Source organism: Mirounga leonina, unplaced genomic scaffold (assembly GCF_011800145.1).
Source record: "Mirounga leonina isolate KUSES-001 unplaced genomic scaffold, KU_Mleo_1.0 Mir_93, whole genome shotgun sequence".
In the NCBI taxonomy this organism is placed as follows: Eukaryota; Metazoa; Chordata; class Mammalia; order Carnivora; family Phocidae; genus Mirounga; species Mirounga leonina.
Window position 1 is genome coordinate 39131375 of NW_023270854.1, and position 71336 is coordinate 39202710.

General features: G+C 39.1%; 1 non-coding gene across 1 annotated transcript; it reads left to right on the top strand.

The window, feature by feature from the left end:
- Positions 1 to 41524: 41524 nt before the first annotated feature.
- On the top strand, positions 41525 to 41649 carry LOC118004810. Its single transcript, XR_004677700.1, has one exon. It is a non-coding gene; the product is annotated as a U6atac minor spliceosomal RNA (small nuclear RNA).
- Positions 41650 to 71336: the final 29687 nt, after the last annotated feature.

Genomic DNA, 71336 nt, shown 5'->3' on the forward strand with positions numbered 1-71336 from the left:
TCGTGTATTCCCATATGTGGGTGTAGAGAAGAACGCTGACTTTACTGGTAAACCACCCTCTCTTCCGGCACATCAACTAGAGTTTCCGTAGCCCCACACAAGAGCTCTCCACTCTTGTACTTAGCTAATTTAATAAGTATTGTATTGACTGTCTACTGGGAGTAGATTCTTTAGGGAAGAAATATTAACAATTGACTGATATTTCGAATTTTCATTATGTTACATAATGTTTGGTTTTGTATTAAGAAACAAGTTGCAGATGTTGAGGTTTTTTTTAGAAGAGTAATCAATGTCAGTTTCTGATGCTTATGGGTATTTTTTTTGAGAACATGGAAGATTTTATCTGAAATCAGTGAGCTGTCTTGATGTTTCTTGTTTTTTACTTTTTCCTGACCAGTTACGAAAATTGCTTGAAATGTCATATAAAGACAAAGAATTCAGGCATGCGGGCGCCTGGGTGGCTCAGATGGTTAAGCGTCTGCCTTCGGCTCAGGTCATGATCCCAGGGTCCTGGGATCGAGTCCCGCATCAGGCTCTCTGCTCCTTGGGAGCCTGCTTCTCCCTCTGTCTCTCATGAATAAATAAATAAAAATCTTAAAAAAAAAAAAAAAGAATTCAGGCATGCAATAGATATTGACTTTGTATATTTTCACTAACATTTGCTGACCTTTTGGGTCAATATGCTTTGAAATTTGCTTAACAAGCCACAAATTATTTTAAATTGCCAGAATTTTTCCTTTTTTTATAAATACAAAACTACTGCCACACTAAATTAACATATATGTTTAAAAAAAAAAACAGTTTCTTTGGGAATCAGAAGTGTCCCACATATTATGGGTTGTTTTGGTTTTGTTTTTTTAAATAATAGAAGCATATTTAAAATGACCCTTTGTCTTTCCCTCCTTCATCTCATGTGCCCTTATTTCCTTTAAAGAGCTATAATGTCTAGAAAGCTGTACAAACAATTAAGCTAAATCATTTTGTAAGCGGTTCTATGAAATGCAAGAGTGATTTTTTTCTTAAAGCCCAAATGTGTAACTCAGCTTACATGAGCATATAAGCATATTTTGCTTAAATTACATTTCCATCTGACAATATTAATTTCATCAAGGAAGCTTAGTATAAAATTAATTATAGCTATCATTTATGTTATTTCATCTTCCCCTTCCATTGAAGCTTCAATGAGAATTCATCAACTGAAGGGCATGATTCACATTTTAACAACAATAATAAAGAAAATAACCAAAACTACTTTTTTTTTTCCCTCCTACTAGAACTCCGTGACTAAAGACTTATCTCTTAATGTCATCCAAAATGTAATAATATATTTTGAGGATCAGAGGAAATGTTTCCAATGGATATAATGAGAGCACATCTAGTTATATTCTCCTGCTGACAAAGAACATTTCAGTTTCATTGACTTTGGTGAATAACCTCCTGTGATTGTTTGAGAAACAAGTTCTAAGAAAGAATCAGGGGCGCCTGGGTGGCTCAGTTGGTTAGGCGACTGCCTTCGGCTCAGGTCATGATCCTGGAGTCCGGGGATCGAGTCCCGCATTGTGCTCCCTGCTCAGCAGGCAGTCTGCTTCTCCCTCTGACCCTCCCCCTCTCATGTGCTCTCTCTCTCATTCTCTCTCTCACATAAATAAATAAAATCTTAAAAAAAAAAAAGAAAGAATCAGAACAAGTATTCAAATGTCCTACTGTTGAGCATGAAGACAAGGATGTCTGCTTATCCTCTCACCAATTCCAGAACACGGAAGTTTGTCAAGAAAATAACCTCCACACTTCACAGATCTTCTCTCCAGCCCAGGTCCCCATGAGAGTTCATGCGAGCGATGCAGTAAATCCCTCTAGGTATCGGCCAGAGGATTTTATCCAGGTTACAGGAAGCAACAGCAAAGCGGCAATAACATCACATACCTCAGACATCCACTAAGGTGGGAGAATCCTTGGAAAAGACAGACTTCCTGAGGTGTACACAGATGTGGATAGTGGTAAGGAATTCCATTTCCATATCTTCAACTTCCATTTGTGTTTTTTTCCTAAGTCTGACCTGCCTGAGAACCTGCAGAAGGATTTTCCTGGTTCTCCTTTCCCACTCCCCCCGCTTTCACCGAAACCTGACCGGGATCCCACTTCAGGAATGAAAGACTTCTCTCTTACCCACTGTGAACTGAACTATGGTGTAAAGATGTCAAGAATGCCAAAGAACAGGGAAATTTCAAATATCTCTATAAGCGAGGCCTCCTTTGATTAGAATACTGATTATGTGGTAGGATGGGGAGGCAGAAGTGAAGACAATGTTCTTTTAACAGTCTCACCTCTTCTGCCCCCTGCGTGAGCGTCAGAGGATGCAGCTCTTCTGAGGGAGGGTCATGGAAAAGCAAAGAAAAGGATGTGGGTAAAAAAGTGAAAGAGTGCCACCTTATTCCCCCCGGTTGACAACCCCAGGGCGAGATTCCCAGGTCTTATATTAGAATTGTGTTTGTAAAACCAAACCAAGCAAAACAAAGAGCATGCTGGGAAATCAATCTGCTGCAAATCCAGCCTCTTAGTAATAAGAGCATTTGGTGTCGAGGTGTCAATCAGACACTTCTCGTGCCCCATCTGCCCTCCTCCAGGCCCACCACACACTCTGGTCCACGCAGTTGCGCACATTGGTGTCACCCCAGCGGTACCTCCAGGCTCTCACTTTCTACCCCAGCCCCTCCGCTGCTGCCACGAGGGACACCCACATCGGACACCCACACAAACCTAGAAGGGAGATAGTTAATATTCCATTAGGTGACCCCTGACTAATAGAACAAGAACCAGAGGGTGACTACTTCTGGGTGGACAATTTTCAGGCATTTCACAAGATACTTCAAAGGGTCCTTAGCAGGACTGAGCTGCAGTTTCCCACAGTGGTGACTCGGCTCAACAACACATCCTTGGATTGGCTTTTCCTCCTTCCCCCTTTCAATCCTATGTCCAATCCTTCTATTCCTTGGGATCTCATCTCAAAACAAGCCACCTGCCTGCAAGACCTTGTCTCAGGCTCTGCTGGAGGAGGGAACCCAGGCCAGAGTGCCTCCGTTGCCTATTTTGCAACCTTTATGATTCCAGAAGAGGTAAAAATTTCCATGATTACTTCTATAGAATACCAGTATATCTTTAAGTGAAAGTATTTATGGGTACTAGGTAAGTTAATGTCTTATATTTTCTTACACTATTCACATAGGTAGAAGAAACATTTTCATTAACCTTTGCTAAAACACTAGATACTGTACAACTCTCTCACATGCTTGCATTTGTCAGCTATTTCTGTGTTCATTTATTCCACATACTTTGGGGCTTACTATTAAAATAGAGAGATTATGTTAGAGCTTTCTACAATAACTCATACACTTAGCAGTAGTATTTAATTAATCTCTTAGCTTGACACATCTTTTAATACATCGTTTATGCCCTAGAATTAATATTGGCCATAGAGTTTTTAATGTCAATTTTTATGAAAATATAAACCTGCATTCTTAAAAACAGACTGTCCTCCTATATGCAGATGTGAGACAAAACGTTTCTAAAGTATATCCTAGGATCTAATATCTTAAATTCTAGAAAAACCAGTATCACTTCATTAGAATTGGTTCCTCTTTTGCAGATTCAAATCTGTTCTAATTCTGCCAAATATATAGTTATAAAAAATCCTTTTTCATCATGAAATAAAATTACAATCTATTTATATGTAATAATTCTCAAGTATTATAACTTTTAAAGACTTCGAGGTGACTTCCTTGATAACTTAAACTTAGCATTAATATATAGATCTGTGTGTTCAAAATTGATGGGTAAATTCCTAAAGCATGAAAGTCCAACTTTACAGGGTTATTTTTTTACCCCAGTTTTATGTAATTTTAGCTCCACAAACAAGGGACCTTTAAGTTAAAGACTAATAGAATAATAGCTAATAAATTATATTATAGTCTTTTTAATCACTTCACAGATATTGAGAAATTAAATGATTTTAATGGCTGGATAACAAATCCTTTCGCAAATCAGATGGTTTCCAATTCTTGCCTTTTACCAAATTAAATGGTCATTATGAGGTCATCGACTGCTAAATAATAAAAAAAAAATTTTATTATAGATTATTACATCCTTTTGGCATACATCTCAAAAGAACTTCAAATAACTAAATGATATTCCTACATCAAAACTCCTTCCATTCCAGCCAACTTTTGCCAGCAAATTTCTTCAGTCCCTACATCTGATTAAGAAAGGAAAGAAATGGGGCACTTGGGTGGTTCAGTTTGTTGAGGGATGAACTCCTGATTTCAGCTTGGATCATGATCTCAGGGTTGTGGGATCCAGCCCCACACTGGGCTCTGCAGACATCAGGGAGTCTGCTTGAGATTCTCTCTCTCTTCCCCCTCCCCCGCTCCCACAAGCTCTCTCTCTTTCTCTCTCAAATAAATAAATAAATAAATCTTTTTAAAAAGGAGGGGGGGAAGAGGGTGGAGAAGAAGGAAAGGAAGGAGAGGGGAGATAATCAGAGAAAGAGGAACTTGGAAGTTGAACTGTCACTTTCTAGTGACAAATAACATTCATCTGTAGGTTCAAAAAGGGGTAAAAAGCCAGCTCTATCCATCCCAATAGCAGATGCATTTTCAATAGACTTTGCATTTTATATTTAATAATTATCAAATTTTATAATATATTTATATGGCTTTGATAAATTTAAGACTATTAATAATTTTATAGATAATTTAATGCATAAAAAATTGTTAGCATTTACAGACTTATCATCAAGGGTAATGAAAGCACTTCAAATTTATGGGCATACTTTTACAGTCATAGTAGAGTTGCCTCCAGGAAGCGGTTTTAGCGTTCCAGGCACGAGATAATTAGATGTCAGACTGGCGTGGCTTTAGACTTAGAAAAGAAGAGACAAAGCTCAGTTATTTCTGAAAAGAACCTGAAGGCACAACAATTTACAAGACATGAGAGATGAGATCGAGGAAGATATTAAAAAAGACTCTGAAATTTTGAGTCTGGCACCTGGAAGAACAGTGATTTGGATGACATGATTATCGCTAGGCCATTGTTTTTATAAGGCTAATCTTGTAAGGAAGGTCAAGACTAGTGAGCGTTAGCAAGCAACGCTTGATCTCACGGTTGTGAGTTTGAGGCCCATGTTGGGTGTAGAGATTACTTAAAAATAAAATCTTTAAAAAAGAAAAAAAGACTAATGAGTGTTCCACACAGTCTTAAAGATGCAGAAGACGGGACAGGAGGGAGTTGGCAGTCAAAGAGTGAAGGCAGGGCATGGATGAGCTTCATCTTTCTCCAAACACTTAAGCAGTCTTGAACCAGCCTAGCAGCTGGGCTCTGTCTACACATCATAGCCATCTCTACATTAGGATTATTAATAGCCTTGAGGTCATTTTAATTTGAAAGGTCATTATGATTTTATTCTTGCCTTTCACAACACTCATTGACTAAAAGCATCCATGTCAACTGTGCCCAGTTTTCCCAGAAATCCTGCAGCTTTGCTCCTCTAAAGAGAAGGTGCCAATTTTGCTAAATCTGTGTGGCTATTTTGAGTAAAGCCCTTCCCCAGGAGTTAAAATGCTAAGTCACAAGCACTTCCCTGCTTTCAGAAGTGACTCATTCTTCAACTCCAGACCTGAGAGGTTGATGCTTTTTATAAAATGTAATGCTTTTCAAAATGTATTTTTTCATAGGTGTGTACATTTCTCTGGATAATGGTATACTGTGTGTCCCAAGTTTGTGACGCATTTTTTTTTCTTCTCCCCAGTGACATCTGCTTATAACCAACTTGGAAACATTGTTTTGTTGTCCTTTGTTTTTCAATGACACAACAGCATTTTGATCGTACTCCAAAAAGATCTGTTAAAGTTAAAACAGTGCTGGTACAATGGGGATACTTGAGCTGCTATAGTTTCGTGCTGCTGTTGTGATTTTGACAAAAACTACATCTCATGAACTTGTCATGGTCCATATTTGCATCTGCTTTTAATAGTCGACTTTTCCACATCCCAAGTTCTGCTTCACAAATCTGTCTGCTTGACAGCAGGTAAAGGCTCCAGCCACAATTGTTTATTGGCTTTGACTCACTTGATGTTGACCAACAAAACTGTGCTAACCTCTGCCTCTACAAACCCCAAATCCTAAAATTCTTTAAGCACCGGCAACTAGAAAGAAAGTTCATTTTTGCTTTTCTCTGTTAAATTCCTCAAAAAAATCAAATTTTTTTTATTCTTTGTTATTATTATCTCAAACATTTTCTTTTCTCTCACCTGCCCTCTGATCATGCTGTGCTTTGACACATTTATTCCATTTAATTCATTAGTTAATTGAACCTCCACCTACATTTCTTCTAACATCTAGTGTGACTTCATTCCTCTCCAATTACCACATATATTTTCATTTATCAGTTATCCACCTCAAGGAGAGAAGGCGGGAGGGGGAGGAGAGGGAAAAGAGGAGGATATGAAGGAGGGGAAGGTAGACACGGAAGGGAAGAGGGAGAGGGAGAGGAGGACAGAGAGGAAGAGAAGGAGAAAGAGGGAGAGGGAGAAAAGGAGGGGGGGGGCATCTACAATGAACACTGACAGTTATGAATTCCTCTCCATCCTTGGGCTACTCAAAGGCCTATTCAGATGTATGCCCTTCAAATCAATTGTGCCTTATTTAGCCAAAGGCATTTGCTGATGACATCCATCCATACATGTATTTCTCTCTTATTGTTACAGAAGTGAGTTATGCCTTCCTGTGCATTAGACTAGAACTAATAGAAAGGTGATATTAAAAATTATTGCTTTTACCCTAAGCAAGTCCATCTTTCATGGGGTTGAGGGTAGGCTGAAGTTCTGTGTGTAAAGAATAAAGTTTTGCGTAGCTTTGCCAATACTACAAAAGGGTTTCTTGAGTTTTCAGAATTATTTTAGGAATGTGGAAGCAGTTATCTGAGCTATCTGAGCTATCTGAAACTCCATTACTTATATACACAGCTGACTTAAATACTGTTTTTAAAAACCATGACTTCAAAGGTAACTTCCACGGAGATTACTGAGAACAATAATCTGAATTTAGTTTTTGACAAAGAAAAACTTGGGGGTCATTTTATTTTACATTACATTTCTAGTATCTTTAAAGTTAATTTTAATAATAAAATTTTAAATTTGCTCCGTGACATGTCATTCTAATATATCATTTTAACGGTCACAGTTTTTGAAAGAATGAAATTTATTCTCTATTCCCATACTATTTTTTACAGTAAGAATCATACCATCTTAAACACTCTTGCTAACTCATTCTGTTTGTTTCTCTTTGGGGACTAGGAGAATTGATTTGTCTAGAAGCCAAGGACATTCAATAGAACTGATGGATTTTCAATGATGCGTACACAAAGGCCAATCCAGTAAAATTATGAAATATTCAAACTTTATCCCTATTGTCTTAGCCTTTTAGTTTTGGACATTTCGTCTAACTTTAAAATGATCCCTCTTTCCCCTGGCAAGTGCTCACTGACTTCATGCTTGCTCCCTGTTATAATTGCCTCTTGGAAGAATATTTGGGACTAATTCATATTAGAGTGTAATGGATTGTTTCAAGGTGTGGGCATGGGGGCAGGGACTGCTCCAGTTGAACTGGAGTTAATTTTTAAGCTAAAAGACTGGCTTTTCTACATAAGAATTTCATGTGTGCATGTGAAAAAGATGTTTGGACATAAGAGTACTTTCCCATCCTTAAAGTCAACCTACATTTTCTAGGCCATTAGCCATAGTGCAAGCTAGTCAGCCCTGCATAGGATCCTGCCACTTCTCTGGAGTAAGATCCCACCTGCAAACTGTAGGTGCCAAAGGCAAGCTGCCTTAAGATGGGTCACTTTTGCATGAAGGTTATTTTGAGTTAAAAAGCTATCAAAGCCCAGCAGATTCAGAAGTTCTCTACCTCCCCTATAACTGCCTAAAATGAATTTAGATAGAGGACCTGCTCCAGAAGAGAGCTAACCCCACAGAGAACTACATTATGCTATGAACTAGGTATGGTAGATTAAGAAAGAATCTAGCAAGGCCTGTTTGATCAAAGTCCTCTATGTCTCTTTGTTGCCCAGTGACCCAGTAAACATTTGTTTCCCAAACATTTACTCTTTTTCATCTTCCTGTGAATCGCATTCTTTGCCTTTGAAGTACCAGGTCCCTACCCCCTTCTCCTTAGTTAAATGACAAATATACCTCATTTTGCCTGTCTTTGAAATTTTCATGTCTGTGTGGATTCCCTGTGCGTATGAAATTAAATTTGACTTTCTCCTGTTATTCTATTCCATGTCAATTTGATTCTTAGTCCATCTAGAAGGACCTTGAAGGGGGTATGACATTCTTGCTCCCCAACCAAACCTTGTGCCTTCGGATAAAACTGCTGGCATTTGCCATCACTTGAAGATTTGGAATTGCAAAGGAACTACAAATGAGGTTCTTTTCTTCTTGTCATTTGTTTGTTCACTCCAAAAGAAATTTACTGACCACCCACTCTCTGCCTGGGATGGACACTGAGTGCTATGGATACAGCTGTGAACAAGAAGTAGTCCCTTAAAGAAGATAAATCTAATGTGGAAAGTGGGGAAATGAACAGCTAAATTGCAATACGATAAGATAAAGGCTTTGTCGAGGAGACAACAGTATCCTCTGGAAGCACAGAAGAGCACCTAACCCAGCTTTGGGAGGTCAAGGAGGGCTTCCTAGAGGAGGTTATAGCTCAGCTGAGCCCCCAAAGACCAGTTAGGGTTAGCCAGACAAATAGAAGGAAGAATAATATACTGAGAAGAGTGGGCATGTAAAGGCAATGAGGTCACAAGTGATCATGTTTCACTTAGAAAACTACTTCTACTTCCAAAACAGAGAGTGAATAGTGGAGCAAAAGGAGAAGGGAACTAAGAGTAAAATCAAGGCCCAGGGCTTGGAGGGCTTTGTAAGCCACTGTAAAGAATGTAGAGGTGCCTGGGTGGCTCAGTGGGTTAAGCATCCAACTCTTGGTTTCAGCTCAGGTCATGATCTCAGGTTCGTGAGATGGATCCCCACATCAGCTCCATGCTCAGCGGGGAGTCTGCTTGAGATTCTTTCCCTCTCTCTCTGCCCCTTCCCCAACTTGCACAAGCATGCCCTTGGGCACTCTCTCTCTCTCAAATAAATAAATAAATCTTAAAAAAAAAAAAATGTAAACTTAAGCTGGAGGCAATGGGAAACAACCGTAAGGGTTTCAGAAGAAAACTGACATGATCAAATCTATATTCTAGAAAGTTCATTCTGGCAACAGTGTGGAGATGAGATTAAAGATGAGCAAAATTGGATTCAGGGAGGTCAGTTAGAAGACTATAGCAGAATGCAGGTCATCAGTACCCAAGGTCCGAGCTAAGTTGGGGTGGATAAGCAAATGGTCACAAGCACGGTTAGATAGTAGGATCCACAATACTTGGTAATTGAGCAGATGGGCTGGTGGTCAGGAAGAGAAGAGTAAACAATGACAAAGGAAATGTAGGACACAACCCCTCTTGATATGAGAATCCGGGAGAACAATTCGTTTTCAGAGGGGTAATAATGAGTTGAGTTTGGCTCACGTTATTTTTGGGATTCCTAAAGAAAGCCTAGTGCATATCGCTGCGCGTACTACCAAACACCAGGGGGGTGCCAATCACATGGACTACAATGAGAATGACCTTCCATGGAAGGGCAGTGCCCAAACTGTCCAAATGTATATGGTGGCCCTGGCTGGGGCTCAGGAGATAAACTCTCATTGAAAATAAAGACCTTAGGGTTATCGGCATGTAGAAATATTTGAAGCTCAACAGTAGATGAATCCCACCACCACCAAAGAAAGTGTGTAAAATAAGAGGGCCAATCACCCAAAGAAATCTTGATATTTACTGAACAGGCAAAAGAAGAGAAACCCATGAAAGAAATCAAGAGGAATCATTAAAAACAGAAACACCAACACCAAGGGAGAAGTACTTGCAGTTTAGGTAAATTGCCACCAGGTGGAGTGTGGTCTCTTCTCAGAATATGAAATTCCTGCAGGTGTATTAAGCGGCAAACATAAAGTAGGGTGTATATAGGTCATTTGGTCCACAACTCTTTCCAGACCTGTAGACAGTGGAGGAAAAGCTGTTCCACGCTATAATGCAGACAAAAAAGCATTGATAGAGAAGAAAGGAAATTAGTTTCTAGTCCCACTAGTAAAAAGACCTCAGGCAAATCTTTACCTCTTTGTCCTCAGTTTCTACATATGCAATTTAAGGAAGTGAGGCTGGGCGTTTTAAATCCCTTCCAACTGTAACATTATAGTAAAAGACAATAACAATAACAAACATGTATACAGCACACATCTGGGATGGAGATACAAAACAAAACAAAGTCGGTCCCTGTCCTTGCAGGCCTAACACTCTAGGTGTTAGATATACTCGTAAAGTGCTATAAATGGATGTACGCCCTGCTATGGAAGCACAGAGAAGAAGCTAACTGCTTTCCAGTCTTCATGAAGGAGGTGACCCCTGAATAAACTTTACAGCATAAGTAGAAATCTTCAAGAGATCATAGTGAAAGGAATCTTATGCAGATGATATAGAATGTGCAAAGGGCTGGAGGTATACGAGAGCACTGAGTTTTTGGTTCAATTTGGCTGGACTATAAGTGCATGGAGGGAAATAATGCAATGGAAAAGGAACACAGACCAGAGAAGTCACTGCAGGTCTTATACACTATAGTCATATATTTGAACCTTATTTAGTTAACAAACACTCCTTTAGAGATTGATGTGCACCCCCATCTTACAATGAGGAAATTGACACAGAGATTAAATAACTAACCCTTGTATAAGCTTAAGCCTGTCAGGATGGAGCTGGGGTTCCCACTGAGGCACACTGGCTCCCAAGTTCTTACTCTTAACCACACCTTACACTATAAGAGGGGTGAGTCAACTAAACTATTCAAATGGAAATAATGACATCAAATTCGCACTTCGGAAAGGTCCTGTGTGGAGGCAAAAGGCTGAATTGGAGGCGGGGTGGGGGAGGGACATTGGAGGAAGGAGTGCTGTTGAAGGTGACATGTGTTCAGATTAAAGAGTGGGAATTTTGAGCAGGGAGAGACGTGAGATCTTTAACAAGTATCCTTTCTAGAACAGGTGACCAGCTCAATGTCCAAGTAAAAGAGCAAGAGAAATCTAAAATGATGCCCAGATTTCTGGCTTAGAAAACAGGGTGGATGATAGTGACTTTAACTGAAATTGAGAAAGGAAGAATTTTGAGCATGCTGAGTAATGAGGCCATTGGAATGTAGGGTGTGGAACTCAAGAAGGAAGTCTGCATATCAGTTTGGGAATTATTACAAAGGATAGTAGTTAAAGCAATGGGAATAAGGAGGGTCAACATGAAAAAATGGGTAGAGAGAGAAAAGAGCTAAAATCAGAACCTGAATGTTGACCAAGAGGAAGAAAAAAACAGGGGGTGATGGGTCTCTAAGGTAGGAGGAAAGCCAAGTTAAGAGTGGCACCACTTCTTAATTAATACTGTTTTTTGTTTCCAAGAGATTATTTAGAGTTATGTGCTAGAATAAAGGTATAAAATTGTGATGTTACTGTCTATAACGAGTCCTTTGTAGGCAGGAATCATATCCAATTCATGTGTGTTTCATCATGTCTGGTATAATACAATTAACCTGAGTTAATACTTGGTAAGTTAGTCTTAATTTGTAGACATGTTTTAATAGACTTAACTTTCTCTTATTTCTCTTGTGTACCCAGACCACCTTGGCAAAAGAGCTCATCCAGTTTTCCAAAACAAAAGACCAACAATATCGTGATCTGGTTTGTTAAAATACTAATTGTTAAATGTTCCCCCAAATGAACACATCAACTATAGCTCTAAATTCTAGATCACCCCTTTAAAAAAAAATCACAAAGCATCTCACTACCCTTTGTTATGCAAAATTCAGACAAAGTGTTAGAAAAGCATACTCCCTGCAGTCAGGCAAATCTGATTTCAACCCACAGGTCCAGCAGGCCTAGCTCTCTGACCCTGGGCAAGTCACTTAATTTTGCTATGCCTCAGTTTCCTCTCTGAAAAATGGTGATTATGATATTATGCACCATATAAGGGTGCTGGATAGGGTGAGATACCCAGAGCCCCTGCAGTATTTGCTGTCATAAAATAGATGCTCAGGAAATATTAAATCTTTAGCAGTATTGCAACCCTGGCAGTCATTTTCACCATAAGAATTTGCATTTGCAAGAAGTGATCCCCAAATTCAAGGCTTCCTCTGAGCCTGATGGACCTGCAACGTCATCAAGGGCCACCAGGTGGTGGTGGTGCCTCTTAGGGGACCCTAGGTCAGGGGTTCTTCACATCAGGGAAGATAATTAACTTCTCTGTGCTAAGCATCAAGTTCTGTTTCCTGTATGCTACTTTCCATAGCATTATACCCTTACTAAAATAACAATCTCTACAGATTAAACAGAAATGACTCCACACATGCATTTAACAATAATATCTATTATATATATATATATATACACACACACTTATTAAGTCTTATTTCAAATAATATATATTTGAAATATATATTATACTCATATATATAATGTTACATATTATGTATATAATATATATTATTTGAAACGAGACTTAATGAAAGAGAACTACCTAGGTACACATCACAGAACTTCCTAATTCCCTTAAACTGTTTTTAATCATTTCTTAACTTAATCTAACCTTGGTTTTAATTCTCTCACATTAATTTCTATCTGTTCTTATATTGGCAGAAGGTTAATAGCCTCTGGACTGTGCTTACCCTTAGAATTTGGCAAAACGCTCCATGGAAAAAGCCCTCGGTCCTTTTCACCTGCTGGGGGATTAAATCCCCTAATTAAGAGGCTTAAGCGAGCACTTCAGCCAGTACTTACAAGAAAATCTTGGCCTCTAGATGCCATTTCAGAGCTTGGCCCTATTCCTGCTGCCTGTCTTTGTCCACACCGAACTAGAGAATACTTGCTGGGTTCCCCAAGCCCTGTGACCCTTGACTCCTAATCAAACCCCAGTTACCAGAGTCACCCTGGCTTCTGCACCAGCTCCCTGATTCTACAAGAGCTCTCTGCAGCCTGCTGAGTGCTCACATAGGGTCTGGCTTGGGGTGCTGTGTGTTCCACAGTCCCTGGCATCCAGTGCCCATGGAAGCCTTCTGTTTATAGATGTCAAACATGTTCTTTTTACCCTTAAACAATTTTGAATGCTAAATACAAAAAACGTTTAAAAAAAAAAACCACAAACTTTTTTAACGAGCTCATTGTTTTTAGGGCAGTGAAACTACTCTGTATGATATTATAGCGGTACATACATGCCAGACATTTGTCCAACCCACAGAGTGAACCCTCAAGTAAACCATGAACTTTGGGTGATAATGATGTGACAGTGTAGGTGCATCGATCATAAAACTGTAGCACTCTGGTGGAGGATGTTGATAGTGAGAGAGGTTTGCATGTGTGCAGACAAGGGAGATATGTGAACACTCTGTACTTCCCACTCAGTTTTGCTCTCAACCTAAACGTGCTTTAAAAAAGTAAAGTCCTTTTTAAAATGTCATTGCTATAACTGTTTCTACTGTATAATGTAGGTCCTTAGGCTTCTGTGAAAAAGGAAATGGGAGGCATGCTCCTTTGCATATGTTTATCAGGTGATTATTAAGCACTTATTTTGTGCTGGTGTCTGGGCTAGGGGAACATGGGTGAACCAGACAGACCCGGCCATCTCCTGCCTTCAGGAATCCTGCAGTTGGAAGGAAAGGGGGAAAACTAAACTAAGTCACCTAACTAAGTACTTAATTTCACCGAGGCAAATGCAAAAAAAAGGGGCCATGAGAGGGTTTCCCAGTGGCAGCTGGGAAGGGCTATTTCTCTGCCCTTGACATTCATTCTCATTCCTTCTTCAACATCAGCATGCTGAGTAGTTAGTAGTGCAGCTGAGACGTTGAGGTAGGGAGCTGCAGTGTTACTCCTGTGAGCATCTCCAAGCTAACACTTGGGCTGACCTCAGCTGGGCCTCTCTGAGAAAGCGCTGCCATTCGAGAAGCTTCCCAAACCCCTTACACCTGTTAGGATGACTACTATCAAAAAAACAGAAAGTTACAAGTGTTATCAAGGATGCGGAGAAATTAGAACCCTTGGGTACTCTTGGTGGGAATGGAAAAGGGCACAGCCACCGTGGAAAACAATATGGCCATTCCTAAAAAAAAAAAATAGATTTACCAAACGCTCCAGCAATTCCATTTCTGGGTATACACCTGAAAGAATTGAAAATGGGTCTCAAAGAGATATATTTGTAACCCATGTTCACAGCAGCATTATTCAGATAGCTAAAATGTGGAAGAAATCCAACTAGAAATCCAACAGATGAATGGATAAGCAAAATGTGGTATGTACATACAATGGAATATTATTCAACCTTAAAAAGGAGGGAAATGCTGACATATGCTGTCGCATGGATGAGCCTTGAGGACATCATGCTAAGTAAAATAAGCCAGTCACACACACACACATACACCCCCAAATACGGTATGAACCCATTCATATGAGGTATCTAGAATAGTCAAGTCATAGAGACAGAAATTGGTAGCTGTCAAGGGTTGGGGGAGGGGGAAATGGGGCTTTATTGTGCAATGTGTATTGAGTTTAGTTTTATCAGAACAAAAGTTCTGGAGATGGGTGGTGGTGACTGTTTTTACAATATTAATGTACTTAATACCTCTGAGCTGTACATTTAAAACTAGTTAAGAGAGTAAATTTTACATTAATGTGTATTTTTACCACAATAAAACATTTTTTGGAAAAAAAAAAAAAAGCATCCAGATGGCAAGACATTACAACCTCCTTTAGCTGCCCTCAAGCTTCTAATCTACTTACCCAGTGACGGCAAACTGCAAAACCAAGCAGGTGACCAGACCATTTCTTCATCCTTCTCCTCTGTTTGTTCTCTGCCTCTCCCCCAAACAATTTTTTTCACGTGGTGTGTAACAGAGAAAGGGTAAATAGAGATATACCAAATAACAGAAAATTTTGTCTTGACATGGTTTGCATCAGACTCAGCAATCCCCACCTTTTAAGAAGACAGGGGTGTGGGGAAATACGCAGTCTTGTGCATTGCCAGTGGTAGATGGACTGATAGGACCTTTTCAGACAGTGATCTACCACCTTCCCACAAAACAAAATCACCCATAACTTTTGACCAAGCCACTCTACTTCTGGAATATTTCTTTTAAAAATGTAAATGGGCAAAAATGTCCATACGGATGTCAATTACAGTGCTATTGAGTAACAAAAAGAAATTGATAACCCAAATGTCAATTAATCAGATGATGGGCATGATGAGGGAGCAGAAGGCTAGCTGAACACAAAGCATAAGCTGACACCCTGCAACCTCCCCCCAACCCCAACTCCTGGGTGGGACACGTGTGCCATTCTTCCAGGAATCTCCCAACCATCTTAATGTTAATACCTTGCTAGAGGGGGAAAAAAACCTTAACTTGACAATGGCAAGGCCTCCCGTATCTTGTAGATATCTTGTAGGTCCGTCCTCATTAGCATATGAAAGTTGTTTTGAAACCTCCCTTTTCCTTACTTCCCACCACTCAAGACCTGGTGCAGCAGCTCCCTCTGCCCTTGGGTCCTGTCCCCGTGCTTTAATAAACCACCATTTTGCACCAAAGACGTCTCAAGAATTGTCATCGGCTCTGGACCTCACTCCACCAAACCTCACCTATATTCCAAAACCACCTCATTCATATAAATTATGGCTCATCCATACAATGGAGTACTATGCACTTGTCAAAAAAGAGCATGAGGTAGAACTATAGAAACTAAGTGGAAAGAAGTCTTGGACATCCAAAGTAAGAACCGTTAAGTTGCAAAGCACTACGTCTAGAATGATTTCATCGTATTTAAGAATAAAATGTTCACATGGGTGTTCTTAAGTGGATTTTTAAAAGTCAGGAAGCCTGTGCAGATGACTAAAAGGAGTTGCTCCTAGGGAGTGAATTTTGAAGAAAGAAGATTTCTTTCTCTATATGACATATTTTCATTTCGATTGACTATTGCCAATAACGAGTATGAATTATTAAGGAGAAAAAATTTAATAAGGTAAATTTTTCTTTTAATTTTAGCTGCTACAGACCAGGCTAGTAATATTAGACTCATCCTTAAGATCACTTTGCTTTATGACAGTTTACACTGTTTGCTTTGAAACAACCCCTTCCTTTTGCCCCTATATTTGGCATTCTGTAAAGGCAAGTGTCTGGGGATCACAGAGACAGAAATGCAGAGAAGAATGCACGGAAAGAGATAGGGGATACAAGAGGAAATTGAGGACTCATCCAAATAAAAAGCAGTCATCAAGATTATGTTTTGGAGCTGTCATCATCAAGACAGTATGGTACTGGCACAAAAACAGACAGATGAATGGAACAGAACAGAGAGCCCAGAAATGGACCCTCAACTCTATGATCAACTCATCTTCGACAAAGCAGGAAAGAATGTCCAATGGAAAAAAGACAGTCTCTTCAACAAATGGTGTTGGGAAAACTGGTCAGCCACATGCAGAAGAACGAAACCGGACCATTTCCTTACACCACACACAAAAATAGACTCCAAATGGGTGAAAGACCTAAATGTGAGACAGGAATCCATCAAAATCCTTGAGGAGAACAAAGGCAGCAACCTCTTCGACCTCAGCCGCAGCAACTTCTTCCTAGAAACATCACCAAAGGCAAGGGAAGCAAGGGCAAAAATGAACTCTTGGGACTTCATCAAGATAAAAAGCTTTTGCACAGCAAGAGAAACAGTCAACAAAACCAAAAGACAACCAACAGAATGGGAGAAGATATTTGCAAATGACATATCAGATAAAGGGCTAGTATCCAAAATCTATAAAGAACTTATCAAACTCAACGTCCAAAGAACAACTAATCCAATCAAGAAATGGGCAGAAGACGTGAACAGATATTTCTGCAAAGAAGACATCCAAATGGCCAACAGACACATGAAAAAGTGCTCAACATCACTCAGCATCAGGGAAATCCAAATCAAAACCTCAATGAGATACCACCTCACACCAGTCAGAATAGCTAAAATTAACAAGTCGCCTGGGTGGCTCAGTCAGTTAAACGGCTGCCTTCAGCTCAGGTCATGATCTCAGCATCCTGGGATCAAGTCCCACATCGGGCTACTTGCTCAGTGGGGAGCCTGCTTCTCCCTCTCCCACTCCCCCTGCTTGTGTTCCCTTTCTCGCTGTGCCTCTCTCTGTCAAATAAATAAATAAAATCTTAAAAAAAAAAAAGAAAATTATAAGAAAGAGAAAATACATTTATAATATTGTACTATATTTATTGAAAAAAAAAATCTGTGAATAAATGGACTTACGCAGTTCAGACCAGTGTTCAGGGATTGGCGGTATTCCGAACCTCAGAGTGAGAACCCAGGACACAATGTAGAGGGTCTTTGTTGCTTACATTTTATTCATAAAGTCAAAATGAGGAACCCTAAGAGTTGAACAGAGTTAATCTCAGCCCCTCCAATCCCTTGCTTTACGGAATTCCTTTTGGCCAGAGGGCATTCACACCCTCTGTTTTCGGGTGAGAATTTATGTTGGCCTGCTTTTCTTGGTTTGCTTTGTTTGCTAACAGTCACCAGCTGTGCAAGCTCCCTCTATAATTTCTTGTAACATTTTTTTTAAAAACAGAATAAGGCCTCAAGTGCAAGGTTTCACTATAAGGTCTCAAGTTCCACATAAAAATGGAAAATTTTCAGTACCGAGGCATGCCAAGAAAGGGTGGGGCTGCTTGACTCCCTTGGACCATTTATAAGCCTGGAAAGATGTCATTCTGTCCTTGTAAGTCAGGTTTCCCTGAAACTGTCACACACCCAAGAGAAGATGGGCTCGTTGTTTTCTATCTTGAAATCTGCCTGAGTCAAGCCAGCAGCTGTCCCTAGATTCTTCCTCATGGAAAATTGATCAGAACGGGATTTTCAATTCCTAATTGTATCCTTGAATATTCACCCACAGCATTTTATAAACAATCCTCTCTACATACCATAGACCTGAAGACCAACGGGTATATGGTTTGGTTGATGTTCTTATCTGAAATAAGAAGTGCTAGTCCTTATTATTTAAACTTTCCCCTCCTACTATTAGAGCTCCAAATGTTGTGTTACCGCTGTTTGTTTTGCTTTGCTTTATTTTGTTTAAAGATATTATCTATTCATTTGAGAGACAGAGCACTCGTGGGGGGGGGGGGGGGGGGGGCAGAAGCAGAGTCCCCACTGAGCAGGGAGTCCCGTAGGGCTTGATCCCAGGACCCTGGGATCATGACCTGAGCCAAAGGCAGACGCTTAATCGACTGAGCCACCCAGGTGTCCTGCTTTGCTTTATTTTTTTTTAAATACTTGACTTCTAGTAGCCCAAAGGATGGAGGAGGGGAGACATTATATTGACTATAAGCCATGAGCTTTCTATAAATAGAGTTTCCTTTTTCATTTACTTTTCATAGTAATCTGATAATGTTATAGATGAGAGACTGAAGTTCAAAAAAAGGGCAATTTGTCCAAGTTGAGGCCATGATGCTGTTAAATTGTAGTCAAGTTTCAAATCAATTTCTATCCAAAGTTCATGCTTTTCAGTCCTACCAGCTTGTTTCCAGCAATTTAATATGAAAGAAAACTTAATATTTATTAAGCACCTATAATATGCCAGATGTATTAATCATATTAACTCATATAACTCTTAAACAAAGTCTGTTCCAGGAGGAATAGTTATCCCTACCCTTACGGAAAAAAACTGAGGCCCAGAGAGGTTAAATATTTGCCTAACATTACATGGGGTGCTGAAGACCCAGGATTCAACCCCGAGTCTGTCTGTCTCCCAAGCTCTTGCTTTTCTGTGGCATTAAATGTACTCTTTTACACAGAGTCACTCACATGAACAACTTTATGAGGTGGATACCATGATCATTCCCATTTTACAGATGAGAAAAATCAAGTTCAGAGAAGTTAAGTTACTTGTTCACAAGTCTATTCAGTGTGCAAAAGAAGACATTAAGACCCAGGCAGCCTGACTATACTCTTAATCACTTGATGAACTGTCTCCCCAGAAACACTTTTATAGAGTCTCTGTTCTAACAAAAAGGAGGGAGACATTTTTTTAGGTACACAAGGTAAAAAAAAAAAAAAAAAAGGTACTTTTTAAAAAGAGAGAGAGAAAGGAAAACAATTATCTGCTAAACTAGGATTGGTTACTAGACTTTCTGGCTCCTCCACAAATACATCGTACACTTTAGTAATTGATACTTGCAGACATGTTTATTAGCACACCCTCTCATCCCTCTTATCTGTTGCACTAGTGAAACCTTGTGGCTTCAGAGGAGAGGGAGGAGGGTTCTGGAGTTGTATAAATCAGGAAATTGTGCAATGAACTGTGTGGGTGGTGCTAAGGCTTTTAGCCAGGCCTTCTGAATCTTAGGATGAGCTTACTCATCCTCAGCGTTCTGGGTCAGGGGAGAACTGTGCCAAATGAAGGAATGAGCCATCCTTCATACGCGAGGCCGGGGCCATCGACCCACCATCAGGAGGGCACGACATCGGAATTGCCAGTTGAGTAGTGGTGATGGATTTGCACTCATCTCTGTGTGCACTCTCGGGCTCTTCTGGCCCAATGTGAGCCATGACAAGTACCTCTGAGGGCACCTGGATTCAAGGGGCGTCATTGTTGTGATATATGAGATTAGCAACCTTAGCTACCTTGGAGCCTAAGACAAAGAAAAAGAGCAAGTTCCCATGTAAACTTAAACCCTGCGAATGTGTGACCCAATTTCTCTCTGGCTTTGTCTGTGCAGTTAAGGGAAGAGATAAGAAACTATTATAAGAAGCTGTGTTTTTAATGTCAGCAACAGCTCTTGTTTCCAGGAATAGGATAAAACAGAGAGCTCAAGCAGAGTGCCCTGAGTCTAGTCTGTGACAAGTCCTTTTTATGGGGATGTGTTAGATTTATATGCCTCCAACTTCTGTGCTTTATAACAAGGCCATCCAGCCTGAATGCCCTTATAGTGAGACAGAGGCAATATTTCCTTCCGGTGGGAGGCGAGGAGGCAGAAGAAGGGAGAGACAGCCTTATTATGCAAAGGAGCTATAATACGGGCTGCTTTTCACCACTGCAAGTGGCCCTTTGAGAGGATGAGTAGTGAAGGGGAGCATGAAAAGGACTAGATGCCTATTTATCTAATACAAGTTGATTACAAGCAACAGGTGCACCAGCATATAAACTACCTTAGAGTCATCAAGAAATTCTAAAGAAAGCTGCATCAAACTGCAAATGATATGACTTTCATCTAATGATAGATATTAATTATACAGGGAGGATTGCAATAGGCCCATAAAATGGGTGTTTGCATCCTCATTACTCAGTATTTCATGCCATGATGATAAAGCAATAATGACAGAATAATAAACAAGCTTCTTATTTATTTCCCTTGTTGAAAACTAGACTCTGAAAGTCAAATCACAAAGTTTGTAAGAAGTGGGTAAAAGACTCTAAAAACATCTATGAAGGGTGAGCAGAGATGTCATGGTGAGAAGAATAAAGAAGAGATCAACCAATGGAGATATATATTTTTTTAAAAAACTTGTTTTTCTCTATGATTAACACACTCCTAAAATTGTATAAGAATTAAGATGGTTGGGGCCCCTGGATGGCTCAGTCTGTTAAGCCTCCAACTCTTGATTTCAGCACAGGTCATGATCTCAGGATCATGAGAAGGAGCCCCACATCAGGCTCCAACTCAGCGGGGAGTCTGCCTGAAATTCTCTCTCTCCCCTTTCCTCTGCCCCTCCCCCACCTGCACCCACATGCATGCTCTCACTCTCTCCCTCTCTAAAAAAAAAAAATTGTAATGGGGGTGGGAGGGATGGGGTGGCTGGGTGATGGACATCGGGGAGGGTATGTGCTATCATGAGCCCTGTGAATTGTGTCAGACCAATGAATCACAGACCTGTACCCCTGAAACAAATAATACATTATATGTTAATAAACTAAAATAATAATAATAATAATAATAATAAATCTTAAAAAAAAGAAAAAAATTAAGATGGCAATTTTCCCTTGCTGGCGATAGTAGCATTTTCTCATATGTTTAAAAATGCCCAAACTCTTTGAAAGAACCGTTCCTTTATGTGATGTTGGGGGAAGGGGGGACACACATGAGGTCTGATGTCATGCACACAGCAGCACCTGTCACATCAATGACTACTAAAGGTTCTACTCGTTCATGAGGCCATCGTGGAGTGCAGAGCCAGGCTGTGGGAGATGAAAGTGGGTGGGAAGAGAGCTGGGAAGAGGGCGATTTCCAGCCTCAAAGGGAGGGCACGAAGTGGTTGGCGGGGAAGCAGGAGGGAGTGGTACAGGAGAGCTGCAGAGAGCAAACAAACCCACAAGCCTACATGTGGCAGGAGACAGTGAAGATCCTTATGACAACAATTTATTAAATGGCACCTCATAAAAATTAAGGGTACTTGGGAAGGAGGATGTGGTGAACTGGAGAGAGAGCAGTAGCAAAGATTGATTTACCTGGAATCCTAAAATAACTCTCTCAGAAGAAACTCTGCCCAAAGTACCCTGTTTAGTTTAACACAACATGTATCTCCATCCTCTTGCTCTCCAGCCAGCTTCCTGCCTGCCTGCCTATGAGCATTTCTCAGTGCTTTGAACCCTACTCAGTTTAATGTTTTGATAGATGTATTTTTCAAAACACTGGCAAGTCTTGATTGCTATGACTCAACTTTTTTTTTTTTTTTTTTTGGTCTTAATGGAGAGGATGAAGTAAATACTCTCTTCTTTTTCAAATAAAATAAATAAATGATCTGATTATTGACCCACTCTCAATTTTTCTTTAAATTATTGTCTCTGGAGACAAAGGTGAAGGAGTACTTTTAGGTATTTATAAATGATATTACTTGTGTCCAGATCCGATCTCATCTAGTTCATCTGGTTAGTGATAGGAGCATATGAAAAAACCAAACTGGAAGAGATAGAGGTAGATGAATGTAGAAAACCCTTTAAATTAGATCCCACTAATTCAGAAATTGTGATAAATCTAACCTTGAGAAAATTTTCCTTTCATTTATTTTTTTAAATGGCAGTCAAATTAATAATGTAAAAAAGGATTGAAGAGACACTGATCTACCAAAGCAAACAATACCTCACCCTGCTAAGATATCACAACTAGATGTGTCTAAGTTTCAAATGGGCAAAATGTAGCTTATTTTTCATGAACACCGTCATGAAATAACCCAATGGTAGACTATTTTTCTTTTTTACAATTTGGACCATCTATCTTTTATTTATATAAAGCAAAACATGCTTCAAAGAGATTCAGTGGATTGAGGGCTAAGAAATTATAATGTGTTTTGTGACTAGGAGATCACTGATGGTGATCAGTGAGCAGTTTCAGCACGGCAATGCCACCAAACTGGACAAGTTAAGTGGTGAAGAAACAGAGGCAGGAATGTAGATGACTTGATTAACAATGAAGGAGAAACAAAAATTAAGAGCAAAGCTTGGGGGTGCCTGGCTGGCTGGCTCAGTCAGTAGACCATGCAACTCTCAATCTCAGGGTTGTGAGTTCAAGCCCCATATTGGGCATGGAGACTACAAAAAGAAAAATTAAGAGCAAAGCTCAAAGGAAGTAACAAGGACAAAGGAAGGGCTAACTGTTGAGTAAGGAAGCCTTGGGCATATTCATTGGAGGCAGAAGGATCAAGAAGAGGAAGAAGATTGACATGGAAGAAAGAAGCATATGATCAATGGGACAAGAAGACGGGAGAGAACAAGATGACACCACACGTGGAGAAATCGCTCTTGAAAGAGCAGCACATTTTCCTTTGATAAAAGAGGGAAGGAGAGGAAGGGGAGTAAAAATAGAGAAATTCTGGTTTTGAGAAGATGGACGGCCTCGAACAGTCTCCCTCATGATCCCTCCATTACCCTCCTTCCAGTGTATGTTCTTAGGGAAGGAAAGATCATCCTGTATTCGTATATAAATGTTTTCTCTGCCTCTCTTCTTTTAAAGCCCCTTCTCTCTACTTATTACCTTGGTCACTACCACTAACCAACACACAGCCCTGGTTCTGTGGACTTTATCATCTGTAATAATGATCCTTTCATCACTGTAGTCTAAACTCTTAAAACCAAAACCTTACTGAAATTGTTCATCATTCATTTTTGTAAAGTAAACAAATCTTTTTTAAACACCTACTCTGCTCCAGGCTTTGTGCTAGATTTAGAAATACAAAGATGAATAAAATATGGCACTTGTTTTCAATGAGCTTACAGTAGGGCATACAAAGAGAGAGTCATGTTTAAAGTGGTAAAAAGAGATGTACATAATATAAAGGAAGTGTGTAAACCAAGGAGATCTTAGGACACTTCACTAAGAAAGTGGCATAAGCTATGATATTTAGTCCCAGGGACTTGAAGGCAGAAGTTGGGGTCACCCGATTTTTCAGTTTAGCCATAAGGAGTCTATGACCTGAGAATACAGCGAGGGCTCCCCAAAAAGGGACAGAATTCATTCATTCAATAAACATTTATTGAGCACTTAGTGTATGTCAGGTGCAGCCTCTGAAATCTACCACCAACAAAGGAAGGCAATACATTCACATTTATCTTCCTCAAAAGAGATTCGATTTATAAAAAATAATAATAATGAAGATAACACAGTAACAAGTGCAGCTAGCACTTACTGAACAATTCACTATGTTCCAAGCTTTGGGATAAGTGTTTCAGATGTTTTATGAAATCTTTTAGTTCACACAATAACTTTATGATATAAGAATAACTAACTGGATTTTACAGAAAAGAAAACTAAGCCTCATACTGTTAGTAAATAGTGCCCCAGACTTTTCTGTTTGTGGCTGTTCTTCTTCCAGGCGATCAATCAAGTCTGTTTTAACTGAATTTCACATATAAATTATGTTGAAGCAAAGAATTGGCTCAGGCCTTAATTAGAAATGGCCCCTTCTAGGTGTCTCTCCACTTTAAAGATAAACATGTCTGGGTAAAGAGCTCAATAATGTTATTATAGAGGTATTTTAGATTAGAGGGGTCTTCCCAGTACCCCTCAAATAATCCCAGCTATGGTTGCCCAGGACTGGGACTGTCCATCCCTTCTATCCACCAAAATGAGCCTTACTCTGCAGTTTTAGTCATCATAAATATAATAGGTCTAAGTATCTATCTCTTTTATTACTGACCACATAAAATGTTTCATTTCTAATGGATTTTTAATAGGTCTTAAAGACTTTCCTTTTGTCTAGCTCTCTGTAATTGCTGCTTTTTGTTACTCCTCAAGCAATTTCTTTGACATTCTGAAGTCATCATTTTGAAGACATGAGTTGCTTGGTATTTTATTCCACTTCATGAATGTTATGGTAGGTAGAATAATCGTCCCCCAAAGACACACACATTCTAATCCCTGGAACGTGTGAATGTGGTACCTTGCATAGCAAAAGAGACTTTGTAGATGTGATTACGTTAAGGATACCGAGGTGGGGACATGATCCTGGATTTAGCTGGGTGGGCCCGAAGCAGTCACAAGGGTCTTCAGCACTGAAAGAAGGAAGCAAGCAAGTAAGGGTCAGAGAACTGCTGGCTTTGAAAATGAAGGAAAGGGCTGCAATCCAAGAAACACAGACAACTTCTATAGCCTGGAAAAGTCAAGGCTCCCTTGACTTTTTGTGTCCCAGGAACACAACTCTGCCAACATCTTGATTTTGGCCCAGTGAAGCATATTTTGGAACTTTGACCTCCAGAACTGTAAGATAATTTGTGGTAATTTGATACAACAGTAATAGGAAATTAATTTAAATCCCATTAATTTTTTCCTGTTCTTGATACCTTGTTACTAGAAATGCTATATGCCCCATAAGGTGAATTGAGCAGTGGAACTACCAGTATATCAGTAGCCTCTAATTTCTTTCTCAAAAGTACTCACCTGATAGCTTTTGAATTCAGTCCTCTATTAGTTATTCCCCAAACTGAATGTATCAAATCACCAGGACATTTTGTTGAAACACAGATTGAGTCCTACGCCCCGAGTTTCTAATTTTGCTGCTCTAGGATGAGATCTGAAATGTATTTCTAACACTTCTTCATGCTGCTGGTCTGGGGACTATAGCTCGAGAAGCACTATTCTAGTCTTGGCTGGACTGCTTTGTTATAGGAGAAAACTACAACCATAACAGATATGTCAATCCTACAGGTGAATAAAATGCAGTAGGACCTAGAGTGGGTAGGGATGAGACCAAACTGTTAACTCTGAGATCAGGGGGTGAATTCAGTTATTCAATATCTACCTTAGCACTAAACTCAGAACACAGTGCTTAGTGAACAGTCCTTTTTTTAATATTATTATTACTATTACTGTTTTTTACTATTACTATTACTTATTACTATTATTATTACTGAGAGGCATATAACATTATATTCATTTTAGGTGTGCAACATAATGGACAGTTTCTGAATAAATATGACAGCAATTCTTCATTCATTCAGTTACTATTTCTTGACTGCCTCTTTTATTCCATTGTCTACACTGTTTTATGTGGTCTCTGGGAAGGTACAGCGGTGAATCAAACAAGCGGAAATCTCTCTCCTTATGGTGCACTGAGAGAGATAAAAATAAACCAGATCAGTAAATGATTTGGAATGTTAGAAAGTGATCATTGCTGTGGGGGAAAAAATAAAGCAGGGAGGAGTATCAGGCATAAATTACTGGGGCATAAATTTAAAGAGTATGGACAGAGTGGGCCTTTCCTGATTCCCATCATGCCCTACTAAACTCGTTGGAAGAGAATACATTCCCTGAGTTCCCGGCTGCAGTCCTTCAGTCTGGACACAAAGATACTGTAAATAGAGAGGAAACACGTGGCTCATGTCCTCCAAGAGTTGACAGCCAGTAGGCCCAATATAAAGGATGGAAATGCCTAATTCTGGCCCTGCTGTGCTCACCTTCCAATTACCAAGAACCTAGACACATCTGCAGGCAACACTTAAAGCATTCTTCAAGAGTAAACCCAGATGTCCTGGCAAAGCCTGTGGAGGAAAAGTCAACTCCTTTCCCACTGTTGAGCCAGGACCTTCCCAAGCTTTAAAAAGAGCTGGGAGACAAACAAGTTCATAATGTTGCTTACATTTTCATTTCACATTTGAATAAGAGTGTCTTTTTCATTCCCAAAGCTCTTCTATATGTTATTTTACAGGATTGAAAAGAGGAGAGGAATTTAAAGAACTGATTCACTTGACAAACTCCAGACTGAATATGACTTATTCTTCCAAAACAAGTGGATGGAAAGTAGGCAGATCCTCAGGGCATCTTGAGGGAGGGAGTTGAGAAGAATATCTAAGGTGATATGTAAATTTTTAATGTTTCAATAAAATAATGATGCAGCTAACTAAATTCTTCTGTTCTTCATCATGAAGATGGTTCTTCATCTTCTATTGGGAAGATGTGCCCCTTCCCCTTGAGGCAACCTCAAGAATGAGCTCATGAGGGGTGCTTGGCTGTCTCAGGTGGTAGACCATATGACTCCATCTCAGGGTTGTGAGTTTGAGCCCCACACTGGGTCTAGAGCTTATTTAAAAAAAAAATACTGAAGCTTCCGATATATATATTGGTACAATATAACCACCACAATACCTAGAAAGGTTCGTCTTGAGGTCAAAACAAATTCATTTATCCATTTTTCTAATTTATCTCAATTTTTAATATTTGTTCTTTCCCCTAAAATACTTCTAAAATATTAGTCTGAGAACTTTAGTGCACATCAGAATCACCTGGAAGGTTGATTAAAACCAATTGCTGGGCTTCACTGGCAGAGTTTCTGACACAGTAGGTTGGGGTGAGCCCCGAAAATTTGCATTTCTCACAGATACCCAGGGGATACTGATGCTGCTGGTGTGGGGACCATACTTCGAGAACTTCTGTTCTAAATAAAATTGAGGTGGCTAATTGAAATTGCTCTTTTTGACCATTATAATAATCAATATACCTGAAGAGAGTAATAAGTAAACATTTCGTTTCTCCTCCAGGAAAAACCCAATCAGATTTAATCTTTCAATTGATATACTTTTCATCAATTGTGCTGCTCTTCCCTAAGTTCTCTAGGTAAAAAAAAAAAAAAAAAAAAAATCACCCTGAAAATACAGAAATTAAAATTGGACTCCATACATTAATAAGGGCCTAATAGAAAGTGAATTAAGTGGAAATAATCTTTTCCAGCTCTTGCAAATAACTCACTAATTTTAAAATATCCAAGTATCATATTAGCTTTTTAAATTAAAGCACAATATTGCTTAGGAAAGACCTCACTAGGCTACTTATTTTGTCAAGCAAAATTTTATTGGTCAGATTGTGTTTCTTTAATAAATATACAGAAATAGGTGAATAGTCATTTTCCCTTTAATATTTTATATTAGAACAGTTAACTTTCAAAATCCATCTTCTCAAATCACATTTTAGAATAAGGGTTAAAAATTGCACAAAAGGAAAGCAAATTTATTTTTTAACTGATAAACTAAAATGAAACGGGACTCCTACAGCAACTAATAAAGCATGTCTTTTAACATTTGTAAATTCAGTAATGCCACTTTAATACAATGTGGAAGTGTATATTGGTCCTCAGTTCATTAGTTTTAGTATGCCCTGTTAAAATATCTTACTTGCATTTTTGTATCTGCCAAGATGTCAGTTCTGACATGACTCTCTTCAGGCGAAATGTAGTTGGCCTTTCCTCATTTTTCGCTGACACAGAAAATGAACAATTTCTTAACATCATTTAGGATAATGCATCTGAATCATACCAAGTTCAAGTATAAATGAGGTGCACATGTTAAGTCATCCGCAGAAAGGTACAATTTTACAATTGGCTGAATTAGTTCAGGGCATGAAAATTTAGCAGCCAGACTAACCAATTCTAGAAGTACATCTGACTGTAGAAAAATGTCCAAATACATAAAGACGACCAGCCTTTAATGTCCTCATTTCCACTTGCATATAACATTTGACTTTAATCTAATGTATATGCAAGTTGCTTCCTGAAATATTAAGCATTAACTATAACGCACCCTTATCTAGAATACATTTGATGATTTGGGTTGGCCATTAAAATATTTAAATCGAGCACTTAAGTACAGTTTAGAAAATTACTTAAGTACAGTTTAGAAAATTATATTCTCTACATTTGAAATAACCGTAAATAAAACTCTTTAAATTATTATGGAAGAATAATGCTAAGTGAAAAAAGCAGAATACAAAATTGAATCTACACTGTAATTGCAACTGTATAAAATTGGTTATGCATGCAAACAAGATTGGAAAAAAACATGGAAAATATAAGTGATTTGTTAAGGAAGCAGATTGGAGGGGTATCTTTTTAATAAATTCCTATACTTTTTTTAAAGTAAGCTCTACGGGACTTGAACTCATGACCCTGAGACCAAGAGTCACATGCCCTACCAACTGAGCCAGCCAGGGGCCCCTATTCTTTTTTTTTTTTTTTTTTTTTTAAGATTTTATTTATTTATTTATTTGAGAGAGAGAGAGAGAAACAGCATGAGAGGGGATAGGGTCAGAGGGAGAAGCAGGCTCCCCGCCAAGCCAGGAGCCCAATGCGGGTCTCAATCCCAGGACTCCAGGATCATGACCTGAGCCGAAGGCAGTCGCTTAACCAACTGAGCCACCCAGGCACCCAAGGGGCCCCTATTCTTACACTTCTTATGAAGTTACCTCTAAAATTGTTTTAATATTAAAATTATTTTGGGGAAGAAACTGTTTCCTTCTCTTGGATTGAATGTTTTCTTATCATTGATGGTAATTTATAAATTATCAAAACAGGGGCGCCTGGGTGGTTCAGTCAGTTAAGCGTCTGCCTTTGGCTCAGTCATGATCTTGGGGTCCTGGGATTGAGCCTGCATCAGGCTCCCTGCTCAGCAGGGAGTCTGCTTCTCTCTCTCCCTCTGCCTCTGCCCCCCACTCATGCTTGCTCTCTCTCTAAGTAAATAAATAAAATCTTGAAAAAATAAGTAAATAATCAAAACATAGGAAAGATGGTTTGAGTGTTAGGGAAACAGTTGCTATCTTCTTTCCTTCAAAGAAATTTATTTTTTAAGCCCATCATGTTATTGTAGATATATTAATGCATATTTCTTTACACAGACATTATTATTGTCATTTATCATTAATATTACAATTATCAAAAATACTAGTCTTCCAACCAGAAATAATCATGGAATCATAATAAAGACAAATGAACTAAATTACTGATGAAGTTGAAACTTGCAGTGTTTTGATTAAACAGCCAGCAGGAATTGTCAGTCTAATTAACTCAGGGTCAAGCTACTGCTGAACCAAATGCCAGAACTATCAAAATCCAATACAAGCTATGCCCCGTTACTTCACTAAAACTACGTATTTGTACTTAAGAGTAATGATCTGATATGTTAAGAAAGTTCAGCTCAGTAAAATAACTGCTGTTGAAAACTATTTGTGCCAGGGCTCTTGTCAGCAAATCAGTCAAGTTCTGATAGTCAAGCTAGATCTCAATTCTAAAGCTAGAGATGCCTAGCATCTTTCTTTCTTTCTTTCTTTTTTAGTGAGCTCTACGTACAATGTGGGGCTTGAACTCATAACCCTGAGATCAAGAGCTGCATGCTCTACTAACTGAGCCAGCCAGGCAACTCAATGCCTTGCATCTTTATAGGAATGCACAAGTGGGACTGAGGAGGGTTGATAAAGTTCATATCCCTGACCATAGTAATACATGGTGGGAGAGAGCACAAGCAGGGGGAGAGGGAGACTTGGAGGGAGAGGGAGAAGCAGACTCCCTGCTGAGCAGGGAGCCCGAAGCGCGGGACTCCATCCCAGGACCCTGAGATCATGACCCGAGCCGAAGGCAGACGCTTAACCGACTGAGCCACCCAGACACCTGATTCTCCAGTTTTAAAACAACGCAAAGGAAAATTAACTACACAGAATTTGAACAGTCCTATAGAAATGCCTCCATGGCCCATGATCTAATTGGGCTACAACTTCCATCAGTAAGGTTCACACTACAGATTTAATTAGTTTCTTTTTTTTTTTTTTCTTAAAGATTTTATTTATTTATTTATTTGACAGAGAGAGACACAGCGAGAGAAGGAACACAAGCAGGGGGAGTGGGAGAGGGAGAAGCAGGCTTCCTGCCTAACAGGGAGCCCAATGCAGGGCTTGATCCCAGGACCCTGGGATCATGACCTGAGCCGAAGGCAGACGCTTAACGACTGAGCCACCCAGGCACCCCAGATTTAACTAGTTTCTTAAAAGATGAACGCATTGATGGGGAAATAGCTTCTATCACAGCACTTATTACAAAGTATCCTGTGAATATTTACATATGTTTCCTCTTTATGACTGTGAATTTCTTAGGAATGTGAACCAGATCTTATTTATCCCAGGCACGCATTGTAGGTGGACAAAATACATGGGCCGAACACATAGATGGGTGGGTGGGATGGTGCTAGTTCAGCCTACAAGTTGATGTTTAAATAATTAAGTTTAGGGGTGCCTTGGTGGCTCAGATGGTTGAGCGTTTGCCTTCGGTTCTGGTCGTGATCTTCAGTTCCTGGGATCGAGCCCCATGTAGGGCTCCCTGCTCAGTGGGGAGTCTGCTTCTTCCTCTCCCTCTGCCTCTACCCCTGCTCATGCTCCCTCTCTCTGTATCTCTCTATCTCAAATGAAAAAAATAAAATCTAAAAAGATAAAAAATAAATAAATAACTGAGTTTATGGGTCATGTCTCTGAAAAAAGTCATTAGTTCTAGCAGTTGCCAATGACAGTATTTTTACTGTCATAGTTAAGTTTTTAAATACATCAAGATTTTCGGGCGCCTGGGTGACTCAGTTGGTTAAGTGACTGCCTTCGGCTCAGGTCATGATCCTGGAGTCCCAGGATCGAGTCCCGCATCAGGCTCCTTGCTCAGCAGGGAGTCTGCTTCTCCCTCTGACCCTCCCCCCTCTCATGCTCTCTCTCTCTATTTCATTCTCTCAAATAAATAAATAAAATATTTAATAAATAAAAATAAATAAATAAATAAATACATCAAGATTTTCAAAATCAAGATGGTTTTATGGTTGAACTGTGTCACCCCAAAAAGATATATTGAAGTACTAACCCCCAGTACCTCAGAATGTGACCTTACTTAGAAATAGAGTCACTGCAGATATAATTAGTTAAGATGAGGTCATTAAGGTGAGCAAAATTCAATATGACCAGTATCCTTATAAAAATGGGAAATTTAGGGGCACCTATGTGGCTCAGTCAGTTAAGTGGCTAACTCTTGATTTGGCTCAGGTCATAATCTCAGGATCCTGGGATCAAGCCCTGCATTGGGCTCCTCGTTCAGTGGGGAGTCTGCTTGAGGAGTCTCCCTCTCCCTCTGTCCCTCTGCCTGCTCCCACATGCTCTCTCTCTCTCTAAAGTAAATAAATAAACCTTTAAAAAAGAAAAGGGGGGGGGGACATTTGGACACACACACACCTAGAATGCCATGTGAAGAGCCAGGAAGAGATCAGGGTGATGTTTCTACAAGTCAAGGAAACCAAAGATTGCCAGTAAACCCCTAGAAGTTAGAGATCCTTCTTCACAGCCCTCAGAAGGAACCACCCTATTTACATATTGATCTTGGACTGCTAGCCTCCAGAACAGTTTCTTTGTTTAAGCCACTCAGTTTGTGGCACTTTGTGATGGTAGGGCTAGCAAACTAATATACCCAGGACATAGTATAGTATCATTAGACAAAGTAACTGAGCAAACAAATGTATACTAGCTTCTTTCAGATATTCTTCCACATTCGTGCAATAAGAAAATCTTCTTCTTCTAAAGTTCACACTTTCCATTTCACTGTTCTCTAACATTTCTTTTATATAGCATTTTATTTATATATTTGGGAGAGAGAGAGCACAAGCAGGGAGAGGGGCTGAGGGAGAGGGAGAAGCAGACTCTCCGCTGAGCAGGGAACCCAATGCTGGACTCAATCCCAGGATCCCGGGATCATGACCTGAGCCAAAGGCAGATGCTTAACCAACTGAGCCACCCAGGCACCCCTCTAACATTTCTTAGCATTCTTACCAGATTATTCTAACAAATCTATTGAGGACTCTTTTAATTAGAACTTCCAGATTATTCTAACAAATCTATTGAGGACTCTGATCATTAGAACTTGGATTTCATCTCCACCCTAGCTCCAACATAGGTGAAATCCATTCAGCATCCTGATGTGATAGAGCTTCTTGACCTTCTCAGCTCCACCACTTTTACTTCTCCTTCACTTCAATCACATAATCACATGTCCACACCATAGACCTTGTCATAGACTATGCAAACAGCAAGACCTCTTTCTGGCTCCCCAAATGAACAAAGACCTGGATAATCCTCCTATGGGTAAAGGAGGGAAAATTTGCTTTGTTTCTTTCAAGAGTGTCTGGAACATAGGGTGGGAAATAAGACCCTGTTATACATTCATTATTACTAGTGAGATCCCAACACTCTCTTATGTGCTGATATTGGCCAAACCATATTGGAGAATCAGTTTGTCCATCTATATTTAGGCCTAGATTAAAAGCGAGGGTTTTTTTTTAAGATTTTTATTTTTAGTAATCTACACCCAATGTGGGGCTCAAACTTACAACTCCAAGACAAAGGGTTGCATGCTCCACCAACTGAGCCAGCCAGGGGCCCTTAAAAAGAAGTTTAAACAGATTACAAATTACTTCACCCCTTTTTCCCTAAACCCCACACAAGTTGCTACATTTGGGGGAGATGTTTCACCTGAGTGCTCCTTACTGTACCCAGAAGCATGAGAGAATTACCAGGATGATGGCAGGCAACAGCAGAAAGCAACCATCAGAATAAGACAATCCAAAAGGAAAGCAGTCCAGAAAAGGAGCTGTCCCATGTAAGAGGAGCATTATAGTGGGATCTTTGATCTTGATGTAACTATGGCTTCTACATGGGGTAGGGTACATAGCCCCATGCCCCAAGGGGTTCAGGTATATCACTAACACTTCCCTTTGAATACTGTTCCTTTTTCCATGTCCCCAGTGGATTAACAGCGAGCCCTAAGGTCAGCTGCAGGTGTTGAGGTCCCTCTCCAGGGTGAAGAATAGCAGAGAAGAAAGTAAGTCCTGTCTATCCCTTTCTTGTCATTACCCTTACATTTCCAACCTGGACCAATGAAATGGACTTTCAGCCCCCTCAATGATCCTCACTGGCCCTCTCATCTCTAGGTGGTCCCTCCCCACCTTTTTTTCCTCTCCTGCTTACCTCTCTGTGCCTTTACTCTTGCTTTCTCTATGCCTACACTGCCCTTCCTCCCCATACCCCTCATCAGCTGACATGAATTCCTTTGTTACTCAGGTAGGGATTAACTCATTTTTTTTTTTTAAGATTTTACTTATTTGACAGAGAGAGACACAGTGAGAGAGGGAACACAAGCAGGGGGAGTAGGAGAGGGAGAAGCAGGCCTCCGAGCTGAGCAAGGAGCCCGACATGGGGCTCGATCCCAGGACCCCAGGATCATGACCAGAGCTGAAGGCAGACGCCCACTGACTGAGCCACCCAGGCGCCCCTAATTCATTTTTTAAGCCATCCTTGACCCCCTGAATTTGGGTTAGATAGCCCCCAATTTTTGTTCCCATGCCACTCTCATTCTTACCATCATAGTATGTTGAAAATATCTGCTTAGAAGAAGTGGGTCTCCTCTTCTGGACTCTGGGGTATTTGAAGGCAAACACATCCTACTAATTTTTTAATCCCTTACACTGTTCCTGGCACAAAGAATGTACACAATACATGTATAACTGAATGAATTGACAATGGTATCAGAAGAGAACTTCAATGTATGTTTCCATTCCAATCACTAGACATATATTTATCAAGTCTCTACCAAGTGCTAGGTATATGAAAAGCTACTCAACATACCCTTCATTCTCTGTGGAAGTGCCTTTTCCATGTAAAAATTTGACCTTTGCAAATATTTAGCACAAGACTCTTGTATTGCAGTTAAAATAAAACTTCAAATATTCCCCTACAATCAGCTGTGCATTAGCACACATTAGCCTAATTAAAAAGCAAGAACTGTAACAGGAGAAAAGAGATGGGCCATACATGGATTGCAAAGAAATAAAAAGAAGTAAGTCATACAATAAAGAAGAAACATTCTACATTATAGAGGTCAAGTGAAGATTGTCAGACTAGTTTTTCCACATGGGCCCCTAATTGCAGAATTGGAAACGTAGCATTTTAAAAATCATACATAAATGTATTATACTCTTTGTAAAAAAAAATCCTTTTAGGGGTGCCTGGGTGGCTCAGTTGGTTAAGTGTCTGCCTTCGGCTCAGGTCACGATCTCAGGGTCCTGGGATCAAGCCCCACATGGGGCTCCCTACTCAGTGGGGAGTCTTCTTCTTTCTCTCTCCCTCTGTGCTCTCTCTCTCTCAAATAAATGAATAAAATCTTTATAAAAAATCCTTTTTAATAATGAAAAACAGAGTGCTTTGTCAAATTGTAGCTTTTAAATAGGCCAAGACCACAAATGTCTTACCACTTCATCTATCTTTGGTTAGTATAAACATTATCTCAGTACCTAGAATAAGCTTGTCCAAATGCTCTTATTTAGAATTGTTCTGCCATTTTTGTTATTTACAAAAGATTGTTTGAGAGGATAAGAAGACTGGAGCCTACTTTTTAGTCAGATTAGGAAAAAAGTGAGTGTCCCGGGGCAAACACCTTCCTTTGAGGGTAGAACCAGAGCATATGAAGGGGCCTAAAGCTACATTTTGGGTTTCAAAAATTAAATCAGTATTAAACCGTGAATCTATTTATGATAAGAATCATGACTTTCAGGTACCTGGGTGGCTCAGTCATTTAAGTGTCTGCCTTTGGCTCAGGTCATGATCCCGGGGTTCTGGGATGGAATCCCACGTCGGGCTCTGGGATCAGTGGGGAGTCTGCTTCTTCCTCTACCCTTCACCCCTGCTTGTGATCTCTCTCTCTCTCTCACTCATTCAAATAAATGGGAAAAAAAAAAAAAGAATCATGGCTTTCATCTTCATATTTTTTTAAAAAATATAGTACCTGATGCAAAATAAGAGCTAAATTACTATATGTTTAATTATGTCTTTCTTCTTTTTAAATTTTAATTCCAGTATAGTTAACTTACAGTATTATATTCGTTTCAGGTGTACAATATAGTGATTCTAACTGTGTCTTTTCATATTAAAAGGACAGTCTTTGGGAATCTTGAGAAGGAAAAGGTTGTTATTTTACCCCTGGAAAGCACAGTGAAAACCTTTAATCTACTATTTTTATGAAAAAAAAAAATGGCTTCTTTCTGGTGTATGGGTATATGGTAGGGATAGCTGGGTAGGAAACTATTCAAAGTTACATTATTATTATTCCTCCACAGAGGGTGATATTTTGGCAAATGATAAACCACCCCCATTCTCTCCCACCACCGGAATAAATCTACTTGTGATCCATCTCAGAGGTGGGCCAAGGCCCTCTTTCAAATAGAATCATAAAGTCTCTCCCTGAAAACTACGGATGAAAGTTGTCTCCTGGCCTAAGTAGGCACTTCTTTCTGAAATTATATCTCGTAACTGTGTCCCAGAAAAGCAATATTATTGCATCACATCTCCATTTTTTCATCCACTTATCACTTACTGTGTTCCCATATCACTGTCTTAGGCGCTACTGACAGTTATAGAGAATTGTAAAAATATACCTTCTGCCATTGAAGAGCTTATGGTCTAATAAGGTACACAGAACAACCAGGAATGTTAACACAAATAACGGAAACTAGTGAGTCTCAAACCGTTTGGTCTCAGAACAACTTTACACCATTAACATTATTAAGGATCACCAAAAGTTTTTGTTTGTGTAGGTTTTATCTATATCTGTATCATCTATCAATCTGGTAGAAGAACTAGAACAGAAAATTTTAATACACAAGCATGCATCCCATTAGTAGTAATGTCATCACACATCATGTAGCCTCTGGAAAAAATGAGAATGAAAAGACCAATAACATCTTCAAATTATTATAAAAATTGTTTGATCCCACAGACTCCCTGAAAGGATCGTTGAGACTCTTAAGGGTCCACAGACTCCACCCTGAGAATGTCTGCACACAAGCATATTCATCATCAGACATAGCTTTGAAAGAGTGATGGAAAACAACGATGTGAATTTCACAAAAAGAAAAAATAAAGAGATCTTACGGGGTAGAACCAAATATCAGAAGCATACAGAGTAAATGCCATTTGGAGTAATTAGTAGGCTCATGAATATGGCAATTACTCTATTGATTGCACTGTTATGTGATATAGATCCTCTCCATGCCTTATTTTTGAAATAATATCACATTCCTTGGAAATTATTCCAGAGAAATGAAATTTTATGTCCACACAAAATCCTGTACACTAATGTTCATAGCCATTTTATTTGTAATTTTTCAAAACTGGAAACAACCAAAATGTCCTTCAATCCTGAATGGTTAAACAAATCATGGCCCATCCACAACATGGAATATTACATTGGAATAAAAAAGGATGAACAACTTGGATGGATCTCCGAGTGAAAAAAATCAAGTTTCAAAAAGTCTAGTAATGTATAATTCCATTCATATAACATTCCCCAAACAACATAATTATAAAGATGGAAAAGCAATTAGTGGTAGCCAGTGATAGGGGATCATGTGAGGAAGGGGGCAGGGTGAGGAGTGTGACTATAAAGGGTAGCAGGAGGGAGAGCTTTGTGTTGTTGGAATGGTTCTGTGTCTTGACTGGGGGGTGGTTACATGAATCAACACATGTGGTAAAATGGTGTCCAGCTACAACACCCATTTTACCAATGTCGATTTTTGAATTTTGGTATACTATACTATAGTTATCTAAAATATAACCATCAGGAGAAACTGGATGAAATCAGAAACTAGACCTCTCTGTACTATTTCTTCAATTACCTGTGAATTTATAATTATTTTAATATTAAAAGTTTTCTTTAAAAGTTCCTTGAGCTAGAGACATCAGTATGAACTCATGTTTTTTTGTGTTTTTTTTTTTTTAACAGTTTAAGATAGAGATGGCTACATAAAAAGTATTTGTAGATATGTGTTTGGTTATGGGCTGATTTATATTCTTCCAAAATTCATGTGTTGAAATCCTAATCTTCAACACCTCAGAATGTTACTGTATTTGGGGACAGGGTCTTTAAAGAGATAAGGTAAAATGAGGTCATTATGGGTGGGACCTAAACCAAGACTGGTGTCCTTATAAAAAGAGGAGATTAGGACATAGACACACAAAGAGGGACACCATGTGAAGACACAATATTAGAAGGCATTTCCTGAAAAACTTCACATCCTCTAAAACTGTTAGGTAGAAGCTAGGCCTGAGCAGGGGAAGGAATGCCCAGGGACAGAGTCCCAAGTCCCTGAAGGGGAATAATAGAGACAAGAGCTGGAGGCAAGGATGATGATAAATAAGCTACACATTAAAAGCCTCGGGTGTGTGTGTGGGGCAGGGTGGAGAACTGCATCCTGACCTTGTGGCTTCCAAGAGCCGGAGTTGACCTATCAAGGGCCACAGGTGCTGGGCATGCATTCTCCTCTTCCACCTGTGCCCCAGGGTAACCCCTAGACTCCTTATACTACATTTGCATTGCGATATAGCCCCTGCCTCCCCATCCCACTGAGAAAGGCTGACCTGATGGTTCCACTATAAAGCTTGTAGAGTCAAAAACTCCCCCTCCCAACCTGTGGGAGGAGTTTCCCCAAATGATTGGAAGCAGTCTCCATTAGAGACCACCCCATTCTACGTGGTAGCTACGCCCAGCCCAGAGAGACCCAGCAATATCCAATCCCAAAACCACCTAGGGCCCAGTTCCACTTTGTGGAAGCTGCCTGATCTCCCACCTTGAGAGTGTACTTTCTCTTTAATAAACTGCTTTTTGCTTGCTACTTTCCTTCTGCTGTCTTCATTCAAGCATGGGTCCCCCACGTAAATCTTCTCATGGGGACTCCAAGGACTGAGACTTCCATTCACATAACGCAGAGGTGGTAACAAAATAGCATTCCATATGTAACAAGATATATGGGGGAAATGGCATTAAGAGCAGAAAACTTAAAACTGGATAGTCTGGAAACCAAAGGTATCAATAACAATCTTTAAAAAACATTGCATAACTGAAAAGACATGCCAAATCTTTAATAAACAAAATAATGCTACAGAATATATAGGACGTTACCTTAAGAAAAAGTGATAGTAGCTTGATGGACATGGGTATGAGAAAGGGTTGAGGCTGATATAAATTGTAGAGACAAGGTAAATTGCATGAAGACTGGAAAGACTCACTCTTACTAAGCACTTGTAAGACAGAGCATACAGTCATATGAGCAAGAGGAAAACTTGGTATGAAATTGCAAAGCTGGGCTCACCCATGGCTTGCTGCTTTCAACCCTCTTACTTCATGTTAAACTGCTGTTAATTGGGGGTACAAAGCATTAATATGCTTGGAAAAGCCATAAACCGTGGAGACCTCAGCACTTTGCTGACACCATTCCCCTATTTATGCATCCCATATGAGCTAATTTTGTTATTTCTCATTTCAGAGACACACATTGTAGCAAAACAAACCAGACCTGAAGAGATTTCTCTTTGTTCCTTTATTCATCTCTCTTTGTTCCCTTGTGAATAAATCATCTAGTATAGTAACTATTTATTAAATTTTAATCATTTTCAGGGGCGCCTGGGTGGCTCAGTTGGTTAAGCGACTGCCTTCGGCTCAGGTCATGATCCTGGAGTCCTGGAATCGAGTCCCGCATCGGGCTCCCTGCTCAGCAGGGAGTCTGCTTCTCTCTCTGACCCTCCTCCCTCTCAAGCTCTCTGTCTCTCATTCTTTCTCTCTCAAATAAATAAAATCTTAAAAAAGTAATAAATTTTAATAATTTTCAATATCTAATCAAAGTTTCACACCTTATTATATAGGGCCATAGTTCATTTCAGACACAACATATTTTTTAGGGTTAAGTTTAGAAGAACAAGATGGCCATTAGATTGTCCCATCTTCTCCTTGGGGTTTCTTGTGCTATTGAGGTGTTTTGTTTTGTTTTTAATATTTGAAAAATATTTAGACACACAGATATGCCCCATTCTCACCCATAATTTCAGGTTTATCCAAGTAACTTTCAAGCCCTTACTAAAGTGAATTTGAAACAAAAGGCTTTAACATTTCATTAGTCTTATTATGTGCTACAAAAGATAACAACTTTTGTTCTACCTAAATTAAAATTTTACACAAAAAATATAATTGCTATACAGTTATTTTTAACTTGTTAATGTGTTTTTATACCTATTATTTAATCAGAAGTAACTACTCTTTAGAGGGTCTGAAATAGGAACCAAATCTGGTTCTGCCACAACTTCCCTAATAATTATTCCTTGGTTCCTCAATGTGAAAATTACTTTTTCAAACAAAATGATTTCTTATGGCAGCATTTTATTTCAATAAGTCCATTCTCAGCTAACTGTTGTCATCTTCAGTTATTTTGGAAGTCCAAATGTTACCTTTCTGAGTTTCCTTTCTAAGTTCCTTGGCCTTTTAAAGTTGTTTGTTTTTTAATCCCCAGACAGGTATACTTCTTTTCCAGACTTTAATCTCTCCTTCGCCAGAAATCCACTTCTCTGCTTCATTAAGCCTCTCTGTAATATCCAGAATTAAATCACATACCTCATTTATTGTTGTGCTTGCAGATTGCTTTTTCCCCCCCTCTTTTTAACGCAGCACTGGAAATGACTTTGAAAGAAATGACCTAAAGTTTTCATCATTCAATTTATTTTTTTTTAAGATTATTTATTTATTTATTTGACAGAGAGAGACGGCAAAAGAGAGAATACAAGCAGGGGGAGTGGGAGAGGGAGAAGCAGGCTTCCCGCTGAGCAGGGAGCCCAATGCGGGGCTCGATCCCAGGACCCTGGGATCATGACCCGAGCTGAAGGCAGACGCTTAACGACTGAGCCACCCAGGCACCCCCATCATTCAATTTATTTTAATTTTTACTTGTAGGTAATTGTGCAATAAGAAGTTGTTTAACCTAAAAAAAGGAGGAAGTTGTCAAAAGTGCTGGGGTCGGGGAAGGGCATGGACAAATATTGTCACCTGCCAATAATTGAAGGGCTTTGTCATGTGAGGGAGGAATGATATTATTCTATAGAGTTTTCAAGATAGAACCAGGGGGGGCACCCGGGTGGCTCAGTCGTTAAGCATCTGCCTTCGGCTCTGGTCATGATCCCAGGGTCCTGGGATCGAGCCCCGCGTGGGGCTCCCTGCTTGGCGGGGAGTCTGCTTCTCCCTCTCCCACTCCCCCTGCTTGTGTTCCCTCTCTTGCTGTGTCTCTCTCTGTCAAATAAATAAAATCTTAAAAAAAAAAAGATAGAACCAAGGCCTGACAAAATAAGCTACCAGAAACATATTTCTACTCAGGCTCTTTTAGAAGCAATAAGTTATTCCCTTCCGAACGTACTTATTTGGGGGATTCCTGAAATGAAGAAGATATTTTACTGAATGAGTTTATAAACCTGTATCCACATTAAAACTTCTGGGAGGCTTTGGCTGAAGGTCTATCCCAGCAAAACAGAATCATGTGGTGGGTTAGAACAAAGACCAGGAGGATAAAGGACCTGGCTTTAAGTCCCAGGTGCGCTAGAGGCAAAGTTGTTTGCTGTTAGCAAGTTTTTTTTTTACCCTCTCCCTGCCTCATTTCTTCATCTATAAAATGGGAATGAAGGTCTTGTGATAGAGCTTTTATGAAGGTTAAATTAGTTAATATGTGTAAAGCATGCTGACAACTCACATGCATTATGTGTCACTTATTTTATATGGATTTCTTCTGTGTTCTTTTAAAAGTTTTTAGAAATAAGGAATAATATTTGGGTAGGTTATGATTCTGAAAACTGCACTCTTCAGTTGTCCATATGTACAGAACACATTCCATGAAAATGCACAAGATCCACAAGGGTAAGGACATTTTATTTGTTCATTGATGATTCCCAAGCATTAGAAACAGCTAGTCTATAGTAGATGCTCCATAAATAGGTATTGAATAAAAAAATTAAAATGCCCAGTTGTCCCACATTTTGAAGAACAAATAGCTGTATTTAGAATGATTCTTGTTTGTAATTATATCATTAATGATTACTGATTGTGGGATCATGATAATTCCATTCAGTCTTAAATAAAGGCTTTCTTTGTCATAACCAGAACATTTAAAATACAAGTCCTGGAAGTCAGGAACTATGCCCAATTTTTCCCTTTCTTGCTTTTAAAAAAAATCTGTACTAGAGGGTTGTATGAAAGGAGACAAGGTTAGCACTTCCCTGACAAGGAAGGAAGAAGACCTCAGGCCTGACAACACACATACTGTTAAGGCATGGCCACCTACTTTGTGGCATCTAACTATCGTTTGTTTTTTGTTTTTTTTCTATCGTTTTTTTAAGAAACAAAACAAATGAGGGGCCCCTGGATGGCGCAGTAGGTTAAGCATTAAGAGAGAGTGGGAGAGAGTACAAGCAGGGGGAGCAGCAGAGGGAGAGGGAGAAGTAGGCTCCCCCTTGAGCAAGGAGCCCAGTGTGGGTCTTGATCCCAGGACCCGGATCACGACCGGAGCAGAAGGTAAACATCTAACCGACTGAGTCACCCAGGCACCCTATTCTTGCCATTTTAAACACTGGGCTGATTCATTTGGTAGAGAGTGTAAACATTATGGGACACAAACCAGATAGATATAGAGCTGGCTTATAGTAAAAAGGCTTAAGAATTTTTATTTAAATAGTAACAAAAGAAATTAGTATATAATCTGAACACTATAAACCATATATCAGTTATCAAATGGTCAAGGAGTAACCTTGCATTGATGTCTTGGTAAATCCTGGCATAGGTCTAAAATATGTGGTTTTCTACTATGATTCCATGACTGAAATCTATCCCAACTGGATTACGACTGTTCCCCCATCCCTCCTACTTCTTGATGGATCCTATTTCACTCCACCCCCGGTGCCAAGGGAATTATGCGTTTCCAAGTAAAATTAAATAATAAGTTTGAAAAATCAGAAGTCAAATGTATAAATTGTATGGAACTTTTTCCGTTGAACCTTTGAAAATCCACATATGATACCACAAATTAACATTTCACAGTTGCCTGAACAATCATTTTAATGTAGTTAACACAGAGATGTTTGTCCCTGAGCAAGGGTCAAGATGCAGATTGGGACATCTTAGAAAATATAAGGAAGCCACTCAAAAATATTTCTAAGGCTTTGGCTAAACTCTGTGGGTTTCTGTAGGAACCCCTCATTATTCAGGCTTTGTAGCATAATGGTTACAAGAACTAGCTTTAGGATAAAAAAAGACCTGGGTTTACTTTTTCATTTACTGTTACTTGAATCAATTATTTATACTCTCTAGGTTCAGTTTACTCATCAGTAAAAGGAAGATGTTAATCCCACTCTGTAGAGTTACTGTAATGGTTAAATGAGATAATGTATGTTCAAAAAACATGTTATTATTAATAATCACACCAACCACTCATAATATTTATCATTTATTCAAAAAATATTTAAGAAGCACCAAATATGTGCAAGGCTCTGAGTTCCACCCTAGTGATGCCGACAGGGATTCCTCTAACTGTAGAAGGAAATAAACTTTTAAGGAAATGGTGCAATCAAGTATGTCAGATTGTATGATATAAGTCTGCCATGGATTCAGTGAGAGCACAAAACTTCAAGTCTATCCCAGGAGGTGGAGTCATAAAGAGGCTAACTGTATTAATGTCCCAGCAAGGGAGAGATGGCATACTCCAGGGTGTCAATGAGAAGAGTTTACCGTAAAGACTATTTACAGAGGTATGGGCAGGGTTAAGAGAACTAACAAGGATGATGAAGGCCCCTAGGATGAACAAGAGTGGGAAGAAGTATTAAACCCATAGACCGGTTTTGTTTCCAGTATCAAGGGAGAGCTGTAGCTGTGGGAGCTATGGCATTGGAGAGAAGAGCAAAGCACTACCAAACCACAGACCAGCAAGGATGAAAGCATGCAGAAACGGAGGGAATAAATACCCAGACCTCTCTCTCCTCCTGCCCTCTAATCTTCCAGTCAATGGGGCCTCCCATTGGCCAACTTCAATTGCAAGCTAGAGCTCAGAGTTGCACAGTGATGGAGATGTCCCACATCAGCCCCTGGGACACAAAGCTGGGTGAGAAGCAGAACTGGAGGGGCAGATAGAAAATAACCAGCACACTCCTGTTGATAGGAGCCTGGAAATGTGAGTAGGTGTGGCTCAGTTAGGAGGGCACTTTAGCAGATAGCACAACAAAAACAAAAACACGGAAGTGTGAGAAAACAAAACATGTCACATTAGTGGAATCAGAGTGTGGGAGGCAAGGCCAGAGATGAAGTAGAAGTCAAATCTTGGAGGGTCTGGTATGTCATGCCAAGGCACTTAGACCATACTCCACATAACGAATAACAGCCTGTGTCTCCCACATGACAAAAGGAATCTGTTGGGCGCCTGGGTGGCTCAGTTGGTTAAGCGACTGCCTTCAGCTCAGGTCATGATCCTGGAGTCCCTGGATCGAGTCCCGCATCGGGCTCCCTGCTCGGTGGGGAGTCTGCTTCTCCCTCTGACCCTCCCCCCTCTCATGTGCTCTCTCTCTCTCTCTCTCATTCTGTCTCAAATAAATAAATAAATAAACTCTTTAAAAAAAAAGAAAACAAACAAAAGGAATCTATTGCTAATTAAGTCCATGTATGTGTGTGCATGTATGTTTTTTGTGTATGGCTGAGAACAGATCATATTGAGAAAAGCGATTCTTTGTCTGTTTCCCTACTTGAGACTCTTGGGAACCAAGGCTGCTAATACAAACCACATATGTTATGGAGGACACCGTACCATTCCTAATTATTTTAGGGTAATATATTTAGTTACACACTAAATTAACACTAATTGAAGTTGGAAGAGATTCAGGAAGCAATTAAATATTATTTGGAATTGAATGGTAGGGTAGGATATGTTGTTCTCTCAATACAGAACTCTGTTGAATGATTGCACTGAGTTAAATTGACATATTTCCCCCTGAATTCCAGCAAGCAATTCAGTCTCCTTCACTTTTTCCAAATCACATGGAAAGAAAAGGAAAGATGCTAATGTAAGTATATTTCCTTATTTAGATTTGCCCTTGCATTAGCTATTTAGACTAAAAGCCAAATTAATCTTATGGTGAAGACTACAAACTCCAAAACACATATAATGAATCATCTGTTTTACTTCTTTCCTAATCTTGTCCGTGGAAATACAAAAGACCTACTCAGAAGCTTGTTTGAAGAGCAAATTGAAAAAATAATTTTTCAAATGAGCTCTTATACACTGTACATATTGTTTTTTTTTTTTTGATCCTGTTTATGTCTTTTGTGTAAAAAGAGAGATAGAAAAATACACTAATCCAAATACACGTATTATAATTCGCAGCAGATACTTTTGAAATTTTTGTTTACAGTTGGGACTCACAGTCTGGGGCCACAGAGCAACATTTAACCCTTAACTCTAGCTCCACTGTCTACTAAAACCTGAATTAAAATCAAACTATTCCTGGATGTTTCTGTAAGTATGTTGTATGTTATAATTTAAGAGATTACCAAATTAAAACCAACCACCTGACTTTATTTTGGCCTAAGTCAATGATTATTTTTTAAGGTTTTAAAGGCAGCAGACTAGCTTAATTCCTAGGAAATATGTGACAGTATGCAAAATTCTATTTACCTTATGTAGATGCTGGAATTGAATACAATTATGTTTTAATTAATTTTTTTGCATATTAAAATAAGTGTGTGGCTTAAAACTCCAACCTGGTAATTTATCTTCTCAAAGATTTCTTGAGGGTTTGGCAGGAATCAGAGAAATAATTAAGTTACTACAGGTCTCTAGTGTACAATGACAATTTCAGAGGAAGATTTGCTCTGTCTCATGAGGGAGATTTTCTGTAGGGAATAGAACTAAGAATTACAACTCAGAGGACATAACTGCGTCAGAGGGGAAAAGGGAAGATTTTACTTCAAAAGGAAGATGATTAAGAAAAAGACCAGCTTCTCTGAAGCCCAAGGAAGAAGGAGACCACAGACATTGAACTCATAGCTCATTTATTTTTTTAAAAGATTTGTTTATTTATTTGAGAGAGAGAGAGAGCACATGCACAAGTGGGGGAGAGGGAGAAGCAGACTCCCTGCTGAGCAGGGAGCCCCATACCGGGCTCAATCCAAGGACCCAGGATCATGACCTGGGCCAAAGGCAGCCATTTAACCGCTTAACTGACTGAGCCACCCAGGCGCCCCATATAGCTCATTTTTTAAATATTAAAGGATTTAATCCAACAGTTACAAAATACTTAATTACATTTTAGACAGAAGGATATTTCTATCCCTTGAAAACTATTAAGTCTATTGAGAGAAGTCAAATAGTTTTAAAAAGGAGTGTAAAGTTTTAAAATAAAATTTTACTCACACTGTGGGAACAAAGAGGAGTGTGCTAGAGTGCTGGAAGGAAGTTTGCAGGGAGAGATGATTCTTGAGCTGAGCCTTGAAAGAGAGGAAATGGCTTGCAAAGCAGAGAGGAGTCAGCTACTTGTGCTGAGAATTTCCAATGGGGGAAATGTGATTTCAGTGTGACTGGAAGGTAGAGTGGGTAGGGGAAAACCATGTCAGGATGGGCTGGAGAAGGGTCCTGATGCAGCCTGCCAAGGAATATCAACATCATTTCATGTGAAGGTGGGCCACTAGGGATTTTAGGGAGAGTAGGGATTTGCTACAATTTGCCTTTCAGAAATTTCCTCTGGAGCCATATGGTCATTTACTAAGATATTTCCTGGCACTCTCCCTTTAAAGAGGAGAAATATCTTAGTAAATGATGCACAGTAGTCATAAATGATATCAACTTGGAATATTGACAATTAATTGACCATTATTAAGTAATAACTCCAAAGTTTTTGACTTGAGAACACCAGGTTCAGAATAATTTTTAAAAGGAGAGTTAGGGGTGGATTTTATAAATTTGAGCTGCAACACAAAAGAGAAGCCACACACTACTTAGGATAATTCAAGGAAGGTTTAACAGAAAGACTACTTACAAAGTCATGGACAGGGTATTGGAGAATATAACAGGTAGCTCAGAACCCAGGGGTGAGTAACAGTGTAGTTGTTACCCCTGGTATGGCTGAAGGATGAGGGGAGAGAGCAGCCACTGGAAAGCCAAAGGGGAGTATTGTGGGAAAGTGACCACCTTGAGAGGAGCCATGACCTTGAGGGGAGCAATGACTTTGGGCCAAGGGTCACCACCAACCTAAGCAAACCTCTCCCCTTATCCCATCTCCTGCCTGGATTCCTCATTGGCCAAACCCAATCAGAAACCAGAAGGCAAGAGGAATTTTGTTATGTAGACCATATAGAACTGCCTCCAGGAGCAAAGAGTAGGGTAGAAAGATGTGGAAGGTGGATATAGAGGAACAAATGGAAGATATCCAGCAAAAAAAGATATACCTTTTTTGCCCCTCAGTATTGCCTCTTCTCCCTCATCCCTTTGAAAAATTCCTGTCCTTAAACAACAGTATACACGGGGTCCATCAGCTACTAACTGATAGCAGGATGCAGTCAATTCTCTCAGACTGCCATCTAAACTTAAAATGTTGGCCTCTACTGGTGGTTTTTAAGTAAAGTAGCAGGGAGAAGGCCAAGTATAGAGCATGAGTATAATTGCTGCTAGTGTGTGTGTGTGTGTATGTGTGTGTGTGTAAGATCTAAGCTGGTAACACTAACTGCCTTCTTCCACTACCTATTCCATGTTCCCCTTGCTCTCTGCCAGCACCTCAGTCTGATGGGCATCTTAACCTGGCAGGGTGACCCACACCTTCATTTCTGTAGGATACAAGCCTTTGGTGGCCTTGCCCTTATTCAATTATCTCAGTTTTCCATTGTAAGGCTATTGGAAAATGGAATATTAAGCAAAAGGGAGTGCACATCCCCTAAAAGTAAATGCTCTGGATTCTAGACATAGTCCTGTTCCATGGTGCAGGAGCAACCAATTTTCTCCAGTAATCAGTTCCCCAGAGAGTACAAGGTCAAAATCCATGTGTCATCTCTCAGACCGGACAATAGACAATTACCAAGATGTTCTCTGGCAGGCCTGTGGGTGGAGGAACTACTCTAATCCCCCACCAGAGGTGGTGCACAGCCTCTGGAGGGAGCTGCAGTCAGGACTCAGAGCCCCCCCTCCATACCCACCCCTCGGTGGGTCAGCTGTGCTCTTCCACATATCTGTACTCCTAGCCTAGGAGCCTCAGCTGGAAGCCTCTTTTGAGGTCTCAGCTGAGAAATTGTTCAGGTGCCTCTGCCAAGACCTCTTTATTAGGGGGCCCTAAACACTTTTCTCCCCTCTAACCCAGTATTCAAACCTTTTCCACGATGAGACTTTCCCCCTCTCCTTCCCACTGTAACCCCCCCTCCCCACCTGTAAGAGTTTTTGGCTCCAGCTCCCTCAGGAATGACACAGTGTCCTTCCCCCCACCCCCCAACTTCTGCACTGATACATCTGACCCTTGCCCAGTGCCCCTCCATGGGGAACATGGAACACTGGAGAATTGTTACCTGTTTCCTGTTTAGATTCTTGCTTATACTATCACAATAAGTGAATAGAGTCTTAATTATTTTCAATTTGGCTCATTGTCTTTCTCGACCACCTTGACATCTGGCAGCCCCCTCTCTCTGCCAATAATAACCTCCTCCCCTATCAATTCTGTGCCATGAGTAGGCTAAAAAGATCAGGGGAAAGTCTGTGTGTCCAATTTATTTCCTAGCTTCTGCCAAAACAGTAACCTAAAAATCATGACACATCCTGGGGAGGATGGAGAGATTAGTCCACCTATTATACTCCCATTTATTTTACCAGTTTGGCTCTGGGAAAAATGGATAGATCATAGTAAATAATAATGGACTACCACAAACTTAACCAAGGGGGAACTCCAGTGTCAGCTTCCGGTATTGAATACACCAGTGAATGCATCTCTTTTAATATCCATAAGAGGAGAATCAGAAGCGGTTGAAATTTAACTGAGATGGATAAACAGTTATATTCATGGTCTTGTCCTAGAGCTCTCCTGCCCTTTTATCATAATATGATCTAAGGGGACCTGGCCCACTTGAACATTCCAGAGAATGTCACGTTGGTCCCCTACATTGGTGATATCATGTTAATCAGACCCGATGAGTAAGAAGCTATAAGGACTCTGGAAGCTCTTGTGTAATAGGTAATTTTACGTATCCGCTTAACTGGACTAAAGGATGCCCGGTAGCCAGTAAAACCTTATTTCTGGGTGTGTCTGTGAGGGAGTTTCTGTAAGAGATTAGCATTTAAATTGGTGAACTAAGTAAAGCAGGTGGCTGTTCCCAATGTTCGTGGGCCATCATACAATCCATTAAGGGCAAAAAGAACAAAAAGGTGGAGGAAGGGCAAATTTGCTCTCTCTGCTGAGAGCTGAGATATCCATCTCCTCCTGTCCTGTTCTGTTTGATTACTTTGTATCAAGGGGCACTTTTTGGCAAAGGAGATAGGTCAGTGAGCACACGGCCATGGACTCCATTGCTCTTATCACATACATCAGTATCCAGAGCCTGCCAGCCTAATAAAACATTAGAGTGGTCTCTCAAAGGTGAAGCTAAGGTACCAGCTTTGAGATGACATTCTTTCAGGATACAATGTTCTTCAGGATACACTATGTACCTTAAACTGATGCTATTATATTATTCTGTCTCCAGTAAAATATATGGGTCAGAGAATCAGGGAGAAAAAACAGGAGTGGCCCTGTCCACCATCACTCCTAATGATTCATTTGGAGAATGCATGCTTTCCCATCTCTGCAGTGTTAGGCCCTGCTATGGTCTGAATGTCTGTGTCCCCCTCCCTGCCGCAATTCATATGTTCAAATCCTAATACCCTATGTGATAGGCCTTTGGGAGATGATTAAGTCATGAGAGAACCCTTATGAATGAGATTAATGCTTTTATAAAAGAGACTCCAGAGAGCTTCCTTGCCTGTTTTCTGCCACGCAAGGATACAAAAAGCCTCCAACCTGGAATGGGCTCTCACCCAAATATGGCACCATGATCTTGGCTTCCAGCTTCTAGAACTGTGAAAAATAAAATCTCTGTTGTTTATAAGTCAGTCTGTGGCATTTTGTTATAGCAGCACATACAGATTAAGAAAGACCTGTGTGTCTAGACATCTGATTCTCAAAGGGAGTGTGATTTCACACATTAAGAGTCCCATTAAACTTAAAGCTACCGCTGGCACGTGGTCACTTTGGGATCTTTGTGCCAGTAGATTAGTAGGCACAAAACCAGTTAACATACTGGAAGAGATACCTGACTCTAATCATTAATAAGGACATAGGGTTGCTACTATATAATCTGGCATGTTAGAATATATTTGTCATTCAAGTGATCCACTGTGGCACCTCCTGCTATTCCCTCGTCCATCTTTAACTATTAATAGACAAATAACCACAATCTGATAAACTCCGCACCAGTCGGCAAATAGTGCTAGTCAGATCAATGTTAATAAGGGTTAGACCAAGTTGGTGAGCCTGTAGCTACTGTCCCTGCTGCTACTGCCCATGAAGCACACACTGGGCTGTCTGGAGAAAGACACTAACTGACATTGACAGAATGAGTCATCTTGTCTACCTGATTATTATGAGCCTCTTTCACTACGAATGGCCTCTGGTGAACATTTATATGGGACACAAATATTTTCATGCTCTTTCCATTCCAAGAAATTCATCAACATACTTCTCCCCACTTTCACATTGGGATCAATATCCCAATAGGGTTCTTTCCAAGTTCCTGAGTGTAAAAACCTATTCTCAACTGCTCTTGAATTAATATAGAACTACTTCTCAGGCCATTTTTCCTTCTACATGAAGTAGGCAATATAGGTACTGATCAGGGTTGAGCTGATTGACAGTGGGATTGTGATGCAGGAGCCATCCATATCTTCCTGTTGCAGGATACCATGCAGACCCATTCATATGCTGAGCCCACATCTTCTTTCCTGGTAATGCATTATAGAAAGGATTAAAGGAGAAAAGGAAAACCAGTAAGCAGGCAGGCACCAAGGGAGCCTGGGCCACTGGCTCTGCTTGGGCAGTTTGTTGTACCTTCTGGACCTACTTGGGTCTAGTTTCATATATACCAGGCGTTGGCAAACCACTGCCCATGGCCCAAATCCAGCCTACCGTTTGTTTTGTAGTGTGCATCTTTGCAAGCTGAGAATGGTTTTTACATTTTTGAATGGTTGGGGAAAAAAATCACAATAAGAATAATATATCATGACACTTAAAGTGATATGAAATTCAAATTCCAGTGTCAATAAATAAAGTTTTATTGGAACACAGCCCTAGCCATGCATTTATGTATTGCTTATAGCCACTTTTGAGCTACAGCTGCAGAATCAAACAGTCGCAACAGAAACCGTATGGCCTGCAAAGCCTAAAATATTTACTATCTGGCCCTTTATAGATAAAATTTGCTGACCCCTGATATATGCTACTTCTATTTTATAATAGAATACACTGTGCACATCCAATTTTATGGTTCAGTGAATCAGAAAGCACAAGTTTGGCAATTTGGATATCCTATGGTCAAGCATTCAATCTGTTCCAAGACCAGCAGCCAGTCAAGGATCTTCTTTTCTAATGAATAGTTGTTGGCAGAACAGAATACAGCCTTATTCCAAAGCTCTAGGGTATCTGTTGTGATTCTGCTGGTGGGGCTTGCCAGATGCCATATAGCATCTCTATCTGCCACCAGCAGATGGAGCAGACCATCGGTTTTGCTTGGCCACGGGGTCCACATGGAAAGACTGCCTGAACTGCAGCCTGAACCTATTTCAGAGCTCTTTCCTATTTCAGGTCCCACTAAAAACCCAGCTTATGGGGTTACCCAATAAATGGTCTGGTACAGCATGCCTAATTGTAGTTTATGTTGCCTCAAAACCCAAAGAGGACCACAAAGCATGAGTGATACAAGGTACAACAGCCTCTCTGCAAAGCAAATTCATCATTTGAGGACTCCCTGTAATTTTTCTTTTCTTAATACCTATTATTGATAAAACAAATCAATCTATACTGTTTACTTCAAAAATATTAACACTGGTATGATATATCCTTTGCGGTCCTAATTGTATAATTCTACACCCAAAGTTAAATTATTGGTAGAATGGCAATACCATTGTACTGGGGGACGGGGTGGGGGGGAGCGGGGAATGGTTGACTCTGCTCCAGGAAGAGAACTAAGGTGTCTCTTTGGAATTTACCCCAAACTTCCTCGGTGACTATGATGTCCGAGTGGATGACCAAGAGAAAAGGCAAGAACACTGCCCAAGCAGTTCCTGTCTGACAGGGTACCTGCAAAAGTCAGGGTTCCTCTCTACTGAAGGAATTTTTCTTTGACAGTGAACAGGGAGGGTGCTAATTCAGAGTTTACTCTTATTTTTATCCTAAGACTTAGAGGAGTTGTTCCACCATTTTACCAACAGATATCCGGTATGTATAACTTACAAATTTCTATTTCTGTCATTTAAGCAACTAGCCCATTCCATTTCTTTTAGTAGTTTTTTCTACAGGACTAAAGGTTCAGAAGTAATTTATAAAGGAAATTTGCAAAGGAAAATGTTCCCTGCCATGTGACTTAAAGGTTACCTTGAAAATATTTGTCTTCATTTGTCTTCTTGAAAGACCATGTTTCCTTAACTTTCTATCATGCTCTTTCCCCCACTCACTAAATTTGGTCTGAGTCTGTATTAAGGGCTACATTATTGTCTGCTGACTTCCAGAGAAACTGCTAAGCACCAAGAAAGAAAGCACTTAGCTGCTTTTAGTCATGATCAACAGTTTGCTCATAAGAGCCTAAAAGGATCAGAAGGGGGTGGAGGAAGGATATGGAAAACCTCTAATAGATCACCACAGGACTTTTGAGCTTGTTTATAGAGAGAACACCAGTAATAGTGACTGACAAGTAATGCTCATAATTGATATTGCTGTAATTCTAGATGGGGTGTAATAGTATGTATATTTAATGTACAATATCTTTATAAAATTTATGTCACATCCTACTCCAATGCCCCTATAAACTGCTGTACAGGAATAGAAGGAAATGATACTTGTGTTCTCTTCAATCTCTGTCTGGGGCATTAACCTGTGTCTGGGGAACTTCTCTACTCATTTGTCTCTGCAATGGTTTGGGAGTAGCCCTGAGACCACTAGGTAGTATTAAGTAAATAGTATTAGCTAGACATTTAACCCATATACACAAATCTAACTTGTTCATTGTTTTTGGATAACATGCTTTTCTGAGGGGGATGGGAGTTAATAATAACAACAATGGCTACCACCATTTATAGGATGGGCTTGATCTTATTTAACCCTTGAGGCAGGTATGTTTATTCTTGTTTTACAGTTGAGGAAATTATGGCCTGGATAGCTAAAGTAACTTGCTCAAGAGCATTCAGCTAGGAGGGAATTAGAACAAAGATTCAAGCACAGGCATATCTGACCACAAAGCCAAAAAATGTGGAGGAAATTCTTTATCATAATCATCAAGTACATTAATGTTCACTATGAGGCTTGGAATTCCCCTCAATTCTCTTAGATTGTAAGCAACTAGAGGACAGATCTGTGGCCCGAGTATCACGCCATGGAATGCTCTGGACAACTGACTGGGTGATCATTTAGTATAACAAGGCATAATACCTCCTTTCCAGGTGTTTGGATCCTAGGAGGAATATTTATCTTTAGAGGTGATCATGTCTCAACTAAAAACAATAGTGTACCTTCTGAGGTAAATAGTATGATCCAAAAAAGACTCCAAGGACAAAGTCTCCAGGTGTAGGCTTCATTATGAGCTCAGTTTTGTTCTGGGAGTAAGCTGGGGGTAGCATGGTCAGGTAAAAAGAGCATGTGAGTTAGTCCCACCTTCTCACTTACTGAATGCCTGGCCTAGGATTAAGGCCTAGGCCTTAATTCAGTGGCTGTCTTAACCACTTTGTCCTTACTTTTCTCACACACTGAAAGGGATTAATAATTCATACTTCATAGGATTATTATGAGAACCAAAGGAAAAATTTCTTTAAATTTTCTTGCCCAGGGTCTAAAATTTAGTAGGTGTTCAACAAATATTTACACTTAATTTTTACTCTTTTAAAATCTAATTCAAGAGGGGCGCCTGGGTGGCTCAGTCATTAAGCGTCTGCCTTTGGCTCAGGTCATGATCCCAATGTCCTGGGATCGAGCCCTGCATCGGGCTCCCTGCTCAGCGGGAAGCCTGCTTCTCCCTCTCCCGTTCCCCCTTCTTGTGTTCCCTCTCTCGCTGTCTCTCTCTGTCAAATAAATAAATAAAATCTTTAAAAAAATTTAAAAAATTTAAAAATAAATAAATAAAATCTAATTCAAGAAAGATTTGCTGACACTTCTATTATATACCGTGCAACAAATATACAGCAGATTTTTAAAGTGATTAAGAAACAATTCTCCATAAACTAGAATGGGGACAGATGTGTAAATAGCTACCTGCAATGTGATTAAAAAAAAAAAAAAGTGCTGTCTCAACGTAAGGGACAAAGTGGGAACACAAAGAAGAACAGTTAATTCTTCCTTTGGGATGCCAGAAATCTTGTGCAGAAATGAAAGAATTTCAACCTGCATTCGAAGGTAAAGAAAGAAATGACATGAATTTACAAATTTTTCAGTACAGGTAAGGTTATGTAATGTTGATTTGCATGACCTCCATCCATGTACTCATTCAAACAATTATTGAAAGCCTACTATGTGCCAGGCACCGTCACAACATACTAGGGTCACAAAAATGAGAAGACATGGTACTTCTTTTTTTTATTTTTTTTTATTTTTTAAAGATTTTATTTATTTATTTGAGAGAGAGAGTGAGAGAGAGAGAGAGAGCACAAGAGGGAGGAGGGGGAGAGGGAGAAGCAGACTCCCTGCTGAGCAGGGAGCACGATGCGGGACTAGATCCCTGGACTCCAGGATCATGACCTGAGCTGAAGGCAGTCGCTTAACCAACTGAGCCACCCAGGCGCCCAAGAGAAGACATGGTACTTCTTTCGAGGAGCTAACGGTGTGATTGATACAGGGGGATACTTTATATATTCTGAAATTTCCTGTCACTTATTCTTTTGTAAAGTATTAATAATATACTTGGACATATTTGTAAAAATGGTCACTGAGGCCATACCTCAGATCAGTAAAAAAGTATAATAAAAATTCTAGCAATGTTCCCATTCTTTCACAATAATTGATGTCTTAAAGAAAAAAATACCTTGCACATTTCCATTGTTTTTCTTTTTCCTTCTTCCCTCCATAAATTAATAGTCCAGTTCAGGTCAACTCTTAGGCTTCAACTGTATGCACTAGATAGACAAACATGTATAAAATGTGTCTGCCTTTGAAAAGTTTACAATTTAGTGAGGGTATGAAATCATCTATCTGTGTAGGTTATGGCAAAATTCCTTCCCAAGATTTATCGTCTATGAAAACTAAAGGGGAAAATAATAGAAAGCGAAGTAGAATTTATTAAAGTGTTCTTTTAGTGTACCTACAGAATCATTTCTCCCCTAATTTCTGCAGACACACAAGAAAACCAAATTAGGCGTTGGATTTTTTGCCAGCTTTGGGCATCTTGACATATTACTGTATAAACTTAAGTCTCTGTTTCCTTGGAACTGTTAGACAGAGCATCTTGTATTTCTCACTAAGAAATTTTATATCGAAGAGACAATGGATATTGTCTATAAGGCTATAAACAAATCAGAATGGCTTAAGTAAACCTAGCACTTTTCCACAATAAGACAGCTCTCTCCTGCTTCTCAGATCAGATTGTATTTTTTGAAAATCCAGCTATACATTGTTTTTAAGATATACCCCTAAAACATGACAGCACAGAAATATATAAAGAAAAATGGTAGAAAAGATATGTTAGCCAAATACTGCCTGAAAGAAATCTGATGAAGGATATATATATCAGAGAAAATAGAATAAGACAGAGGGATAAAGATGTGCAACAGGATAGTCAAGCCACCAAAATGATATGACAATTATAAACTTTCATGAGTCTAACAACAAAACAAAAACTGCAAAATGCAAAAAAAAAAAAAAAATGCAATTGCAAGTAGGAATTGATAAATCCAAAATCATAGTAGGCAATTTTAACAAATCTCTATCAGAAAGTCTTATTGAACAGAAAAAAAGTGAGTAGGATAGAAAATATTTCAACAATGAATAAGCTTGCACAAATGAATAGTACTCTGCACTGAACAAGCAGAATATATACATTTTCAAGTATACATGAAACATTCATATGAATTGATCACAAGTAGGTCACAAAAGAAGTCCAATAAATGTTTTTAAGATGCTTTTTTGTTGTTGTTTTTAAGAGAGGGAGAAGGGGTGGGGGTGGAGAGGGTGGGGGTAGCGGTGGATGGGGGAGGGGCAGAGGGAGAGGGCAAGAGAGAATCTTAAGCAGGCTCTGCACCCAGCCCGGAACCTGACATGGGGAGATCGTCGGGTTCGATCTCATGACTCTGAGTTCACAACCTGAGCTGAAATCAAGAGTCGGACTCTCCTTGGGGCACCTGACTGGCTTAGTTGGTACAGCATGCAACTCTTGATCTTGAGGTCATCAGTTTGAGCTCCATGTTGGGGATAGAAATTACTTTAACAGACTAAAAAATAATAAAATCTTTAAAAAATAAAAAAACAAACTCCAGATATTTAGAAAGCTTTAAATATATTCTTAATAAGTCAATGGTTAAAAAGAAAAGCCATCGGTTAGAGACTCACAATAGAATTTACAAAACATTTAGAACTAAATGATAATTAAGTACTGTATGTTAAAATGTGTGGGATGAAGCCAAAGTGGGTCTTCTTGTGAAATTTCGAGCCTATAAACATATTCATTTAAAAAAAAAAAGAGGATTGAAAACAAATGAGTTAAGAAATCAACTCAAGAGATTAGAAAAAGAACAGAGTAAACTTGAAGAGAGTAAAAGGTAAAGCAAATATCAGAAATTTATAAAATAGGAAATTAAAAAAAATTAGTTCAACCAAACCAAAGAAACTGGTTCTCTCAAACAACATCAGCAACTCACAAATTCATAACTCTTTAGCAAGATTTACCAAGAAGAAAAGAGAAAAAGATGACTGACCTATGTCTATGTTAGCAATCGAAAAGAGGACAAAAGTCTAGATAGAATATAGATTTAATATAAGTAGACAATAACAGTCACCACAAAATGTGAAACAACCTAAAATGTCTATCAATGGAGAATTCTGGACTCTTCATGCAATGAAATATATAAAAGAAAGACGATTAGAGATTAATGATCAGCATGGGTAAATATTAAAAATATGGTTAGCCAAAAGAGCAAGCTGCAATATATGTATAAATGTATCATTTATATAAATGTTAAAGATATGCAAAGCAGGGTTATATTATTTATGGGCATAGACACATGTAGTAAAAATATGGAAACATTCATAGGGATAACAGAAACCAAAAACCGGGTAAAGATTACCACAAGGAAAAGAGGGAACAAGGAATAGTAGATGGAAACAGGGAGGGAGTCTTTGTAACAGTAATATTTTTTCTTTAAACACCTCTGAAGTAAATAAAGCAAAAAGTTAATATTTGTTTACAGTGGGTTGTGGGTATACGGATAGTCATATTATTCTCCATACCCTTTTATTATTTGAAACATTTCATAATAAAATTTTAAAAATAAAAAATCAGTTTACTTATTTAATCTTTTGTTCCTCTTATATTCCCTCTCCTATCATTCTCCTCTCCTACTCCATAGCTGTAACACAGAGGTCCCAGGTTCTACCAGCTTATGTACCTATGAAGTTGTATCAATATTAATATATTTCACCTCCACCTGAATATCTGAAAAACTTCAAATCTTCTTCAGGTTTCTCAGGAAATTCCCAGGGATATTTTGCCTCCTTTATTCGAGTCACTTAAGCCTTTTGAGGGAGGCTTAGCCAGAACACCCAGTTCTATAAGGTAACAGAAGTTGACCAGAAAGCCCCAAAGCCACCTTAAGTGGGAAGTGATTTCAGATTATGACGAGCAAATGATGATCACAGGTATCTTTCATTCAATTACCAACACACCGTCCAATGGATAAACTCCTATTTCTCTTAACCCACCCTACTCGAGGCATAACACAAGCAAATTCCCCTGGGATCATTGCCATTGATTTTGTTCCCATTCCGCCTGCTCTCTGACCCACACCAACCCACAGCCTGCAGCTCCCCAACCCAACCCACACCCGACTCAGCCTTGCAGATAAGTGAGAAAGGTGGATGATGCTCTTTTCCCCATAGCCCATGTGAAACAAGTTTCTCTTCTGAAATAAATGTGGATTTGTCTTCAATCCAACTGGAGTAAGTCATCTAAAATATGACAAAATCTAGTATTAAATAATTCTTTCAAGTACTTCAAATAAAATCCTCAGACCTCTTAAAATTGTCATAAATTGTTCATGGTGAGAATTAAAGTTACTTCACACTGCCTTTATACTAAGGTACTTAACAGCTATATAAATACACTTAATGACAAAAACTTTACTACATTAATCGCTGACTACCTTTCATTCCTTTCTTGAGTCTATGCTAAAACATAAAACAAAGCAAAAGATGAAAGTGAGGGCTCTATCCTTAAGCTACTATAAAAAGCTTGCTTTTTATAACTATTTTAAGGTAATAGCATGATGTCTCTTTAGGGCACAATGGAGATCCAAAGGTACATGTAGATTGATGGGTAGGAATATTACATGGATACAAAAGGACTATATTCACCTAAAGAGGACCAAAATGGTGGCTGTTTAGCATGTTACTTTATCAAACCCTAAATAAATTGTATTTCTGAAATTTCACATGTTAAAAAAAAGAGGTAGAAAAACAACTAATTTTAAAACAACTTTTATAGCAATCCAGGAAAATCTCAATAATATTTCATAATGAAATACTAACCCAATCTTTCTCAGTATTGTCAGGTGGTGTATAATATAACCCATGTTGTTGGACCAGTAAACTTTTCCATTTGATATCGAAGGGAAATTGTGAAATATTTGTATGTGAGTAATCAACATGGAATATTTGTTGGCTTAAATTAGCTTCTCTATGTGTTTGAAGCAATATTCCTACTGGTGATTAAAATAAATTTAGCAGGGGGTCTCAGAAACCAATAATAGATTTCTCAGGACACAGGAAAATTTTGCATTCCTGTACCCACTTCCATGCCAGGAAAAGAAAAGAAAACTTATTCGCACAAATTTGATTTTATCTATGATTTCTCTTCCCTCTGTCTTCCCCACCTCGCTCCCTCTCACAAACCCCCCTTCCTCATCATCTCCCTCAAGGGTTTCTACTTATTCTTCACTGTTGCCATAACCCCCAGTGACACAGTTCTTTCCCAGTCATAGCTCAGTCAACTCTAGTTGGCTTTTTCCTCAGGCATCCCACAGTCCTCTATCTCTTTTGTTTCACCTTGACCTTCCCTCTCCATGTTCCCATTTTCAGGTTTTCTCTCAACTCCTACCCTATCTTTTACCTTCTCCATCACTTTTGTCAGAAAAGTAATAGGACATTCTCCTCTTTCCTTCCTGGAGAGCCTGAGATGGATTCATCCCAGAAGATAGTAATCCTATCATTTTCATTTTATACATTGACCACAGAAATGTAAAGAGAGTAGAAAAACCCATATTGCCCAACTGCACTCTTGTTTTCTTTAATCCTGAGAAAGGTGGTGTAGAGGCTCCTGGCTGGCTCAGTTGGTGGAGCATGCGACTCTTGAGCTTGGGGTTGTGAGGTCGATCCTCACGTTGGGTGTGGAGATTACTTAAAAACAAAAATCATATTTAAAAAATCCTGAGAAAGGTGGTATAAACTGCTCACTGAGTATGTGTGAGTGTGGGGGGGGGGGGTCCCTGAAAATCAAAGACACCAAATCTCACATTTATATCAATGAGACCCAAGAATGCATACTTCAAATAAAAGCAAGTTAAATACACCAATGAATATCTTGGCATCAATGCGATTTACTAATAAAAAGAACTCTACTAACTCTTTTTCTGGATAGAATTATGACTAATATGAAAAGGTCAAATGCTTTATTAAATTACTTCCCTCCAGATGTGGGATTTGCTTTTTGACATTGCACAAATCTAGTAGCAACACTTAATTTAATGAAATCCTGAAAGTACTAAATAGACTTCATCAGAATTTTATATTTTTACATGAAATAAGCCTTAAGTAAGTATTCTTGTCCTCTGCCTACTGCTTCCTGATTTGATATGAACTGGTGACACTTTTGTGGGCAGAATAATAGGACATAAATTGATAAGATCCCATTTGATTTCCTCAATGTCTGAGTGAATACAAATAATATTGGATGAATCTATATTTTTTAACTAAAATCTACCCCCCGACATCGGGCTTAAACTCACGACCCCGAGATCAAGTGTTATACTCTCCTGGCTGAGCCCGCCAGGCACCCCAGGATGATTCTATATTACAACAAAGTTTAAAAAGCAACTTTCTAGACTGAAACAATTTTGAAGTCAATACCTTCCACACTATTAGAAATGTAAAATGTTTAATATTGAATATGCATCCCCAGAGAGTTCAATTCCTTCCTTCTAGCTGAGTATCACTGTATTAAAAAATCAACCCCCAAATAGAAGGAATTGAAAACCACATTACTTGTCCTTACAGAGAAGTATAGATCATAAAACCCAGACCAAATGAAATGGAAAAGACCTTGGGAAAGACACATGGCACCAATATTTAAATTGTCTAGGAATGGTGATAATATATTCTTCTTAAAGATCTCCAAGGAGGAAAACTTGGCAGTGTCTTTTCATGGTCTATATAGAGATTCACCACTTCAGGGTAGAACTCCTTCTTAAGCTGAAAAAAAATTTCCAAATTTTACGCTATCACAAATAAAGTTTTGGGTTTGATATATTTATACATAAAAGTTCTTTTCTGTAGTTAATTTAATTAGGGAAGTTTTCTGAAAATTAAATTGCTGGGTAGGCATTGAAAGCTTAATTGAAAATAGCCAAATATGTAAATAAAGACCAATTTACATTTCCACCAACAAGATATGAGAAAGTCCATTTCATCCTATCCTGGTCATCCAGACTGCTCCTGAGGTTAAAAAAAAAAAAAAAAAAAAGCTCTGCGTATAAGTAATCTACCAAGTCACTAGCATTTATCAGGAATTGGTGTTTTCATCTTCCTTTCTTCAGATGGTTTGGAGAGTATAAAAACTGGGAGTGTTGTTACCGAGGAGTAGCAGAAGAGCTAAAGAAGGGCAAACAGCTTACTTTGAATTCTGCATCATTTGCACCTGTGTGATGGTCCACATATTTCAATTTATTTAACAAATCTTTGTTTCTCTATTACTATGTTCTAAGCTCTGTTTTAGACTCTAGGAAGCAAAAAACAATACGCGTTGTTGTTTTCAAGAAGGTTACAGTTATAAATGAACTGTTTATCTAAATAGTATATGGCAGAAGTTAAAAATAACCTTTGTACTGATCTATGGTAAATAATTCTGGGGAAACATCTTTTAAACTCTTTCTATTGTTGATGTGATTTCAAAATCACTATTTCAACAAATATTTATTAGCACTGTCATATGCAAGGCTCTAAATTGGAAGATGAAAGGGGTATAGGAAAATATACAAGACATTAAGTGTGCCTACAGTAGGGAGACAAATCTCCTTGGGTCTCCAATGCTTCTGCATGTCTTGTGAGCAGAGGCATTGACAGATTTTGTTTTGGATCATCTTTTCAAGGATGTTTATACAGTGAACAGGCTTGGAAGGTAAAAATAATGTCTCCTTTTAGAGCAGAAGGCAGTTTCTGTAATGTCTAGTATAATAAAAAAGAACATCTCCCTCTGGAGAAAAGGAAGGCCAGGTTTGCTTGTCAAAGATTTGCTTCCCTCATCTCGGGTTTTTTGCTATAACATAAGCCTACTGTGTATGTAGCATCCACCTGGGCCACTCTGAGTCCCCGCATGGGACTTAGGATAAAGAGAACTAAAGTTCATGCTACCTGATATACTAAGAATAATTCTTAGTCTCTGATCCAGGAGTCTCCTGTCTACTGCCAACATCCATGAAGCTGTGGCAGACTAACTTGTTAGCCTTCAAGTAGGTAAATTCTTAAACCTTCACGGTTCTTGACAGTCCCATCAAAAAATGTACTATTTAATAAAAATGTAAGAAAAGCACACAGATAACCATACTGTGTTATCATTGTAATAACAGTTATCCAAAATACTATAGAAAAGAACAAAATTGATTTTGTCCAAGAGACAGTTTCATGTAGGAAGTTAAGAAAAGGAACTCATATAGTAAAAGGAAAGCATAAATTATCCTTCTATTCCTATTTCTCTGACCATTCTTTCTCAGTATCTTCTACTGGTTCCTCCTTTGTTGGGGTCACCCAAGATTCTGTCATTGTCCCACTTCTCTTTGCAATATATGTTCTTTCTTGGGAAATTCTATCCATTCATATGAGTTAGCTACCAAATATGCACGTCTGTCTCTAATTTCTTTCCAAGCTCCAGCTCCCTGTTTCCAATTGCCTACTTCACATCTGGATATTTTGCAGGTGACTCAAACTTAACGTGTCCAAAATTGAACCCTTTCTCTCTTTCCCTGATGTACTCAGTTGTCTCTTCCTCCCCATAACTGTTAATGGAATAATCATTCCCAGGGCCTCAGGCAAGAAATCCACAAAAAATTCTCATTGGTTGTCAACGTCTAGTGCGTTGGGGTCCCTGGGTAAGGGTCTACAAAATCACCAGGACACAGGGGATGCAGAGCAAAGGCAGCACTTGCAACTGCATACTGCCGTTTATTACTCACATAGCTATATACTCGCAGTGATCAGATAAACATAACAATGTATACTTAAAGTATCAAGCCAACATCCGTGAAGTGAAATATACACGAAATTCAATAAGAACAAAATACATCCTGTTTATGCTTGCAGAATAAAGAATTCTCTTAGCCATCCTTCCTTTGGAGACAACATGTTCTTTGTCTTTAGAAAGAACACTTCTAATTAGAAAAGCACACTTTAAGCTAGGCAAGAGCCACTTCCTGCTGATCCAGGCATTTAGGACTTGCAACATGAGATAAGGGGAAGAGAACATTTTCTCCTCCTGGCCTAGACCTGCCTGGCTGTCCTTAACCTCAGTGCAGTCCTCAAATGATCTGGGCCAGCAAGGGGCCTACAAGCCTACACCATCTCAATTGGTAGGTAGGCATGTCATCAGAGCAAAGAAAAGCCAATTTAATAGTATCAGCCTGAAATAAACTATGCTACTGAAGCCTGTTATGTGTTGATACTGTCAATAAAGACTTTCGACCTGGGAGTTGTCCTGTCCCTTCAAAGTGACTGCTTTATCTCTATTCCAATCTATTATTGGTTGACTTGATAGTTCAATATTATTATTTTTTTTTTAAGATTTTATTTATTTATTTGACAGAGAGATAGAGAGAGCCAGAGAGTACAAGTGGGGGGAAGGGCAGAGGGAGAGGGAGAAGCAGGCTCCTCATTGAGCCGGGAGCCCAACGAGGGGCTCGATCCCAGGACCCTAGGATCATGACCTGAGCCGAAGGCAGATGCTTAACTGACTGAGCTACCCAGGCACCCCCAGTATTATTATTCTTATTTCAAAGTTCTTGTTGGCTCCTCATATTTGTCCCTGTGCACTAACTATATGCCTAGTCAAACTGAATTGTACACAGATCACCTTGGTGTCCAATGGAATCATCATCACTTCTGGAGAGTTGCTTCACCCCATGAAGTTAATTAATAAACAAGTTCTGAGAATTTTACCTCCTTAACAAATATCTTCTATCTGTTTCCTTTTTTCTATCTCTGGGAATACTTTATCCTGGTTTAACCCTTTATCACCTACAACCAGCTTCTACTGCCTCCTACTTGTCCTGTCTCTTCAGTCTTAATCTCTTCAAATCTAGCTTGTATACTCTTTCTATTCAAATTTTCTTTTCAAAATTCATACCTGACTACAAATCCTCTGCTTAAGACCCATCCCCCAATATCAGTAGCTCCAATCACTAACACCACAGATCATTTATTATAGGTCCTTCAAGATACAGTTCAAGTTTCTTCATAGGACAGACAAACCTCTCCATGATCTGAATCCTGTCTAACTCTCCAGCCTCATCTTAGTCACTTCCTACTTTAAATCTCAAGATACAGCAAAACCAAAATGATTAAGTTCCTCCCATATAGTATGCTTCTTCTCACCTCCACACCATTTCTCATACTGTTCCTTTTCCCTAGTATTCACTTCCTAGTCCTCTCCCCATGCTCTGTCTTGACTTGGAGACAGTCTATTGCATGTTTCTCTAGTTGGTCATTTCTTCAAAGAAGTCCATGGTGTTCTCATCCAATTCTTTACTATGTAAGAGGATCCTGCCTGCACTCTCAAAATACCACTATCTCTCTCTAACCCTTAACACACTGGATTGTAATTACATGTATTTATTGTGTTCCTGGCTCCTCCACTAGAGTAAGATACTTGAGAGCAAGAACTCATCTTTCCATTCCTATTGGCTTGAACGGTATCGGGCACATAAATATTCAATAAATATTTATTGAATGAATGGGTAGATGAGTGGATAGATGAATGAAGAGTGGGAAATGAGCTATGAATATTTATATAGAAATTTAATCAAAGTACATTTAAAATTTTAATGAATGGAAAAATGGACAGACTACAGTATGGTGCTCTACTGAAGGGGCGTTAGTATGATAAACATACCAACAATAGGATAAGATCTGGCTGCTGTTCCAATAAATATTTTCTTTTTCTCCTGCTAATCTCTCTCTTTATTATTATTTTTTTTAAGTAAACTCTACCTCCAATGTGGGGCTCGAACTCAGGACCAGGAGATCAAGAGTTGCATGCTCTACCAACTGAGCCAGCCAGAGACTCTAAGCTCCTGCTAAATTAGACATATATAATGGATAAAGTAAAACATAGTTATTATTTTCAAATTGGTATCTTTAGCCTCTTTTTAAACGGTAAATGTAAAGCATTTATAACACTGAAGTATATAATGAACAGAGTTTATATTAATATTGTATACTTTGCTCTCCTTCTCCTCTTTCTTCTCTTTCTCCTTAGTGAATTCATTCCCATTTATATCAATTCAAAGAAAATGTCATAAATGATTTGTGTCCTTGGAAAAGACTGATAGTACTAAGTTGAGGTGTGACTATGAAGTATGTGATAGGGAAGGGAAAAGAAAGTACAGAGCATAGATGATACATAGTGATAAAATATTTGGAAAAGAGTATATAGGACTTCCAATTGTTGCTACAGGAGAAGTAGTGAACACAATGAAGATATTTTAATCATCTGAGATAAGTAATAGTACAAGATAAATGTATCTCAAAATAGAATGTGAAGGGGAGCTTGGGAAGGAAAGCAGAGATATTTTTCACAAGTACTGAATCAGAACCTTTGATGACACCTAGAGTTTCCACAATCTTTCTAAAGGTACCTTCTTCCACCACATTAGCTTGAATAGTTTAGAGCAAAGTGGAACTTGGTTTTTCCCTTCGCTATGACTCCCTAGGACTTATTTAAATATCATGTAATTTTGAGGGTAGATCAACTTAAGCTAGATATGTTTTATCTTTTTATATTGTTAATCTACAAATGTAGATCTGGAACAGAAGCGCAGTCTTTATATAGCATTTTAATCAAAGTACATATAAATTTTTAATGGATAGTTAGACACATAAATACTCTCCTCCTGCTTTTCTTTCTTTCTTTTTTTTGTTTTTTAAGATTTTACTTATTTATTTGAGAGAGAGCATGAGAGGGGGGAGGGTCAGAGGGAGAAGCAGACTCCCCGCTGAGCAGGGACTGGATCCTGGGACTCTGGGATCATAACTTGAGCCAAAGGCAGTCACCCATCCGACTGAGCCACTCAGGTGCCCCTCTCCTCCTGTTTCTTATCTTGACATTCAGTGGCCTCCTATGGTACTCCTATACTTTGAGAATTTTCTCTTTAAATTTGGCCTCCCCAAATATTTCCAAAGTTTTTCTTATTCTTCTGTTAATAAGCATTCTTACTGAATTTAGGAAGAATATGTTATCCAGGTTCATGCATCTCTTATTAAATAATCTTCTCCATGCATAGACTCGTATGGACTAAGCACTCAATTTTTGTCACTTCGTATTACTTCTTTAAGTATTTTTAGTTTTTGCCTAATTATGTAAAAGGACAAGATAACATAGTAGCTTTAGTTTTAAAGCAATGGAAGTGAAAATTAATACATTTCTGGAAAGTAAATTGGAAGTATGTAAAAAAAAAAAACTTTAAAAAAGTTCATACCTTTTAATACAGCAATTCCCCATATGTGAATTATATTAAGAAAGAAAGTCACAGATATGCCCAAAGATTTATTTACAAGGATAGTCATGAAGGCATTATTAATAAATGAAAAAATATAAACAATAACATGGCAAATCATGAAGAGTTGGATAAATTATGGTATGTCCATATGATGGGAAACTATCCAGTCATTTATTATTATTATTTTTTTAAGGTTTTATTTATTTATTTGACAGAGAGAGACACAGTGAGAGAGGGAACACAAGCAGGGGGAGTGGGAGAGGGAGAAGCAGGTCTTCTGCTGAGCAGGGAGCCCGATGCGGGGCTCGATTCCAGGACCCTGGGATCATGACCTGAGCTGAACGAAGGCAGACGCTTAACGACTGAGCCACCCAGGTGCCCCACTAACCAGTCATTTAAAAGTCACATTTGGAATACTTACTGACATGGGAAAACGTTCACAATATATTGTTAAGCGAGAAAGGTAGACTACAAAATGATAGGTTGATCCCAGTTAAAAAGACACACACACATACATGTATACTATAAGTAGAAGAATATACACCAAAAATGAAGAGTGATAAATAGGTAACTCAGGGTGGTGGGATTATAGGTCATATTTTTTTCTTCATTGGATTTTTCTGTATTTAAAACATTTTATAAAAAAGACATTTTTTTTTTTAAAGATTTTATTTATTTATTTATTTGAGAGAGAGAGAATGAGAGAGAGCAAGCACATGAGAGGGGGGAGGGTCAGAGGGAGAAGCAGACTCCCTGCCGAGCAGGGAGCCCGATGCGGGACTCGATCCCGGGACTCCAGGATCATGACCTGAGCCGAAGGCAGTCGCTTAACCAACTGAGCCACCCAGGCGCCCTAAAAAAGACATTTTTTAAACACCATTTGGGGGAATTTTTAAATTTGTTTCTGAGGTGGGTGAAAGACAAATTCTTTAAGAAGTAGGTTTGAGAGTGAATAGAAAATAGTTAAATGTGATCTTAAGCAATTCTAAAGAAATTATGGTGGCACGCTCTAGCCTTCACAGACCAGGAACCTGAATAATGGGAACAGTTAGTGGGGAAAAGCACATCCAGCTTGGATCAGGGTGTCAAGTTATAGGGGAGGTGCAGCATAATCACAATCTTCCTGTCTTTCTTTTTTCACTGCTTACTACAAAAGAGGGGTAAAAACCTATATGATGGTCTTTCTTTAGAAGACTTGTCAGCAGGGATCTAAAATCTCATTGTCTTTCTAGAGAGAGGCTTAAAAACGGAAGCTATCCATAACTGCCTCTGACATTGAAACTCATTTGAAACTTCAAATCACTAGAATGCCAACCACAAACTTATACATATCCTGCAAAGATTTTGGCACTGGGAAATATTTGATAATATTAATTAATTTTGGCACTAATAAAATGAAAGTTTTTCTACCTGTGCTTTGCCACATTAAATAAATTTATTAAGAAAAATCTAAATTATGTCATGAACTATAGACTCTACTAGGTGCAAAGAATCTTAGCTTGTCTACTTCATAAGTGATAAGAGCCAATTAAGCTATCTATTTCTTTAACCAATTCTTTAAATGTATCATTAAAAACAATTTATTAACATACGTAAAATGAATAGTGATTAGTTAGTAATTGTGCTTTATTTTAGTAAAGGATTTCTTGAAACTGCAGAGCTGTATAGCTAACCTATGAATCACTTAAGCACTCCTTTGGAAAGCCTTGCTCAAAATTTACAAAACCACACTAGACCCAGGACCACTACTCATTATCAGCAGCTCCTCAAACTGAGGTCTTGTGCTTGGTTGGGAGGAAAAACATCACTTACAAAGAGCTAGCTGCTTCCATAAACCCAAACTTATAACCAGTAAAACTATACACATACACACATACCCCCACGATGATTTTGGTAAATTCAATAATTAAATTATCATTTGCCTTTTCATTTGTAATTATTCTAGAATTTTAGAAGTTCCTGCTACTTCAATCATAATGTTCCCTCTTTTGGTGAACTGTAAACACCTAAAGCACAAGAAGAACTACTATTTAAAACAGTGGTTTTAACACTATAGGTTGCATATAGACTATAAAATTAGTGGGTCATGACTAATATTAAAAAAATTAAACATAAAAGAATAGATTACAAGATCAGGATGGAGTACACATTAGAAATACCAAAAAAAGTATTATTTCGTAAAACTAATTTCAGTTATATATGAATGTGTGTACTGGCTTACGATGTGATATGTATGCTTTTTAAAGATTTTATTTATTTATTTGTCAGAGAAGGAGAGAGGGAGAGAGAGGGAGAGAGTACGCATGCACAAGCAGGGGAAGTGGCAGAGGGAAAAGCAGGCTCCCCGTTGAGCAAGGAGCCCATGTGGGACTTGATCCCAGGACCCTGGGATCATGACCTGAGCTGAAAGTAGACTCTTAACCAACTGAACCACCCAGGCATCCTGAGTGTATATTTAAATGGGGATACAATATGTTGTGTATTGTTTTGAAAAGCAAACATGCCCCACGATACCCAATTTGTAACTAGGGATATTTTTGAAAGAGTTTTCCTTAACATTCCTATATTGGCACTGTAATATCTGTTATTATTTGATTATCTATTTAAGAAAGGCATATCCTACATCAAAAGCAAGAAAGGAAGAGATGAAAAGTAAATTTCTGAATATGCTTTCAAATCCTTCCTGAAAGTACCCATGTGGGATATGTTTCTTTATGGGACTTCACTTATCCATTTTCTCAATAAGCTAGATTAGATAGATAGATGAAAGAAAGATCAATTTATCTATCTATCTATCTACCTATCAACTATTGAGAGAGTGTGCCCACTAAATGCCAGGTGCTAGGGATGGAAAGATAATAAAGCAAGCCCCTCTGAGGGTAAAGTCTTAGTAAGTAAATTAACACACCATAAGCTAACAATATACGAACAGTTTTAGTAAATGTTGTAACTGATAGTCTAGAGGTACATCTCCAGTGCAGGGGCAAAAGTATAGATCTTGATCTCAACGAAATTCAAATTTTCGGGTGAATGAACAAAATCGGGAGCCAATTTGAGAGTAAACGTTGTTTTCTGGACTTGATGAATGAATAATAATTGTTTATAATCCAAGGATGCAGTGACCTATGGAGTAATCCAGAGCAAGAGGATGACTCAGCTTGTTACTCAGTTTGACAAACATTAGTTGAGTACTTTCCACGTGCCAGCCAGGGTGGTAGGAGCCAGAGAAACAAAGGTGAATAAAATACACTTTCAGTGGCCACGGTTAATTGCTGTTTAGCAGCGAAAGGTAACATAAAAACAGATCACAAACCATAGTGCAATTAGCACAATTAGAAAGGGGTATTGCCAGGTACAATGGTGATACAGGAAAAGAAGTGGTCTGAGTCTTGGAGGAGGAGACCAGCATTTCCCCAAATGCAAGTACAGGAGTCCCTGCTTCACAGAGGATACTTATAAGACCCCAGTGGGTGGTCTGAAAACCAGGGGCCATGCCGGACCCTCCAGCACTACGAAATAATGTTTTTTCCTATACGTACACACCTATAATAAAGTCTAATTTATAAATTAGGCACCGTAAGAGAGTAACAACAATAACTATAATAAAATAGAACAATTATAAAAACGTACTGTAATAAGCTATGTAAATGTAGTCTCTCTCAAAGTATTGTACTCACCTTGCTTCTTGTGAAGATGTGAGACGGTAAAATGCCTGCATAAAGAGATGAAGTGAGGTGAGAGACGCGGGCTTGAGACACAGCGACAGGCTGCGACTGACATTCCAGCCACGGGTCGGAAGGAGGATCATCTGCTTCCAGACTGCGGTTAACCGGGATACTGAAACCAGGGTAAGCAAAACCGTGGATAAGGGGGAACGACTTGTAGACGGAGTTGGAATAGAAGTTTCACAGGAAGAGAAAGGGAGAAAGGCATTCCATGCTGACAGGACGACGTCTTCAAGGGTGTGCATTAGCATGGCACCTTTGGGGAACTCCAGGAAGATACTGCTGCTAGATCCTAGGGTGTCAGAAGGTGGTCAACCGAAATGAGGCTGGGGAGGCAGACTCAGTCACATACGGGAAGAACTTCTTATATCATGCAGAAGGCTTTATATTATATTCCACAGACAAGGAGGATACAGACACCGTACAAGGTTTTAGTCAGGGAGTAACTTTTAAGTCAACTCTGGCAATGGTGTGGAAATTAACTGAAAGGGAAAAGAGTTTAGAGACCTAGAAAACCACCGGGGCTGTGAACTTTGCTATCACACTTGACTGCTAGCCTATTATGTGACCCAGGACGCGCTGATATGAGGAAAACCAAAATGTAATATTTTTATCTTTCAAAGCTGATAATACAGGCAGTTAACAAGTTATGTGTGTATAAACAATAGTTTCACAGTTGGGAAGCTGTGAAGCATCCCTCATATGAGTCCTATAGTAACTATATGCCTGATTCACCCTTGGGTTTATCAACATCCTTAGATCAGCATCTGAAGAGCCATCAGGGTCACTGTCTGGATCTGCTATGTAGCAGGGCTGGCTCGCTATGGAAGAAGTTAACTCCACAGATTCTAGATCTGGGGAGTGAGTCTCACAGCTGGGAGCAGGCGCCCGGGTTTCCCATTTGAGGAATGTTCCTTTACTCCTTGTTAATACAAACTGTTCTTCCAAAATCTAATCATTACTTCCCAGCTCCATTTGTCTCTTCATCTTTTCTCTAAAATTTGCCCCATTCAAAGCCAATACTTCTTTTATTAATAACAGTAGGTACTTCCATAGCAGTTCCTATGTGTCAGGTACTATTCTAAATGCTCCACATATATTAAATGATTAAATTTTCATATCAACCCGATAAGACAACAACTATTATTATTGTCTTATCCTATTCAAGCTGCTATAAAAGAATACCACAGACTGGGTGGCTTAAAAGCAATAAAAATTTATTTCTCGTGGTTCTGGAGGCTGCAAAGTCTTAAGATCAAGGTGCTGGCAGATTCCACGTCTAAAGAGAGCCGCTTCCTGGTTCATACCCCTAGTCCCCTCCCAAAGGCCCCGCCTCCAAATACCACCACTTTGGGGATTAGGTTTTAACATAAGAATTCGGGGGATGGGAGGGGTACATGCACCCCGATGTTTATAGCAGCAATGTCCACAATAGCCAAACTGTGGAAAGAGCCAAGATGTCCATTGACAGATGAATGGATAAAGAAGATGTGGTATATATATACAATGGAATATTATGCAGCCATCAAAAGGAATGAGATCTTGCCATTTGCAACGACGTGGATGGAACTGGAGGGTATTATGTTGAGTGAAATAAGTCAAACAGAGAAAGACATGTATCATATGATCTCACTGATATGAGGAATTCTTAATCGCAGGAAACAAACTGAGTGTTGTTGGAGTGGGGGGTGGGGTGGGAGGGATGGGGTGACTGGGTGATAGACACTGGGGAGGGTATGTGCTCTGGTAAGCGCTGTGAATTGTGCAAGACTGTTGAATCTCAGATCTGTACCTCTGAAACAAATAATGCAATATATGTTAAGAAAAAAAAAAGAAGA